General features: G+C 39.3%; 2 protein-coding genes, 1 long non-coding RNA gene and 1 pseudogene across 9 annotated transcripts; all 4 read left to right on the forward strand.

Moving 5' to 3' along the window:
* The window catches only part of LOC124274104, a 12688-nt pseudogene extending 4643 nt beyond the window's left edge, over nt 1-8045 (forward strand).
* A 3806-nt stretch (nt 8046-11851) lies between these two features.
* Nucleotides 11852-18274, forward strand: LOC124274105 (interferon-induced protein 44-like). Its single transcript, XM_046709420.1, is given in 9 exon segments — nt 11852-12020; nt 13472-13998; nt 14689-14731; nt 15251-15508; nt 16196-16310; nt 16313-16341; nt 17227-17398; nt 17931-18067; nt 18069-18274. Coding segments are annotated over 9 exon segments (1509 nt in total). The 5' UTR covers nt 11852-11936; the 3' UTR covers nt 18213-18274.
* Nucleotides 18275-21787: 3513 nt separating this feature from the next.
* Nucleotides 21788-49262, forward strand: LOC124274106 (interferon-induced protein 44-like). 7 transcript variants are annotated; one of them, XM_046709426.1, is made up of 7 exons: nt 21788-21822; nt 27561-27668; nt 45683-45741; nt 46032-46214; nt 46535-46681; nt 47579-47750; nt 48002-49262. In XM_046709426.1, the coding sequence occupies exons 2-7, from the start codon at nt 27593-27595 to the stop codon at nt 48280-48282; spliced, it is 918 nt and encodes a 305-aa protein (XP_046565382.1). In that variant the 5' UTR covers nt 21788-21822; nt 27561-27592; the 3' UTR covers nt 48283-49262. The 7 variants fall into 7 exon arrangements, with proteins under 7 accessions (XP_046565382.1, XP_046565377.1, XP_046565380.1 ...); XM_046709421.1 differs by lacking the exon at nt 21788-21822 and adding an exon at nt 45175-45250 and having other exon boundaries at nt 27462-27592; XM_046709424.1 differs by lacking the exon at nt 21788-21822 and adding an exon at nt 45175-45250 and having other exon boundaries at nt 27462-27592; nt 45692-45741.
* Nucleotides 49263-57824: 8562 nt separating this feature from the next.
* On the forward strand, nt 57825-59441 carry LOC124274102. The gene is made up of 3 exons (XR_006897858.1): nt 57825-57887; nt 58225-58292; nt 59395-59441. It is a non-coding gene; the product is annotated as an uncharacterized LOC124274102 (long non-coding RNA).
* Nucleotides 59442-72089: the final 12648 nt, after the last annotated feature.

Raw genomic sequence — 72089 nt, forward strand, 5'->3', positions numbered from 1 at the left:
TCTGGGCTAGTACAAGCAGCCGCACATACACATACACACGCATGCACGTCGTCATATGAGCGAAATATTCTCAAGCTACACGACGAAAACCCAATTTCACCTCCTGTTGGGAGCAGTTCGGCGCAAAACGTTCCGTATCGACGTCGATAAACTCGTCGTCTCCATCCCGTCTTTGCAGGAGGAAACGCACCATCGCTACGAAACAAACGCGTTCCATGCGTTCCCGGGCCCCATACCTGTACTCTGTTGCACCATTTGACACGTCGTTGTCGATGTAGTCGTGTCAGCTTTTGAGATATGCCTCGAATTCCCACTTCTCTCAGACGATTTCGAGGGTTTTGTCGGAAATTCTTCGAAGACCAGCCACCTGTACTGCTGTCAGTCCGTTGCTGTAGCAAATCGGTGACGAAGGTGAAACACCCCGCCCTGAGCAGGAATGGTCACCTTGGTCTTTCACTCTTGGTCTGGGAGGATCTTGCGTCGAACTCGAAGCGGGTATACCAATGTCATAATCGATATATGGTGCTGTGGTGGGACGCTGAAGTGTCTTGCAAAGGCACACTGGGGACTCCCCTGCTTCCAAACTTCCATTGCTGATATTTCGGTCAGTAGCATTCAATCTCAGCATTGTTTCTCCCTCGTGAATTTCGTAATGAAATGATGAATGTTGGTTTGGCCTTTTTAGTCGGATGTCTCCACACCATGTGTTCATCACATTGCACGCATTACGTTGACAATCGCTCGCGTGCACTTTCATGTATCGTTTTCATTTTATGACTAACACTTAGAAACACATTTTGGGTTGCGGCTTTGCGCCCAATACACAACAACCACGACATGATTAACGGATTCAACATACAAATTGGTTTCAATGACGATTGCTATCAAAATATTTTGAAATGAACTGTTGAAAAACGCCTATACGTTTCTCTTTGAATAGTGTATCTTTTCTAATTCTAAATTGGTATGGACAAAAGCAACGTAAGCATCTTTCACAACGACTCTGAGAAAGTATGCCCAACATCTATAACATACATGATCTATCTGAGGTCAACCAATACATACTGCAATTAGGATGTTTGATTCCTTGATTTTACAAATATTAACATATGGCTCTAAAGTTTAGGGTTTCCAATACAGTGAAATAATCGAGAAGGTACAGACTAAATATTACAAACGGATACTTATCCTGCTAGTCACGTGAAGGTCCGGGTTGGAACGTTCTTCAGCAGCCCAAGTGTCCTCCTAAATTAAGTTTTTTTATTAGCATATCTCGATAGATCCATGTTTGTGTTATGCACATGAACAGAGTGTAATGATACCAAGGGCAGGAAACCTGACATGTATTTTCTCTTAGTATAGGAAGCATAAAGTGAGATCCCCTGAGGGTAAACCACTTTCAAGTTCCGTCTGTGTGACACGAGGGCCTAGAGGAAGCCCAAGGAATGGACGCGGCTGATGTGGTAGCCATATTGATGGACACCTTCCTGACAAATATATGGTAATTTCATGACGCTATTTAGATAATAGATCTCCATCATCGATACAAAAAACCCAAACAGAAGCAATGATGATCAGTGAAATGACTAGTCAAATGCCTCCGCTGGTATATGTATTCCATGTTCGTCCAAATTCCAGTGTAACTTAGGTCCTTTCTTTAGTTCAGTTAATCCACAATTTATATGCTAAATTCTAAATCCTTATTCAACATATTTCCACATAACGTTCGGTATCATCTGACGTCCATGTTGATACGTGAAGGTCTGGAAACATCGTCCGGGGCTTCCAGGTATTTTGGTATTTCACGCAGATCCATTCACGATAGTAAGCTTCGGAAACATATATATAACAGATCCTATTTGTGTATTAATACTGTCATTGATCAATAAATGCTTTACTTCTGTGGTTAAGTCTGATCATTCGTCATCATTCGCCCCTTTCCGTAATAGGTATCTGGTATAGCAACACGATTCGGTGCTTCTGGTGCTCTTGATTCTGTGGTTCGGTCCATAGTTTATACATGTACAGTCTATGATGTCTCTGTAATATTGGGATGGCCTTATGGGTAAAGGTCTGCTCGAAACACTGGAAGACCTTGGTTTGATTTTCGGATTTGGTTTCAATGTTTGAATTTCTGGTGTGATATTACTGGAAGATTACTAAAAGCGGCTTAAAATCATACTCAGACACTCGCCTTGTAATATAAGAGCACGCAGACTATGTTGTTTCAAAACCCACTGTTTTGTGTTCCCAGTTTAACCCAGCTGTTTCTATTTCGCCTGACACTCCTGGATACAAGAAGAAGACCTAAAACATGCAAGACATGATACACTGTGTGGCATTTGTCATTGATGGCTGTTCCGTGTGACGTTCCCGGACAAAATTTGCAGAATATGAAAGCTATACAACAGAAAGCCAACAACCAGAGAGGTACACAAACACAAACATTTTTGACGGCCATGAAGAGACCAGAGTTAGAATTGGTCTTCAGTAACCAACCCATGCTTGTCGTGAGAGGCTACTTACTGATCGGGTGGTCAGGTCGCTGACTTGGTAGACACATATCATCGTATCCCCAACTGCGTAGATCGATGCTCATGCTGTTGATCACTGGAATATATACTGACCGCCGCCACATAGCTGGAAATTTGCTGAGTGTGGCGTCAAACAACAAACAGAATTTAACAACTTCAGCCGGTGGAAATTGGAATTTATTTGAAACTGTCTTGAGAAACCAATATTTATTTATTTACAAAAATAAGACTAAAATACAAATATATACACCTGCTACACACTTCCCCGGGATGAAAATGATGTCCTCATCATTTGCCTAAAACAAGGGAGAGAAATGCATTCTGTACATCAGTACTGTCGTTATGAAAGCATTCCAGTTGATAAGAGAACTGAGATACTCAGCTCTGATCTTCCAGTCGGGATGTGGAACTGCAGACATTACATACTCACCGCTAGACATCCACCGTGGCTGTGTCCGAGTCCTCCCTGATCTTCTGGGCTGCTGTGCCGGGCACATCTTCAACTGACTCAGGATCATCTTCCACATTGGCAGGTTCTTCTGGGCTGCACCAGGATCTGCGCGTCAGTGGTCTCCACATCTGATGTCCTTCTCTGTAGCAGGATCAGCCTCAGCTGAAATATCTTCAGGCTGGTCTGGCTGGCTCCCAACTGCGTCTCCAACTAAATCGTCTTCGTCCAATGCAAAGTCTTCAACTTCTGCTCTAGCCTCAGTTGGCCTATCAGCTATATCCGCAGCTGACACTGACGGCTCAGACGATGGGAAATATATGTCTGACTCTGTCATCCTCTGGTTCCTCGACTGGAACAGCAAGTCTCTTTGATCTTCTTGGTTTCTGGATAGGTCTCGGTGGCTCTGGTGTGCTAGTGAATCCGGTACAGGAGTGCACCAATGGGAAGTAGAAGATTCCGGTGTAAACTCTCTTCCTACCTTCACCATTCTCCTTTCCGACCACATAGACAGGGGATGGAGGGGTTCGGTTGACGAAGAACTGTATAAATGTCACCTTCCCATCTGTCTGCTAGTTTGTGTCTTCCTCTCAAAGGCGACGGTTTTAAATCCAGAACTCGGTCACCAGTCTCTATAATTGCTGCTCTTGCCTTCCTATCAAAGTAGGTCTTCTTGATCCTGCTGTGCCTCCTTGCTGTTCTGTGAAGCTAGATGATATGCCTCTTTTGGAGTCGATCTCTTAATGACTTTGTGTACTGCTGCAGTGACTTGGGCTTGCTTGGCTGGATGTCAAGTCCAAATGCTAGATCCACTGGAAGTCTTGGGTGACGCCCAAACATAAGGAAGAAGGGGGATGTCCGGTAGACTCATGCCGAATGCAATTGTATGCATGGACTAAGGGTCCAACATGAGCCTTCCAGTCCCTCCTCTTGGCGTCTGGTTCCAGAGTCCCCAACATATCACACAGGGTCCGGTTGAAGGTCTCACATCCCATTACCCATGGATGGTAGGGTGTTGTGGACGACCCATTGATCCCAAGCAGCAGGCACAGCCTGAGCATCAGCTTACCAACAAAATTGGCTCCTTTGTCGGAATGAATCCTCTTTGGGCAGACCGTAATGGATGATAAAGTTGTTGAAAAAACAAGTCTGCTGTCGTCTTGGCTGATGTATTCCGACAAGGATAGGCTTGAGCGTACCGGTGAAATGGTCAGTAATGACCAACACATACTGTTGACCACCCTTGATGGCTCCAGAGTCAAGAAGTCCATGGCATTCAGTTCCATAGGGCTGCAACGTCTGGTCTGATGCTCACCAAAGGGGCTCCTGATGGATGTGTTTCCCTTCCTTTCAGACACCTCTCACATATCTTCAGGTAGTCATCTACATCCTTGGTCATACCAGGCCAGTAGTAGAAACGTTCCCCTTGAGTAGGATAAGGTCCGATCTCTGCCTGGATGTCCTACACGATCATGCAAGCTTCTGAGTGCTGAAACTTACATCTGGAAGGTAGCACTAGCTGTTCTTTTGATCACATCCATCCATGCTGAAGTGACTCTATATAACACACCTTCCCTCAAAGTCAAATGTGCAAAATGTCTTCAATAAAGTAGTCATCTCTGGTCTCCCTTGGAACTGAGTCTCTGTCAGGTCTTGTGGCATCTCTCCAGATGCTCCATGATAATATAGCGCGGGATGTGTCCTTCAGCTGAGCACGGCGCCAACTTTGTGCTGGCAGCACACACATGGTCACTTTACATCTGCTTCAATTCCTGAACCACTTCTGTAGACAAGCACATTGGAACTCTCAACAAGATTAGGTGCAACAAATCTTGTTACAAATAGCACTCACCACATCACGAGACAGGTCTTCCATCTGACTGGGTCACCTTTGCTAAGCAAACGAGACAACACATCAGCATCAACGTTGTTCTTCCTGGTCGGTAATTTTTTGATGGTAAAAGTTGTAAACTTGCTAGAGCAGCTAACCACCGATGTCCTGTGGCGTCCAGACGTGCTGTAGTAAGTACATACGTCAGGGGATTATTGTCGGTCATTACTGATGAAATCATTGCCATACAAATAGTCGTGAATTTCTCTGAACGGCCCATTTCAGACACAAAAACTCGAGTTTATGCGCTGAATAGTTCCGTTCAGATCGATTCAAACCCCCTACTTGCATAGGCAATAACTCGTAGGTGACCATCATAATTCTGGTATAAGACTGCCTTAGGCCATGGGTACAGCATCAGTGTGCAGCTCGAAAGGTCTTTGAAAAGCCGGGGCAAACCCAAGCACCGGGAGGTGATGTGAAAGTCTGTTCTTCAACTCCTGGAAAGCTTCTTCGAGCAGGACCCTGGTTCCAAGCAGTTTGGGATGTCTTAGGACTCCTCGACTTCTTGGTAAGTAAGCACTTCGGCATAAGTTCTGAGGAGGGTCTTCATGGATCTTAGAGCAGTCCCTGACGAATTTCCGATAGTATCCAGCAAATCCCAAGAATTTCCGGATGTCTTCTGGAGAGATGGTGTTGGCCAGTGCTGAATCTTTGTCTATCTTCTCTGGATCAGCTTCAATCCCTCAGCAGACACAATATAATCCAACGTACCTCACCTTCTTAAAGAACTTTGCATTTCTCGTGGGGCGAGCTTCAATCCACATTCTTGTAATCTTCTAAAGACGAGCTCCAGCCTTCCACATGCCTCGTATGTCCGGGAAAAATATGATGAGGCCATCTATGTATATATAAGGCAGATCTTCAAGTGGCAGTCCCCAGGCACTTCTCCATAAGGCGCTGATAGGTCGCTGGGGTAAGTTTGATAAGCCGGAAACGGCATCCTGTTGTACCTGAAAATCCGAGTGGACCTTACAGTAAAGCCGCCTTCTCCTTGTGGTCATCATTCATCTCAACTCTGGTAATAGCCGCTCTTCATATCCTCACAGCACTGAGTAGAACTTGTTCCCTTCCGGAGAGACAATCTAAAAGTTCTTCAATCTTCGAGAGCATAACTGTCCCACTGTATCCGGTTGTTCAGCTGGCGAAAATCTATACATAGACGTAAACGGCCATCTTGCGCTTGGCTAACACCAACGTTGGAAGCCCATGGACTATGAGAGTGTGTCTAATCACACCAGAGGACAACAGTTCTTGAAGATGACCTGAACCTGATCATACATTGCTGGTGGTATACGCCGATGTCTCTGCTTGAAGGGCACGTCATCATAGAGTTCTCATCCGATGCTTGACCATGTTGGAATGTCCAAGATCTTTATCATGTTTAGAGAAGATGTCACCATATCTCCTCCTAATAGCCTCCAGTCCCTGTGCAGCCTCATCATGTGTAAGTCCATCCTCCTCCAACTCAATGTCCGTCAATCCCACTTCTCAGAGTCTGAACATCTCATGTCTGGTGGTCTTCTATTGTCACAGGTTGAAGTTCACACAGCAGAGCCTTTAGTTGGAACAATCATGTCCGGGTAGTAACATTAGACAACATGAACTTGTGAATTTCACTGTATGTGCTACTTTTGTATGGGATTAACACATCGTCTTTGTAGCTATTGACACATTCACAAACCAATTCATCTACTGCATCAAGTCATTGTATCCATGCCTTGGATCCATGTCTGATTTTGTTTTATTCTTTTTACTCTTTGAGTCTTGTGCCTTTGAAGATGAATTTCTCTGAAGAAGAATATGCTAGTCTTGTTGATAGTTTTGCTAAGATGGGGTTGCATCATTACATTAGTTCAACAGAAACAAAACTTGAAATATATTTATTTTTGTAAATAAATATATTTCAAGTTTTGTTTCTGTTGAACTTTATTCAACAGAGGTGTGTGTTTGTCATTCTAAGCCCAGGCCTCAGTGATCAATCACAAACCCAAGCTCCACTACATTCTTTTGTCCAGCCCTCTGCTGATCAATCACACCTTCAAGCGATCCTGTGATTGGCCAAATTTAAAACTTTACCTTCTTGCTCTGACTAACTCCATATTGCCATTTCACTATGCACTGCACTGGGAGTATTCACAGATCACCACAAAAGGTTAGTTTATAATTCATCTTTATTTCTAAATAGGATTAAATAGTAATCAAAGATTATGCATTATAAATAAGCATCTAAGAAGTAATTATATTTACATTGAATTATATATTTCTATTAATGTTTTGAATGAATGTGGTTTAGAGGCTGAACTTTAAACCTAAGCAATACTGTATTTTAATATTATCTTGTATACATGCTAAGTTACTAGTATATCTACATTAATGGAATTGCATAAGCTGTGCATTTTTGTTATTCAGTGTATTTAGTCACTCTAAGTATTTATTCCTGCTCTTTCTTCTGCAGGACATATCATGAATGGTGACATTTCAAGGGTATCACGTTTTTCACCCCTTGTGCCACACATGGGGTATGTGTAACCATTTTACTTAATATGTACTGTAAGCATTTTCTATCGTATCATCTAATAATACATAGTTGTAAGTAATGTAACAGAAATGATTGTATTGCTTTGATGATGATATGATATATAATATTATATTATGTTTAATATGCATATACTATATTATCTGTTGTTTCTTATTACAGGGTGACTATCATTATATAATAAACGTAAGCCTCACACCCCGTAGCTGTCTTGGTGTCATCTGTATAATATATTGATTTTAATATGACTCACCAGGGAAGTCAAAATTAGTTCTGTTCTGAATTTTATTCTATGCAGGTATACCACAAGTGGTCATCTTGACCAAGGTGGATAAGGCCTGTCCACATGTTGAAGAGGACCTGGGGACCCTGTTCTACAGCTCTGCAGTCAGTGAACTGGTGGAACAAGTGTCCCAACTCATTGGTCTGCCCGTGCCCACGTTCTGCCCGTGAAGAACTACGAGAAGGAAATGGAGTTGGTGGATGACGTGGATGTTCCTGCTCTGATCAGCCTCCGTCAGATGCTAAGATTCGCTGATGACTATCTCTACAACTTCCTGGATGAGGAGGATAAAGATGAATAAATATATGTTATTCATTACTCCATTTGGTCATAAACAACCAGACCAATGTACCGTTTTCGAATCGCAAAAATGAAATATCCGTTGTCCTTTTCACCCTGGCTTATCTCAATGAAGTAGCACGGTTTTTGGGAACACAGCTAGTACATGAGATTTAGGGTTGATCAGGATGAGAACACATTCGATGTAACCTACATAATCAAAACTTGCCTCACCTTTCTTGAATCCAGCAATATAAAGTGCTACTGCTTTAAGTATTCGGTTCAATATATTTGTATATCTATCGGATATAGATATGACTTTATTTAATCTACAAGAAGTCACGCTATGTCTTCCCACTATTGATTAACTGGACAGCTGGGTAACAAATCGCATCTGAGATTCAGAGAAACGAAACTTGGAACAGTGTCAATGTTTTTCAGGGAAACATTCGGTTCCTGGTCAGTTATGGTGACAAAGACCCATAAACCTGGCATGCCTTTTCTGTACTGAGGAAATGAGACAACTTGTGTATGTGAAAATTCCTTTCATTTTGGATGTGATAGATGTGTGGTTTGTTATCGCTTTGACTATGATGATGGTGCTGAGATCACAACTGATAATTCTGTTTTACATGGCCTAAATGTTATATCATCAAAGGAGCTTACTATCTGAAAATAAACAGAATCATATGAAATTACGTAAAAGCCTTTTGTTTTAAAGTTTGTAATTATTGTTTTTTCTTGCATGACTGTTCAAGTCAAATGTATAGAATCTGCCAGTAGGTTTCGGATTCCTTTGTTATTGAAAGAGCTCGATCATATTGGTTTGAAAAATAAAGGTTTCCAAGAGATTGTAATGCTGTAAAAATAATTAGTCAAGCGACTATGCAACCCGAGCCGCCTGTGTGCCCTGAACATATAGCGGGCCATTGGAGACAAACCCTACCAGTGGGTAACTACGTAAGTCTGTGGAATATATTCGCCAGGAAGCTTGTATGCTTGTCCTTGATCTGAGTGGTCAAGCTCAGACGCCTTGTATCATATCAACGTTGCTCATAATATCATTCACCAGTTTCTCTTGTTCAGGAAGTCTCGGAAGACCCGGGTTCGAATCCCCACATGAAGCCCATTTCTGGTATTCCCCGCCGTGATATTGCTGGAATATTGCTTAAAGCGCGTAAAACTTCACTCACTGACTCACTCACCTCACTTGTTACATGCGGAGTTAAAAGACATAACACATTTTAACATTTTGAAGATATTTCGAAATTTGCGGAATAACCTTCTAATGTTATTGCTAATGAGTCGCTTTGAAAGTGGTATGTGACCGTAAAATTAGCAAGCCGTTCACATCGCAGGAGAACTTTGAACTATCAAATGTAGCAAGTAACACTTTACTTTCAATCAGGGATTGTGTCTTGGCAGGACCTGGTCATGACAGTCATTGGTCTCCTCGGTCTTCCAGGTCTTGGACGATCCTGCACTTCACCGATGGCAATTAACGTCCTTCCTCGGCTAATAAACGCGTGGTTAATGTTCCGGTCAGCATCGATGTTGCCACACGACATCATTCCTGCTTCATGCATGCTAATGACTTACCCATATTCGTATATATTCGGAAAGTCCTGCCACGTCAGGAAAGGTTAAATTGTAGTGCTGTCGCCTTTAAATCAGTCCCAAAACCTGTAGTGCACATACTGAAATTAGGAAATTTATACCCCCAAAGTGCTTGACGCCAGCGCAACCCGTGCTCATACGACCCACAGCTTTAGAGATGAAGTATTGATGCATTTTACCTATTTCTAAGTAGATGTTGAGAAACTCACCCTCGGACAAATAATCTATTTTTACATACCCGATACTAAAGGCTTTCGTCCCTCCAAATTCAATTTTCATTTTTCAAGATTCAGCCTTTTAAATCAATGAATAAATTCATTTTATAAATTTGCGCCTGTGTCTTCTTATCTCGTAGGCCTTCGCATATTTAATAGTTCTTACCTTGACACAGAATCCGCACACTATAAAATGGTAAAGAGAGCTATATGGAAAGCCAAGTGATTAGGCCTTCACTCGTCACTCTTAAGGCTTGGGTTCGATTCCCCACATGGACCAAATGTGCGAAGCCCATTTCTGGTGTCTCCTGACGTGATACTGCTGGAATATTGCTAAAAGCGACGTGAACATACCTCACATACGAGTACAAGTATCGTAGTGTTCCTGACTAAGTATAGCCTTAATAGAATATGCTGGTAAGAATTGGTTTACAGCACCCACGCTTGTCCTAATTTCTAAAAAGGTGACCAACTGGATGGGATGGATCAGGCTTGCAGGCTTGGTTGATGCAACTCATCTTATCCCAATTAAAGAGTGCTCCATGATGTTAACCACTGGCATTTTGCCTGGCCAAGACTCAATTGTTTACAATCTGCTGTCATAAACTGATGCGCAAAGAAAGTACACACAGGTTGTGTTTCTTCCAATAAGATAAAAATAACAAAACCTTTGATGATGAAATGGAAAATGTATGTTGAAGCACACTGCAATACACGTCTTTTATGAACAAAATGACATTGTAACAATAAACAGCGATGTAGTGATGACCACTGCAGGCGGTTCCTACGATGCTGGAAGGTCAAGGCCATTCCACGCAGCGGTCGGTGGGGCCCATATGCATGCCAGCAGGACGAAGTCGTCTTGCCACTGTAAATCGGCTTACGCGATGACCCAATGATGTGGTTTCTGGATGACGTCACCGTCAACATCCAGTTGCGTAGGTGAATAACCCGCAGATAACGATCCTCTTGGGGTGTTGTGACTCTGGAACGTCCACTTCTTGGTCGATCACGTGTCTGGCCCGTCGTACTGAAACGGTTAAACAGCCGAATTATGGTTTGTCTTGTGCAACCCAATGTCGTCCTTGCAATATCGCTGTTGAAAGCACCCATTTGTGTCATTCCTTTGGCCCGTTCTCGTTGCGCCGACGTCAATCTTGGCATTTTCTCGTGAGATTTCTGGCAAGTGATTGTTCAGTCTTCACGACAAACAGGTTTTATACTCTCTGTCAGAAAAGTGCAGGTGCATGGGACAATAATCACAATTTTACAAAAATTCGTGCAAAACACGTACAAATGTTTTTGGTTGCATTTTGGCAAAATGAAATGATGATGGTTGCGTTCTATACAATCAATGTTTTCAATGATTTTATTAGTTAGAACGCATAATTGGGATTGCAACAACAATTACACCTGTGTACTTTCTTTTGCTCGTCAGTATATATTGCTGCGTGAGGCGTTAGACAACAAACAGACAAACAAACAAAGTATATGTTTATGTCGCGGAGATGTTGCTATTGCGGGATGCGATTTATCACTAACTTAATAGTTGCATATTCTTAGCATCACGCCGATGCGTGTTTTCTTAACATTTGAATCAGATCATCTTCAGATCTTCTGTTTTTCAAATATTTATGTTTACAAGCGGAAACAAATATTGATGTAATGGTGTTAATCGAGGGACATAATGTGTAAATATACGCGTTTCGCCCTCTTGTAAGGAGAACGTAGAAGCCTTCATGTTGATTTGGTGATAAGAAAGCTCTCACGCTCACCTGGGGGTTCCCAGATCCCGACATGACGTGAGTGAGTGAGTGAGTTTTCAGCAATATTCCAATAATATCGCAGCGGGGGACACCAGAAAAGGGCTTCACACATTGTACCCATGTGGTGAATCGAACCCGGGTCTTCAGCGTGACGAACCAACGCTTTAACAACTAAGCCACCTCACCGCCCCGGCTCAGTGAAGAATGCGGAAAAAGAAACGATTATAATCTCCTCTCTAACTCATATCTCATTTTCAAATTGCATGCCTTAATTGCTTGGGTAACATCGATCAAATGTATTTCTTTGTTCCCTGTAGCAATCAAAATTAAATTAAACATCTTTCGTGACACAAAACAATCAAATATGCCCTACAGAGCTACTTCCCTTTTCCTCAGGCTTCGCTTTCCTGGAAATCACGTGACAGGAAAGTCTCGACAACTCTGCACAGTGAGGTAAGTACGAGAGGATGAGTCAGACAGGCAGTCAGTGTGATATTTATTGGGCGTGTCAGAGTGAGTGTACGAGGCTGTGGAACTATTGTAACGGTAAAACCGTTTCTGTTATCTTGATATGTACCCAGATTTGCAACTGAGGCGATCAACCACGCATCAGTCTAGCGCGTTCTACTTTCGACCTTGTTATCCATTCGAAACCGGGCAAGTCATGAAGTTATTCATCAATTGATATGGGTCGTCAGCAGTGATCTGCTTATGCTCCATGCAATGATCTGGATAAGAATTTCTGGCATACTGCCTATTTGTCTTATTTATTTATTTTTTGTATTTTCATAGCAGGGTGGGTATGTTCATCGTGTGAAGACGAATCGAAAATATCCGGGATAGGTGGGAGGTGGGAGGTGGGAGGTGAAGGCATTCAAAATCGTCCTTTTGAAAGGATTACGAAACATGCTGACGCAAAAAGAGATGGCATAATTTACAATAGAAGCAGCATGAATATTTCTGCAAAACAAATTGATGCCTGAATTCTGTGCTTGCATTACAATAGTTTAACTGTACCAACCCTATTTCTCCAAAGAGGAACGGAAACTAGACATTTCTATTTTCGACTTCTTACCGAGAAATTCTAGCTGTAAACAGAAATGATACTTCGTGAAACAATAAAACAAAGGCTTTAGCACATGGTGCACACGACAGAGGCGTGTTAATAAAGCGGGTTATGATGATTATAGTGCTAGGTGTTGATTTCCAAGTTAAAACAATACGTAAATTCTGTACGCAAATTGAGTGGGTGGGTAACACCAGAAAACAATCATCAAATGTTCACAATTACCAATTGTATTCTAAAAATAGCTAGGTTTGCGAATTAATGCTGTATGGGAATTCCAATGGCTGTACAAAACAGAGTGACGATACATATTTTGTGACTTCATAATTACGATGGCAGTATAAAATAGTAGCAGTAATGGCACTGAAGGCAATGGTCATAATTTACCCCTAGCAACAGTGCTGAAGCGTCTGTAACAGATTAAGACTGGATATCCAGCATGAAATATCAAAATAACTTTCTTCACATACAGGCTGCTGATTTTGGTGAGTGAGTGGGTTTAGGTTTACACAGCCTTCTATATTGTCTGTTTGTGGTCCAATATGTCTCTGTTTCTGTGGCAATGTAATAACACGTCACAAACTCATTTGGATGAAATCATGTCAGCTATCAGAGATAAAATCATTTCAAGGCCATGTTTTGCTGTTTAATATTGTAAAACTAAATGATGGACGGACCTGACTTTCAGTACAGAACAACAGGGAACATATTTCGATATTTTGGGGTAGTTAGTCTCCTTAAAACAAACAACGTGTACTAATGTCTATGACAATAATATATACAAGACGTGTTTGCAATATTACGCGTGGCTAATTAGTGTTTTACGACATCAGATCATGGAACGAACTTTGACGAAGAAGGATCAGAAACAACTGAACAGATGGTTAAACGCAAGGAAGAACTTTGAACTGCTGTACAAGGCCGACCGTGATGGTTGTTCCAACACCGCCTTCCACCAGAAGTGTGACAACAAAGGGCCTACAGTCACAGTCTTCTATAACACGTCGGACTGCGTGTTTGGTGGCTACACCTCGGTCAGCTGGGACTCTACTAATGCCTACAGGGTCGACCCGACAGCATTCCTGTTCCGTTTGTACTTCAAAGGTTCCAGCAGCCCTAAAAAATACCCAGCAACAAACGGCACCAATGCAATTTACGGACATGCTAACTATGGCCCTACTTTTGGGAGTGGTCATGACATTTACAGTTTCAATGCGACTGTGGCCTTGAGCGGTGCATCCTTCCCACTCAATGGTTCTTTGGCTCCTGGTACAAGCTACGCCCTGGCGGGAGACAATGCCGCATCACTGGCCTGTTCCAATCTCAACTGCTACGATGTGGGAAGTCTACAGTGTGAAAGGTGGGTTGGTCAGATACTTTGGTTCCAGGAGTTATTGTCGATCAGTGCAGATGCGGGTTAGAATACATTTTCAGTGTTGTCGATCGAAGCTGATAACGGGATCGGGTTGTCAGTTTCACTGATGCATGGCGTTGTATCTCTGTTGCGTAGGTCAATGCTCATGACCTATAGTGGCCATCAGTGGATTGTCGGCTTCAGACTCGATTATTTGCAGACCGCCGTCATATAGCTTAAACATGGCTGAGTGCAGCGTTAAACAACAGAGTTATTGTCAGAATACAACTTTATACGAGTGACCACATGGTCAGAATTGTGAATTGGTTGATTGTGTGTCATTAGAACCTGGCGTTGTTGACCATTACCCACAATAGTAACTGGATTTCGCGGTACAGACTTGATTAGGCCCTTCCTGCCATCATATACCTGGAACAACAAACACGTGTATTGTAATTGGCATGATTTTTATTAATATGATGACAGACACATGCACCCTAACTTTTGCAGATGGAGGCATTATCAACTACGACCCATGGAGACAACTGACAGAATCTTAATCAGTAACTGAACTACGCGGTACAGACTTGATTAGGCCCTTCCTGTCATCATATACCTGGAACAACAAACACGTTTATTGTAATTAACATGTTTTTATTATTAAGATGACAGAAACATGCACCCTAACTTTTGCAGATGGAAGCATTATCAACGACGACCCATGGAGACAACTGACAGAATCTAAATCAAAGGTAGACAGCAGTTTTCCACGTCTGAACATATTTATATGTCAACTCAATTTCTGACATTACATGATTAGCTCCCTTTGAGGAAACTATTTCAGAATAGATTTCGATTACACAAATAATGTCACCAAATTGTCCTGGAATATTCACTTACTAAGCGGACACTACAGAACACCGTTAGCGTTAAGATAGCCTCTCTGTCTATGTCCAGAAACTACAGGCGGTAGTGTATGAGCTCTTCGACAAGATTCAAAACAAGGCAGGTTTTTATTAAATGCTTCTATGGTTAGGGCACCAGCCTTCATATTCTGGTGGGTACCTTGAAACAGACTCCTACTTTCACAAATTATCCACCACCCATTCATACATTGGTTAGCGTATCTCCCGAACATAGTACCTTTTGGTGACTTAAAATACTTTACCTCTACCAAGACTCCAGTCCCACTCCAGCTCTGTTTATTTCAGGAAACGAATCCATTTCCTGGAACAGCTAGTGAATCAAGCGAATCTAAAATCTGTCATGTGGATATTTTATTTTAGTAACTTGCATGCAGCTACTGACATCAGTGTTGGTGCTTCAGGTTCTGAAATCCGAGATCGAAACATATTCACCCATCGATGGGGTGAAGGTAGGACGAGTCAACATTCTACTGGTGGGGGCAGTAGGAGCCGGTAAGTCCAGCTACTTCAACACCATGAACTCAATCTTCAGAGGTCACGTGACTAGTCAAGCCTGCAGCGGAAGTGCCGAACACAGTCTTACGACGAATGTGAGTCGATTTATAATATTTGTGTGTGAAAGTTTCTGTTTTGATCATGCATCTTCACGAGGTAAGGGAGGTAGCTAAGAAAGTCAAGTTTCCACCCTTGAGGAACTAGGCAATAATGATAATAGTTTGATGGGACAAGTATATGCACATTCCGAAATCACTCTAACCCCTGAAACAAAATTCTCCGTAAGTGACAAATGCTTAAAATGTGTTCCGTATATTATTCAACTTTTACAACATCGCTAGACATTTTTTGTCCTCACTTATTAATCAGAGCCACTATGATAATAGTGCATTCTATCGACAAACCTGAAATAGTGAAAGCTTACTCGTAGAAATCTGTTAGATGCTATGTAAAATTTAAAGCATGTGTTTTTTTAAAAAAATGTTCATGTAGACATATATAAATTTTTATTTGATGATTCATAGATCTCTGAGAATACGCTGCAAGATTTATGTATATAAATTTTACTCTAAACACATTGACTAGATTTATATACGTTTTTATTTATTCATTTCAGATGTTTCTTCTAGACAGAACTCAGAGTAAAACATTCACAACGTTTTTAATCAAGTTATGTTAGCATATCCATGAATCCATGATTTTGTGTTGCGATCTTTTGCCGCAAAACACGGGAAATATGAACCCTAGTGTAATGATACCATATGTATGTATTTTTCTCTTAGTATCGGAAGTACAAAGTCCGGTCCTCCGAGACGGGTAAACCACTTAAGTTCCGACTGTGTGACACACGAGGCCTAGAGGAAGAGCAAGGCCTGGACGCGACTGACGTGGTAGCCATATTGATGGCCACCTTCCTGACAAATATATGGTACTTCATGATGCTATATAGATCTCATATCATCAATGCAAAACCCAAAATGATCATTAGTGACATGTCGGGTCAAATGCCTTCCGTGTGAATGTATGTTCCATGTTCGTCCAAATATGTGCAACGTAACTCGATTAAGTAGATTGAATCCACCATTTATCTTCTGCCCTAAATCCTTATTCACAATAATTACTCATAACGTTTAGTATGATCTGAGATCCATGTTGATTGGACCTAAAGATAGTTCTGGAACATTGTCCGCTTCAGGTATTGGTATTTCATGAAGGTCCATAAACGACATTAATGTCTTCGAAAACATACAACAGATCCTTTTATGAGCGCATGATATCTAGATGTCACAGAATGTATTTTATATTAGTACTGTCTTGGATCAATAAATGTGTAATTCCCATGGTTATTTCTGAATCATTTGTCACCACTCGCCCCTTTCCGTAACAGGTATTCGGCTTGTCCCGGAATAACACGAGTGGGTCACTAATGATTCTCGGATCCCAGAAGGCTCCCTGTGAGTCGGTGCTTGTCTGGAGGCTTTGTGACATGGCTGTTCACACAACACCGTATCCCGGTGCTCTTTATTGCGTTGTTCGGTCCGTAGTCTATTATTTACAGTCTATGATGTCTCTGTAATACTGGGGTAACCTTATAGGTAAAGTGTCCGCTCATAAAGCCGAAGACATTGATTCGAGTCCCAACATGTTTCAATGTGTGAAGCCCACTTCTGGTGTCACCATCTGCGATATTACTGGAATATTGCTAAAAGTGGCTTAAAACCATACTCACACAGTCTGGAATATTGCATATTGTGGTGTTTAACCGTATGCACGCAGAATATGTTTGTTTCAAACCTACCTTTTTTGTTCCCAGTTTAACCCAGCTGTGTCAATTTCGCCTGACACCCCTGGATACAATAAGGCCCCTGTAACACAAGACAAGATACACTGTGTGGCATTAGTCATGGATGGCTGTTCCGTGGACGTGTTCTCGGACAAAATTCTGCAGAATATGAAAGCAGTACAGCAGAAAGCTAACCAGAGAGGTATACACAAATACAGCAATTTTAGATAGGGTCTTCCATAACCCAATTTAACAACAACTTCAGCCAATGAAATTCGAATTTGTTTTGAAGCTATCTTGAGAAACCTACTACCCTTTGCCAAGAGTAACAAACCCGTGAAGATCCGGGTCTACAGCAACCCAGGAAGGAGTTACACTTCAATTGTGAGGCCCAGTTTTTACAGTTGTATTGTACAGTGTATTAAAGTTGCAGTGTTTTCACGTGAAAATTCAACGACCTGAATCTAACTAGTAGCCTAACATGTAATGCCTAATGTTCTAAACCACTCACCTCTTTCTTGGAATTCTTTCCATAACCCGACAGCCACATTGTGTCACTATGAGGTATCCGGTCGCATTTTATTTTATAGATTTTATTCAGACTGCGCAAAAGTTAGTTGGCGTTTAACTTTTCCTCGCTCAATCAAATCTTGTTTTAATTTCTTTAGACTAGATTTCACTATAACTCAACAGGGAAGTAGAATTCACTTCCGTTCTAATTTTATTCTATACAGGTATACCACAAGTGGCCATCTTAACCAAGGTGGATAAGGCCTGTCCACATGTTGAAGAGGATCCAGGGACCCTGTTCTACAGCTCTGCAGTCAGTGAACTGGTGGAACAAGTGTCCCAACTCATTGGTCTGCCCCTGTGCCCACGTTCTGCCCGTGAAGAACTACGAGAAGGAAATGGAGTTGGTGGATGACGTGGATGTTCCTGCTCTGATCAGCCTCCGTCAGATGCTAAGATTCGCTGATGACTATCTCTACAACTTCCTGGATGAGGAGGAAGATTAGAAAGGGAACCATACTGATGCCAATGATCAACGCAGATGTTCTGTACCCTTTCGTTGTATATGTTTTGGTTTCCTCATTTTGTTCATGGTTTCAAAATAGCCTGTTTGAAAGGTGGTAGGCGTTTTCAGATCAGACTGTTGAGAAAATATGAGATTTTATACCTTTTGCACTTACACATTACTCATTTACTACAACATTCAAATTGTACTCTTTGATAAACTTATGCATAAATTGTTGATTTCAATAATTTTGACATGATTAGAATCATATAAAACACGCTTAAATGGAAGACAATAATCGTCAAACCGAATCATAAATGATAAATCGTTCCTCTCCCCAATATATATATCTATAGTTAAAAAATGTTAAACGGCATCGTACCAGGTCAAGTGAAAACGATAACAGAGAAGTAACTTTATTCAGTATAACAGTTGAGAACACATTTTAATCCATTTCTCTCAGTAATACTAACTATTAGCCCCCGAGAAAGCTAGTATATAGTATATTCCAAAACAAATTACGTATTTAGATTACAGTGTTAAATTAAAACGTACGAATGAATAAATGCAATGTTGCATTTAATCGACTCTTGTGCCCTCTACCGGTCGCACATATTATTTCAAGCAAACCCCATAGAGTGAAAAAAAGAAGCGTTTTATTTGTCAAGTCTGAATCTCTTCCGTTGAGGGACACATTCAGCGATTAGTTTGAAATGCTTGTACATGATCTGTGTGCGTTGTGGACAAGCGTGTATATGCGTCTATAAACACATTTTATATCCATACATGTGTCTCGAACACATATACGTTCCTTTGGCAGAAACACACTGTTTGCAAATAGCTGAAACATTTCCATCTATATACATAGCTAAAACATTTCCATCTATATACATAGCTAAAACATTATTAATATGTATACATAGCTAAAACATTTCCATCTATATACATAGCTGAAACATTTCCATCTATATACATAGCTAAAACATTTCCATCTATATACATAGCTAAAACATTATTAATATGTTGTAAACCGTGGACGCATTCACTGACAGAAAAGTTCGTTATTCATCATATTGAACACTGAACGTAACCGAGAAACATTGTGAAAGAAGACAAGCTGCAACTCCCTTTATTTACCTTCCGTATCTCATAAGGTTACTCCAATATTTGTTATATCCAAGCTAACTATTTTTTCGTTTGAAAACATCCTATGTATGCATCTTTCTCTTTTTATATTTTACAATTTAAATGTGTGTTTTTATTCCTTTTATACAGTCAATTCATTTTTAACAAATACCTTTACAATGTATGTATATTTAATTATCTTATGTACTTATAATGCACCTTGTTATTCGGTATAACAGTTGAGAACATTTTTTAAGGCACTCTATATCACACCACACTTCTCTAACGGTAAAGTTCGTTATTCATGATATTGAACACTGAACGTAAACGAAATACATTGTGAAAGAAGAACTCTGTATTTTTACCTTCCTCATCTCATAAGGTTACCTCAATATTTCTTATATCCTAGCTAACTATCGTTTGGTGACATTCTATGTATGCATCTTTATGGTATATTTCCCTTTTATATTTTACATTTTAAATGTGTCTTATGTCATTTCGTTCTATATTGTCTCTCATAACCCATTTTTGGGTGGTTCGCTGTACTTTTAAGTAAATTCTATGTTTGTATTTTATATTAATTGGTGAGAGGTGAATAAAAAAAATCTGTCTGTCTGTCTCATACGATCAGGGAAGGATGGGGTAAGAGGCTAGGGAGGGGGATGTGGGAGGACCGTACTGAGCACATAGACGTACTTCCAATAGAGATGAGCAGTTTGCTAATAATGACGGGTGGTAAATATGCAATGATCAGATGAAAATGGAGAATTCACGAAATGTATCATAAACTAATGTACAACAGTTGCCAACCCGTTACACCTAGGGTATTCTGGAGAAATTCACCTGTCTTCTCGGGATCGGGTGGTCAGGCTTGCTGACTTGGTTGACACATGTCATCGGTTTCTAATTTCGCAGATCGGTGATCATGCTGTTGATCACTGGATTGTCTGGTCCAGACTCAATTATTTACAAACCACCGCCTTATAGCTGGAATATTGCTGAGTGCGGCGTAAAACTAAACTCACTCATTCACTCACCTCTCCTCTCCTCTACTGGCAGATTTGAAGAATGGTTTGACTTATATTTCGTGGAATTGTTGATCCATCGAACTGAGCAACCGATCAATTGGTTGCAAGACACACATGAGGGGAATGAACGTTTTGGCAGAATGATACCTCATTATCATTCCGTTTCATTTTTATGATTTAATAATGATATTGGTTTGTTTGTGGTTTGCTATGAAATATGGTTGGAATGGGTATTGATGTTTGGCTCCAGAGGGGACTTCAGTATACATACTTGTACTCATAAAGTTCAGACATCTCTACCTGTGGTTCGACTATGACTGTGTCGAATTTTGTGTGCAAAACGGATGTGTATGATATATATTGGAACGTGTTCCGACAAATGAGCTACACATGACATTGTTTTAAATCTAACACAAATATAGAGATGCTGAGCATAACCGATAAGATGTTTTGGATGGGCTCTTTTATTCGAAAGTGGCGTTTTTTTCGTTTGGCTTTTTCCTGCCGTATATCTATAACCCTTAGAGTGAAATGATTTTGAACAGACCATTAAGCTTCGGCATTTTCCATATATGGTCAGTGAGCGAGTAGGTTTAGTTTTACGCCGCAATCACCAATATTCCAGCAGTCTGTAAATACTCGAATCTGTACCAGACAATCCAGTGATCAACAACATGAGCATCGATCTACACATCTGGGATACGATGACATGTGTCAACCAAGTCAGCGAGCCTGACCGCCCGATCCCGTTAGTCGCCTCTAAGGACAAACATGAGATACCGAAGATCAATTCTAACCTGGATGGTCAGGGGTTGGGTGAAGCAATAGGCCTGGTAGAGTAGGGACAGAACTTCAAATTAAAATCAAAATCCTAAAACCCATTCCACAAAACCTATTCCACAACCAAATACTAATAACTAGATTCTAATAGTAATACCAATACTAATCATATTAATACTTAATACTAATCTTAATACTGATACTAATAGCTACATTTGATACTGAATAGTAACTACACTATATATACTATATACTAACAGCTTTGTGCCAATATCAAATTAATTCCATGCTAATAACTAAATATTAATATTAACATTAATAGTAACTTTACTGTATGCTTTTACTGTGGATAATGAAACTGTAGTCATGGAACCTGTGGCTGCCCCTATGTATTACTGATAAGTGTGTATTGTTCATGTCCATCATTACCCTACTTAATAATAGTAATAAAGCGCTCCTGTGCTCTCTAACCCATGGTCCAAACAGACAAATCTGTGATATCAACAACTTAAGCATCCCTCGAATGATAATAACTGGTTGTACCGTTGTAAAATGTTGTGTTATTTCCTGGATTGTTTACATAAAGGGACATAACTCCATGACCTAGTTTACAAGTAGGCGAAACTATCGCTGTACACACGTGGTTCCGGAGGACTCCAACCGTTGTGTGATTCAAAGGTACATACTTGATTTAACTGACGATATACGTTGGTGTTGCAATACATCCTTGACATGTCAACTAGTTTGTGTCAAATATAAGCGGAAGCCGAGTTCATAACGCTGATAATATGTGCTAGGTAAATAGCTGTCAGCCCCTGATCTCGAGTTCCAGTGAGTGAGAAGCCCCAACGCCAAAATTAGTTTTTTGGGTTAAAATGATGATTTTTGTGTGAATTGTATCTAGTTTATAAGAATTTCAATAATGCGTGAGTTTAGAGAGGTAATGCGTGAGTGCGTGACATTGGGGTAAAATGCGTGAGTTTCCCGCAGGATGCGTGAGAGTTGACAGATCAACTAAAGTACCCAATACCCAAATAAGTTGCAGGGCAGTCAAGGCACGACCCTGCATCGCGATGCGGTATAAGACCGACTCTCTGCTACCAATTCGTTAACTAATCTTGCATTGCAAACGTGTTTTTCCATTTCAGCTGACGCATCGAGCGTAATCAGGCGCCGCTATCTGTAAAAGATTTACTTATAGGTGATACTCTGTAGGATCATGTCGGCTCTTAAAGGTCTCGGTACCCTATACCCAGAGGCTACAATGTTTCATATTAACTTACAGTCATAACAATTAGGGTTGAAGTAGCGTAAAATAATTTTCCTCCGAAGAGGGCACTTAATTAGGACCACATCACTCAATGTATGTTGATCAATGCCAGAATTTTAATCGTAGAATGTTTGTAGTTTTAATTTATGGCTAAATTGCTCAAAATTTGCCAACAGCCGAAGGGATGATTTAAATCCAGCTTGGGTCCATGCAGGTAGCAAAAGTAATATAAGTCCCCATGGTCCCTAGCATGGTGATCTACTTTCAGTTGCTGGCGATATCGATCTATACCAGATTTTATATTGTGTTGTTTTGAAATGGTTTAGAGCATTTTACAATAACCTCAAACTACTGTAGTTTTTAATTAATCTACATTTAACAAGGTTTTTAAAAAGTATAAATATATTTATTCTTAGTACATAACTTTTTTTCGTCACGATATGGCTGAAATATTGCCGATGTGACGTAAACTTTAAACTCACTCACTCACTCATAACAATTTAGTTCACTGGTGTGACTGTCCGTTTTCACCTACAGTTTTCCCAGAAATTATTGAGAAAATCTTTGTTTCCTAAAACTGACAATAGAGTATCAAAATAGGTGTTACATTATGATTGTAGTAAGGTAATCAGTATGGGAGGCAACTCTTGTAGGCTGAAGAATGAACCTTACTACATCAATAGTTATCTCCCCTGGTGTAGCAGACAGCTTCCTTTGTTGACATGCATATGGCAGATTTGACAGCAGACGCGACTAGAGGGCTGGATCTAGATGATTTTAAATGAGTGTGATTAATGCAATACAGTTAGCTGGTAGACATGACATTCCTCTGTCATAGAATATTCTATCAGGAGTTGGGATTGAGCACAAGACAGGGGCAGGGATGCCAAGGAAGTTCAGTACTACGGATCGCCGGCGACTTGGTCAGATTGTGAGTAGGGGAAAATTGAAAAGCTTTGAATATCAGAAATGAGATTATTAATAAAGGAAGTCCTCAGGTATGTAATAAAACCCTTAGCCAAGAATTACAAAAACTTAACTTGGTGAAAAATCGCGGATGTCCCTCACCATTGATGACAAAAAGAAAGACGTTTAATCTGGTGTAGGGCGCACGAAAATCAAGATTGGGGTAATGTTTTCTTTTCTGATGAAAGCTCTGTCTGGCTTTCCCGAACTCTGTGAAAATTTGGACTAAACCTATCTACCAATGGCATTATGCCCAAAACATACCTTTACTTCGATATTATCCATTACTATACTCAGCAGCAAAAAACCCCGTCTCTACGAATTCAAAATTAGATAGGCGCTGTAATCAAATCATTACAGAAATGGACATAAGCGGATCCAAAATTATTTTGTTTGTGTACAATACCTTGACACAACAATAAATAACTCAGCACAATTCCAAGACATTACGTGAACGTTTGCAGTCCATTCAGACTCTTGACTTCAGTATCTAGTGTGACCACCACGAGCGGCAATATCTGCAGCACAGCGTCTATGCATGGAGTGCACCAATCGATTGATGGCACCTTGAACCACACACTGAGAGAGGCCTGGCGCAATAAACCGGCTGTGTTCGGCCTTGGTATGACATTATTCAGTCTCCTCTGAATTTCATCCCAATGATGTTCAACTGGGTTTAAATCAGGACTAAGGGCTGGCCACTGCATAATGCTGACACTGTTCCGCTGTGGGAAGTCTGGCAGTATGGGCCCGGGCGTTATCATGCTGGAAAATGTTGTTCCGGTGACATGCGAAATGTGGTATGACGTGAGGTCTGAGAGCTTGGTCGATGTAGCGCACCGCTGTGATGCGCCTCCTCTCCCTGGACCAAGGTTCTGGAACACCACAGGACCCATTCTCTGGTTCAGGTCTATTCCACCCCATAACATGATGCTTGCACATCCCTATTAGTCTCTTTCCATAACACATTGGTCTGAGTAACGCTGGCCAAGTCGTCGCCATATTATTGTTCTGCCATCTGCAATTGATACGCAGTGCCGACTGTCATCTGTGAACAGAACAGTTCTCCATTGCCTGTATCGCCAGTTTTGGTGTTGTAGGGCAAACTGTAGACGTTCACGCCGATGTTGAAGGGTGAGGATAGGTCCACGGTAAGGTCTACGGCAATGGAGGTTCCCGCTGTTAAGACCTCGGCGTACTGCATTACTACTGATTGGTCTTCCGTGTGTTCCCACTGTCTGGCGTGCTGTTTCAAATGCCTGCATGAAGGGATTCTGTACATGCTGTCGCACAACATGGCGGTCTTGTCGTCTTGTGGTCACCCTTGGTCTGCCAGTACGGGGACGATCATTTGTGGTGATGGTGGCCCGGAAACGTTGCTGCAGCCTGTAGATGGTCCGAACATTGACCTGGAAGTGATTGGCAACGGCTTTGTGCAGTGTGGCCAGCTTCAAGTCTTCCTAGCGCCTGGTACCTCTGAGCTGTCGTGAGAAGGGGCATCCTGCTGACGTTGTAATGTGAATGTTTCAACCAGGTTTGGGGGTGCATTTTATAGGGCTGGTCCTTGTGAACAGCACGTGCAGCATGAGTTGCATGAAAAACATGGAGAACACCGTACCATCTCCGAGATCAGGTTGCGATTTTGAGACCATTTCCTGGGTTCCATTCTGAGTTTGGGAAGGAATGTCTTTGCTCAGGTAAAGTTGGAGATGTTGTCAAAATATACAATCAAAACATTAAATGAGTTTACAGTTATCCGTTTCTGCGAAGGAAAATTCCAAACTGACGTTTCTTTTGCTGCTTAGTATATGTGGACTTTCATAACTGAAAAATGTGCCCAGTGGTGGGAGAATAGTGATAGTGATGATAGTGTTTTCTTGTTAATTCATAGACTAATAGCAATAATTCATTTCATGATAACAGTCAAATATTTCACAATATTGATGAAATCAAGCATTTGTTTCTTCTTATGAGTAATTTAATTCGGATCAGCTAATAATTCGATCATGATATCAGTAATTCCAGGTATGATATCATAAATAGCTGCGACAATACCGATTGACCATATGTGGTCATATGATAAGTAAATGTGTAAACTATAAATAGAGAATCTCACCCAAGTGTCTACTGATATCAATTATATCAACACGAGTTGATAAAGTTATAAATATCCGAGCCTTGCCGAAGATTTATTGTTTGACACAGCGGTCAATGTATCTTTTGTTTAATTGTACTTTTCGGACGTTAATGTCTGATTGACTAAAACATCCTAGTTTAGCTCTATATCGCGAGAGCTCCGTGAGATACGTCCTAACGGGTTCACTGACATGCGCACAATCATATGATAAGTAAATGTGTAAACTATGATTATTGTTTTACACAGCGGCCAATGTATCTTTTGTTTAATTGTAATTCTGATGCACATATCAAACTGTTTGTTATCCCCGCCGCGCGTTTAGCGCGAAGCAGGGATATAGTATATCCGTCCGTCCGTACGAATTGCAATATCTTAAGAACCATTGACTGGATTCTTTTCATGGTACCTAGGTACCGCAGAATAGAAAGTTCCCAGTCAGGTTTGGTGACCTTGACCTTCATTTAGGTCAAGGGGACTTTAACAGTCGAGTTTCCAAAGAAACGTGAGTTTCTTCATATTTGACAAAACTGCATATAGGGAAGGCGCAGGGCCCAGTCGAGTTTGGTGACCTTGACGTAATTTTTCAAGGTCACAGCGACACTTTGAACATTTCAGTATGTTAAGATTGTCAGCAAGATATCTCAAGAACGGTTCACTGTATGTTTTCTTCACAGACTTTCAAGACTTCTCTTGAATGTTTTTGATAAGCAATTTCTCTATTATTATTTTTGCATATTTCATACACCATGACATTCATGTCAAGGTCAAAGTGAGTTTGAAGTTCGTATGTTTGAACAGCTACAGAGCAGAGCAAGATATCGAGAGAGGTTGACTGGTCGTGTTTTGTTGACATTTAACTTCATCTTAAACTGCGACCTTCACTTTCATTACTCTTTAAGTTTGCTTTGATAATTTGCGGCGGGGGATTATATATATGTCACCTTAGTGACAACTGCTTGTTTATCTTTTGTCCCCATGTATTTGTGTATTGTAGGAGTGATTGACAATATTTGTGTCATCCGATAATCTTCCGATATCGAACTTGTAAGTTTCTAAAATGGAATATTTGTTAAAGCGGCGTAAAACTAAACTCACTCACTCTAATGCGGGATCTCGGCAGTTATTGCTATATAGGCAACGAAATATAGGCCGTCATTGTATTGTATTGACACGTACGCTTATGTGGAGAGAATTTTTAATTTTAGGGCTTGTATTGGAATGCATTGCCTGATTATAATCTTGTTTGGCCCCCTTTGGATGTTTTGCTCCTTGGTAAAAATATGAACGCAAAGGACGGGAACTATTTAGATATTAAACAAATTCAGTTTGTGTTTATTCTGTTCAGAAAACCATATAACAACAATAATAAGTCTGTGAACTGATGTATATTTCATTTGGAAATGACACTTTCTTCTAGCTGATTGAGATATGGCAGGGCCATTTGAAACGAAAATCTGAATAGCTGAAATGAATACAGTGTCGTATTTTGATTAAGTAGAAAACATGTGATGTTATATGTACCACGTACAAATATGACAACTGTATAATGTAATGCATATGCATGAACACCTTCTAATTATGAATAAATCGGTATATTCTACAGAGTTATTGAGGAGATACTGTGGTCATGAGTAAACTAACCAAGACTTACAAGGATCAGTTATGTACCTGGATAGGAGGGAGGTAGGACTTCAATCTGCTGTACCAGGCAACCAGAGACGGGTGTAGCGGCCCGACCTTCCATCAGAAGTGTGACAACAGTGGAGCAACCGTCTCCGTCTGCTACAACACTGCTGGGTATGTGTTCGGTGGCTATACATCGGTCAGTTGGTCAAGTGATGGAACCTACAGATCAGACCACCAGGCCTTCTTGTTCAGGCTTCAGGCGGGGAATAGTTTTCAACCGCGAAAGTATCCCGTAAAGACGGAAAATGTGCAGCATACAGTTTATTATACACTTGACTGTGGACCTACCTTTGGAGCAGGACATGATCTGTTCCCCTTTCAGTTCAACTATTAATAAACAGAACAATTATTTCCAAGGCAATGGATACACAAGTCCAAAATCTTACAACATGTTAGGAGGCAGTACATCCACCTTAACAGGAGACAATTTACAGTTTACTGATGTGGAAGTATATCAAGTTACAGGTGACAATCTCCTATACACTTTATTGAACAAGTCACTCCTTACATTCCGTTTGCCCTGAACATTGATACCAGTGATATCCTATTGGAGCGTACTGATAGACTTCAATCATTTTGGTTTTATATGTATGTTTGAGTATGTCTATTACCTCTCTCTCACGAACCTTCAGTAACCCATGCTTGTCGTAAGAGGCCACTTACGGGATCGGGTGGTCAGGCTCGCTGGCTTGGTTGTCACATGTCATCGGTTGCCAGTTGCGCAGATCGATGCTCAGGCTGTTGACCACTGGATGCTAGATTGACTGGTCCAGACTCGATTATTTACAGACCGCCGCCATATAGCTGGAATATTGCTGAGTGCTGCGTGAAGCTAAACTCGCTCACTCACTCTCTCTCTCTCACAATATGTGACTCAAGGTTGAACGTAAGTGAAATAATCCAGTAGGTGTAATTAATAAAAGTTAAAACATTGTCAAGCCTGAGTGGTATTAATTTACTCCAGGAACGTTCGAAATTAACGTCGGTCGGAAAATATCATTCAGTAATTTATAGTGTTTATCTCGATCAGCAGCTGTTGACTGTAAGTGAAAACGACTATCATGTTCGAGGAAGACTTGGATCTCGACATGGATGTTAATTTTGTTGTAAATGAAAACAAGTCAGTCACTAGAGTTGAATTAAACTCTTTAACTCAGTTTGAGAGTTGTCACATTTTTTTGGTTTGCTTGGAATTAGCTAAAATATAGGGCCTATACATTCTGATCTGACGAGGACACACAACTTGTTATGGTTCTGGTTCTGAAGGTGGACCAGCAGCTTTTCAGGGTTAAGGGCAAACAATGCCTGACAGTATCAACATAATATTCTGTCTATACCAATTGTTACCATAACTTAAACATGAGGGTCAGTTAGTCAATGTTATGTTCTGTAAAATATCATACAGTATGCATAAATGAGGATATTTGGAAGAATAATTTCAGAACACGCTGCACGCCAAGATGAGACACCGTGGCGGAAGCTACCTGAGATGAAACAAAAGGTTTGCATTTCGAAGATTGTTCTGTCCACCGAGCTCATACATCGGTGAAGACATTTGTAAAACTTTGCTTTTGGTCTGGTGGTGTAGTCACGTGAAACGTAAGAGTTATTTGTGTATCCGTCAAATAACCATTAACTAATGCCGGAAGGTATGTCTATCATGTCACACTACAGAGATTTTAATGTTCAGTAACAACCTGTTGCGTGTATCTATCATTTCATTTGACGCTGTTGCTACCCATTGAGTCTTACCGTGTGTCCACAGGTACTGAAGTCTGAACTGGAGACATACTCAACCCTGGGGAAGCTGGATCATGTGAACATCATGGACCAAACCATGACTTTATGCAAATTAGTGTGCGATGATACTGTATTTCAAAGGACACTTTTTTAATTCCCATATCAAAAATAAACTTATCTTCGTGAAAAACGATAGCTAACGTAAACAATATAACTTTAATACTGAAACTAAAGTACTGTCGGAAATGCTAGAAAAATACTTTTTGACTTATATTTAAACTTCAGAGGTATTACAGTTACAAATATCACTTTAAGAAACATCTACATAATGGAGACCGAGAGAATAAATTTTGAGACATGCCCTAAAATGCGTTTTTACTGATTAAAATACCAAAAACGTAGAAAAATACGGGGTAGTGGGACGTTATTTGATACAAACATTAATTAACTGCCTGTGTTACGTCATCAGCATGCACGGTATCGACAGGTGAAATTGACACCTGAGCACACGCTCGGGCGAGGGGTCATCTCAATGGATGTTTTCTTCAAAATGTTGAATATGTGTACGTATAGTATACGTATTGGTTATGTAAGGAATCGTTTGTGTATGTGTGTTTGTTGGGAAATAAACATACTTATTACTGTACATTGGAAAGAATCCTATCATTTGTGTTATCTTATCGATTGATTGTAGAAATGTGCAACGTTTTAATAAATGCATGTCAACAGTATATTTCATTGCAAAAATATGGATGCAATTCGGTCAGTTTAATCTAGTTGTGAACATTGGTCAAAGATTTAACGAAGTCACTGGTGTAGCTTCTTTAGAATATATATTCTTCTTCTCCTAAAGTTTGTAGACCGCCCGTCTAAGTACTCCCTTTTAAAAGTTGTCAAGGATGGTTTTACGTCCCGGTTTTGCTTTTGAGACGTCCCTGTCTTGTCTGATGTGTTTACAATATTGTAAACTTGTTGGTAAGACATACCAACAGCTCTACAAGTTCTGTAATAAACCATTTCTATACTAATGAAAGGTTTACCTCTGTCTTTTTCAAGCACAAAAAACTTGAAACCTTTGCAACAATCGTCTGCAAATAGTTGGCCATAGTGGACGCTGTGATAAGATGTGCATGCATGACGGGAAACATATTTATCAAGACTTAACATTTATATTAATATTTCTTCAATAAAGAAACGATAATTAAGTAAGGTAACACGAACATTCAACATTTATTTGCTTAAGAAAAACGTTAATTTATACTTTTACACCACCTGTATTATTAACATAATTGTAAAGACTATTTCAGATTTCTGTTGTTGAACTCTGAAAAAATCTTAAATTGCTGTTTTGGTACCGAATTCTCTCATGTAAACTGCCCTTTAAATGCCTGGGAATGTTAAATCAATTGAAATAAAAATTAGGTACACTATAGGTGAGTTGATATATTGACAACATAATACATTTATCACCTTTATAAAGATATTAAGGGTAAAAAGCATTTTTCTAGCATTTCCGACAGTACTTTAGTAAGGATGTAGCTACCATGGAGTCTCACCATCACTATAAAAAGAAACAGGTAGAAGGGGTCGTCTCTAACGGTGTGTCAGGACGGGTGTCACAGACGGTGGTTTGGGTCGGCCTGGGTGATAGAGATATCAGCTGAGATAAGATAATCTTTTGGGGGAAATAGACTGGGGAAGCAAAGGGCATGTCATAACTATTTACAAATACTATCCCCAGCAGGCACATCAGTTGTTGTTTCAACGTTGAGAATAGGTTGGTCCTCAACGTTGAAATTAGATTGAAATTAGGTTGTATATGAAGTGTGTTTTAGACGTAGATATCCGACGTGGAATCAACGTTGAAGTTTGACCTATTATCAACGTTGAAAAAAGGTTGTATATGAAAGTTTTTTAGACGTAGATATCCGACGTGGAATCAACGTTGAAGTTTGACCTATTATCAACGTTGAAAAATGGTTGTATATGAAAGTTTTTTAGACGTAGATATCCGACGTGGAATCAACGTTGAAGTTTGACATATTATTAACGTTGAAAATGGGTTGTTCCGTGGTTGTATATGAAAGTTTTTTAGACGTAGATATCCGACGTGGAATCAACGTTGAAGTTTGACATATTATTAACGTTGAAAATGGGTTGTTCCGTGGTTGTGTCTGGGAGGTATTACGCTTTCCTGTAAATAGACTCGCACTTCATCTTTAAACTACACTAAAGTAGCACCAAACTCATGCATCCAGCTAAAAATACCCCAAAAGCTACCTGCAATAAACAGTGTCCAAACAGAAATTGCAGTAAAATATTTTACCTGATAAAATACTTGGTTAAAATTCCACATTCAATATAATATTCATTAAGTTTTATGTCAGTTGGACGTATAATTCCAGTAAGAAGAAAAGAGTATTCCAAATTAAGAAAAACTATTTACTGTTGTATTGTTATCTTGAAAATGTGGAAATTGTCCTGAGAAGACATTTTGTCTGAATTTCAGCTCTTAGACAGACCCCTTTAATAAACATTAAATGCAATTACTTTCACCATGAAAGGGATCCAAGATGACCAGGAACTATACCTGAAGACAACACATAAAACCAGTCACTTTTCATGAAACCTTTATGAACACACACGCACACACAGAGAAACGTGGTTTAAAGCATAATGTAAAACATCACACATGACATAGTCTGTAGGTGATCTCTGTTGTGCTAGTAACACAATATCATCTGCATATAGCATTAAACTGACATTTACGCCACCAATTTCAATACCACAGTTCAGATTTTTCAACACAATTCCAACTCCAAAACACAATTATCAGCTCCTCTTTTCTGCCAATTCCCTGCCTGGCGGTCAGGTGGATACTTCAGAAATGTTCCTAACTCTTTCTTGAAATTTGCTTCGGATGCATTCCCATCTCATTCCCTTTAGATAGGACACATTCTGAAATTTATATTTAAATACATGAATAAGTTATATGGAAGATATATTGTCTTAAATGATTCAAGTATTTGTTTAATCAATCACTTGAAAGGTTCATTTCACTGCTGTAACTTGGCATGTGAACATATGAACAGCATGAATACAAAATATGACGAAAAGTGTAAACAATTTATATTTTCAACCGAAGGAATGCAAGTTGATTATTTAATTAGACTATGAATTACCGGTAGGATGAATTAGACGATGCTTTACTGTCATATATTATTTGCTATGGTCATGATGAAAATGCTGCACTTGGTAATTAACTTACCAGAGATGATTGAATACAACCTTGTATTCTTAAAAGAAAACTTGCCGTTTTGCCCATCAACATTCATTCTTGACATCAAATTGTTTGACATTGTCCTGCAAAACAATGGAAGATTGTTGTTATTCTGTCAGATTTAGTTTTCTTTAGAGATTCTCGGAAATGATTATTTCAAATTAATAGGAGTTGAACTGATGTAGCAATTTTGCTACAAGGAGTCATAAATTGTAACAAAAGCCATTTTACATTAAATGATAAGAAAACAAAATGGGTGGTGGTTCACAGGTCAAAGAACAAGTCTATTGTGGGAGGTCTCCCAACACCATTTGTTCCCAAACACAAGGAAGTATGGATCATGGAGTTCTGAAAACAATAATGAGCTCTCATAAGTATACAATATATTCTCTATTATCTACTCTCTCTCTCTCTCTTTGTCATTTGTACACTCATAAAACTCATAAAAAAATGTTTACACTTAATCTCTTATAGGAACGCTTAGAAAATCTCTCATATAATGAATTATGTGTGCGTATTATCTGCGACGTCATAACTATGCTTCTCTGAATCATGAACAATAAAATAATGAGATTAAACTCTACATTGCCAGAAATAATCTATCATACCATGAATAATAAGACATTGAATAACATCTCTTACAACTCCAATCTACACTCAAAAAGACTTAAATGTACTCGTAAACAAACATCGCTGGCACACGCAAATTCTTGGAAACAGTGCATCTCTGACTCTCAATTCTACAGCTGACCAAATACCTGAAGAGTGTGTTTCCCAGCAATAAACATCTCTATATATCTATAAATGTATGACTTCTGTCCTCTCGCGTGCTATCTTGCATCCAGCTGTTTACGGCGAAAAACAATATGGCGCCAAGCAAGGGAGTGCTCATTAAACTAAACATCTCCGGGAGAAATCATTGTCAATTTTGTTCTCTATTAAATGATCAACCTTAATATATAAAATGAAAATAAAGACCAACTATTATCGGCCTTTCAAAAAAAGACCAAACATTATCACGAATATTCAAACAGGTGGTAATGAAAGAGCATTATCATCTTTCTCTTAAACTTTGTGGTGGATATACTGGAAACAAGTGAAATGTTAAAACGTGTTACCTTAGCCTTGCTCCTTTTATGTGATCCACAAAATTGCTGCCACCCAGTCTTCGAAGATGAGATTTCTGCAAATTCCATTAAAATAATCTTATTTCATAATTAAATGTTCCTTACATTAAAATTACATCTTTTGGATGTAAGATTTTTACCTTTAAGAGACATGAATTATCATATCCCTTCCAAACAAGTGTAAGAATGAAAGTCTGTGGGTGCAAATATGTTAATTGTCCCATCAAAGAATCATTAGTGAAGTTACACTTTTTGTAAATAAATAAAAGTTCAAATAAATTATTTACAATTTCATCCTTTGCATTTCCTTACGCTATTCTCCACCACCCCCCCCCAATAATATACATATGTTGACAGGGTTCAGGGCGTGCTCAATGCATCATTTACTGATAGATCTATTCAAACGAACAAATGTTCATAATAATGGGATGCAATATAAAATGTTGATTAATCCTATCCGCTTTTTGTATAGCTGCCCTTAGGGATCTGTTCATAATGTATGGCTTTGGAGTGATGTTGATTTTTATGTACAATGTGAATTACACACACACACACACACACACACACACACACACACACACACACACACACACACACACACACACACACACACACACACACACACACAATACACACACACACACACACACACACACACACACACACACACACACACACACACACACACACACACACACACACACACACACTATCATCACACACACACACACACACACACGCCAAGTGTATGAGTATGTACAGAATAAAAAGAGACGGCCCACCCTGCATGCCATGTACATTATCTATGACGCCCTCTCCCCTTCCATAATTTCTAAACATAGTGCGTGTGTGTACAAAAATGCTGACCCTTTAGCTCCTGAACAAAATGGGTGACACCCCATCCCAACCCACCTCCAACCCTACAATCAACACCCCACCCGCAGCCATATATTTAATTATGAACGGTTCCTTATATTGATGTAATTTCATTGATTATTTGAAAATGTATATTTGCAAAAATTCAAATCAGGTGATGGGTACGAAAAGGAAATCTTATTCGATTATATAATAAAATGCCAAATATATGCATGCAAATATATTGAAAATAACAAAACAAGTTCATGGAAAAACACGGGCTTCAACTAAATTTTGAGAAACATGTACTGTGACATACCGGTAACCTTGTGAGATAAAACATGAGCCCTAATTCGGAGTTTCTTGCTACATTGACCTGCTAGATTTAAACAACATTCCTACGTTTTCATTATACATGAAGGACATACTTACCAAATAAACACTAAGCATGCCGTGAAGATGTTGAAAATAGAACGTAATGCGTTGAACTTCGCCAAAGTGAACTGACAACGATCAACTGCCTTTGCGCATGTGTTTGAAAGCAAATTGTTGGGAATTATACAATTTTGACAGTTTTGTGGGAAAATATCAAATGTAATGCAATTCGGATAACTGATGACTTTATACCTAAAATCATTGATGTTTTCATTTTCAATTGCGATTTACGTAATATTTCCGTCCGTTGATCGATGCACAATCAAACAATATATAAGATTATATCTGTCACTAGCTCGATCTTGATCTTTTATGAAAATAATGTTCCGAAATGATAGTTGCTGAGTTTGATACCTATTACCAATATGAATTATGTATCAAATTCTGCTAAGGAAACAATTAGTTGACATTTTGTTGGTTCCTTACGTTGAAACAACGTTGACAACTAAACGAATCTCGATTAACTTTCTTTGGTCGCATGATAAACGTTGAATCAACGTTTATGAAAGGTTGATCAACCAAACATCCAAAATTCAACGTTCATTCAACGTTCATTCAACGTTCATTCAACGTTGTGTGCCCGCTGGGTCCCTGTCCTGTTGATCATCGGGTGGTCATGTCACTGAGACATTGAATTATTTAATGCGAAGGCTGATTTAAGCTTTTCTATGGGTATCATACTCTTTTACATATCTCAACATAAACTTTGTGAAAAAGAGACACATAAGATGTTAATCAATAGATGAGACATATTCAAAACACATGAGAAAGCATAAAATACTTTTGAGATGACCCCATGCGCCCGTACGTCATGCATGCATTTCATGCCAGGTGAGTCGACGTTCTGTCATCATTACATGGCAGAGCGACCTAATTGCCATCTATAGTTTGTTTTCAGCAGCTATTGGTATTTCTTTCTAAGTGTTCTCCAAATTTACGAGTAAATATGCTTTTCTGGATATCCTATGACGCATTCCACTGAATGCCCAGTTAGGCCGATGTGGGTTATTTCGACAAATGCCATTTACAATTGTGTGAAATTTTGGGATACAGAGTAACAGCCTAAAAATATTTCCGGCAGTACTTTTAGTATCAGTCCTAAATGAACAATGGTTTTGATCCAGGAGGAAGCACACATGTACAGTACAAAATTTGGACATTCTTGTCAAATAACTTTTAGTTCAGACCCTGAACCGACAAAGTTGATATTTTCACAAATGAGTATATCAATGTATCTTTTAAAAACCTTCATATTTTCAGTATCGTTTGTACAAGATAAAATCGACCGACAGTCGACAACCCTTTAAAGTTCGACTTTGTGACTCATGGGGACTTGAAGACGGCCTCAATCTTGATCTGTCTGACCTCACAGCGATCATCGACGGTCATTTGCCGGACAGGTTCACGGTAATATTTTATGTGATGTCAAGGCATGTCGTGTACTTCCAATGAAGGCAGTCGCCAGGACCACAGACTGCAGATGTGGACCCCGGTTCCATGAAACGTTCATTAATTATCAAACCCTACTGTATTAATCCCTAACACTGTATTGACTTCTTAATGCATCATTAGTCAGTGGCGTCACACAAGATCATCAATACAAGAGAATAGAAGTAAAACTTGATGTTAAAACATTGGAAGAATTTTCTTATGCATGCACCTATGAAATATACTTGTAAAAAATAGTTAGGGGTATATGCAAATTTGAAATTATTTATATAATGATCTATTTATTCATTGTCACACTGATAAAATATAAATCATAAAAATACCAATATCCCTAAATTATTTTGTCCAGTATATTATTAATATGCGTTATAGCATGGAAACAGCGTGATTGTTTAGAAGAGTTCAACTTTTACGAGTTTAAGGTTATACGTTTGGCTTCTTTCGATCCTAAAAATACGAAGGTCTGTGCTAATCAATAAATTTTAACGACCAAAACTTTATAACTTAGGCGTGTCAGTGATACCATTAATATCACACAATTGTCAATAATTGACCCCTATATAACTCGAAAAACGCTACTAGTTTATAGTTTCAATAATGATTGGTTATTTCTAAACAGCGCATGGAATGCCATGCTTATTTCGCAGTTGATTGATGATTTGATGATTTATGAATATATATATATATATGTATTTAATTTATTAGAATCAACGGACTTGTGACATGGCATGATTGATCACACAAAGTAAGTTATGTTCAACTTAGCTATTCATAGTCATAATCATTTTTTTTAAAATAAAGTGATATCAGTCATTGGGTTTTCCGGTCCAGACTCGATTTTACGCAGATCGCCGTCATATGGGTGGAATATTGCTGGAATGTGACGCTGAACAACAAACAAACAAACAAACAAACAAATAGAACAACAGTTGGTGCAGTGAACCATTCTGTGATTGCAACACAATTCAGCTTTAATTGCTTTCTATAGTGACCTCCCTGTTTCAATTCAACCCATCTGTTCCTATTCGTCCTGACGCCCCTGGGTACAAGGACAACCCAACCCTGAATGACCGAATCCACTGTATTGCCTTCGTGGTCGACAGTACTGCCATAAATATCTTCCCAGACAAAATACTACAGACGTCCAAAGCAGTTCAACACAGGGTGAATGCCCAAGGTGAAATACTAATGCCAAAATATTCATGTTCATATTCATATTTAAGATACTTATGTTCTTATTACTTCACAACATATTTTTGACTCCGTGAAAGACGTAACAGGAACCATTATTATGATGACATTGTGACTACAACACTGGTCCATTAAAGTTACTAGATGTGGACCCAGCTTTTACTGCATGCAAAATGCATTGTGCAAGAGAGTGAAGTTTCTAAGTGAACATTCCTCTGCGTTCCCAGACGCATGTTTGTATGATCAAATGTTGTGCGTTATCTTTGTCCTCTAATCGCTTGGCTTTAAAACCACTGTTGTTTATTTTTGTCCCCGTTAGGCCTGCCCCAGGTGGTGTTACTGACCAAGGTGGACAAGGCGTGTGAGGTGGTCAGCAAAGACGTGTCACAGTTGTTTATAAGCTCTGCCATCAGAGACGTTGTAGAGAAGACGGGAGAGTTGCTGGGCCTGCCCCGCTCTCACGTGTACCTGGTTAAGAATTATGAGGATGAGCTAATCCTTGATGACAACGTGACCATCCCTGCTCTGACCAGTATTGTCCAGATGACGAGGTTCGCTGACGACTTCCTCAACGACTGTCCAGACCTTGATGAAGACTGATCAATGACGTCCCTGCTCTGACCAGTGTCGTCTAGATGACCAGATTTGTTGTCAAGACCATGTTAATGACTAATTGTCCATGTAGTATAACACACGTTCCCGAAATCAGGGCACATGTTATCTTTGTTGATGAGTTTCAAACTCTTCATTATGATGTTTGATGATAAATATCCATGTGGGATAATTCACATTTCATCATTTGGTATGAAAAGTAATTGTATGAAATTAAAATAGCTTAACAGAATCCCGCTACTGATTTGGGTTCCGAAGGGAGATAACTGGTCTTTCCAGTACCGGTGAGGTGAGGTGAAATTGGGTTTTACGTCGTGCTTGAGAATATTTCGCTCATATGACGACGTGCATGCGTGTGTATGTGTATGTGCGGCTGCTTGTACTAGCCCAGTCTGAAGCTGGTTTTATAGTGCTAGCCCACTGAGATACCATGCCGCAGTGAAGCATGAATACCCCACTCAGACACATTATACTGACTCTGAGCCGACCAGTCCTTGTTGTACCCATTAATGCCGAGCGCCAGGCGGGGACCAACAAATACCATATTTTAACGTCTTTTGGTATGACGCGGTCGGGGATCGAACCCGCGACCTTCCGCTCTCCGGGCGGACGCTCTAACCACTACACCACGGAGGCGGTCCCAGTACCGGAGCCGCCGATTGAGTTTGACCTCCGTTGTGAGAATACAATATATTTTTCGCTACTTAAATACATTCGTACATATTCTCAAGATGTCTAAATGTGCGTGCGTGCGTGCGTGCGAACTTGAGTGTTATATTTGCGAGTTATGTACTGATGGATAAAATTTTGGGACTTTACATTAATCTGTAAGTTAGTCGCATGTTGTGTTGTTTACATAAATCTTGTGTCTTGCATGCAAAACAATTGTGATTATTTTCGCGAACACATTTAACAATTGAAGTATATGTGTGTAATTTTATACATACACATAGGGCAGTCTCTATCTTGCTGAGTGAGGTCAAGGCCGCATCTGTAATCAGCAATGCATCAGCAACATCCCTGCCACCATACGAGCCCTGATAACACAAACTAGCTTAGAAAACACAAACTAAAGTAACAAGCTTTTCACGCAGTCAGTTCTGTCACGTATGGTGTCCTCGGATTGTCCTATTCGTCTCGGGGCGATCAAAATTAGTGGTTAAAGCATTCGCTGGTTATGCCGATGGCTCGGGTTCGATTTCCCACTTGGGTACAATGTGTGAAGCCCATTTCTGGGTTCCCCCAACCCGTGATATTGCTGGAATATTGCTAAAAGCGGCGTCAAGGTAAATTCACTCACTCAGTTATTCGTCTCGTCTAGAGGAACACACTGAGCACTCAGACATACTTCAATAAAGGTCGAACAATTGCAAATGATGACGGGTTGTAAATGTGCAACGGTCAGATGAAATGGGGTGTCACGATACACCAATCTCACGATACGATACGTATCACGATTTTAAGGTCACGATACGATACGTATCGCGATACATAATTATCGCGCCTTTTCATAGCATTACCTTACCGGCAACGTACGCGCTCGCTGACTGGTCCATCAAAATAGTCTAGCCAATCACAAAAGCTGTTAGTTTCCAACCTATTTTTTAAGTAAAGCTAGCTACATCTATTTATCGGAGCGGTCTGGTATAATTTTACTATCAAGACTTTGACGGAGATGGATATAGCATAAAAATTTGAATCGATAAAGTTTTAAAATAGGAATCGATACACGCAAGCATGTATCGCGTATCGTATCGTCAGTAAAAATGTATCGATGTATCGATACATTCGCGTATCGCGACACCCTAAAAATCAAGTATGTACAGAATTGCTGACCCACCTAGTAAATGTGTACAAAATTGCTGCCCCTTTACCTCCCTTAAACCCCTACCTGACCCCCCTTAAAATCATGATCATCCCCTCTCTCCCCTTTACTCTTCTCCCCACCACCCCCACCCCCACCCCCAATTGTGAACGGTGCCTAAGTGTGCATTGTTCATGTCCATATGCTGCTCTACAGCATTACCCCACATAATAATAGTAATAAAGGGTCCCTGTTCGCTCTTAACCCGTGGAAACAAAGACGAATCTGTGATATCAGTAACTTATAAAAATATAGGCATCCTTCCAGTGATAATAACTGGTTGAAGTGTTGTGAAATGTTGTCCTATTTCCTGGATCGTTTACATAAGGGACACAACCCAAGACCTAGTTTACAAACAGAAAGTATGATTCGGAGAAACTATCGAGATACACGTAAACTGTTCCGGATGATTTCAACCGCTTTGTGATTCAAAGGTACATATTTGATATCTCTGACGATGTACCCTGACTCTTTTTATTAATTCTGCTATAATATGTCATATTCAATGAATAATTATAACCGTGGGAACGACTTGTCTCCACTACCGTGATGCGAGAGCCGACAATTGGGGACATCGGGTCACACAGTGAATTGGGTACCTAGCACATATTATCAACAATATGAACTCGGCTTCCGCTTATATATCAGCCTGGTTCCCTGGGTCTATTGCGCCTGTGCTAACGCTCCGACACTGACCCAGGTAACCACTCGCCGAATGGCGGCCTTCACTGCAGGGAGACCCGCCATACATTTACTATAGAAAATCCGAGAACGGGTGGTTAAATTTTTTCATAGCATTTTCATCGATACTATGGCAAAATATACGTCACCAGAACAACGGCCATCGTTACTTTCAGCTTACGAACACGTTATTTAAGCAGTTTCGAGACACGAAAATCGTCGTCACACTGGCGATATGTAAACAATGACACACCCTATTTTCATCACCGACATGTGCTTTGATATTTCGTGTCAGCTCGCTATTGCCACGAAATCGTACACATAAACCATGGATCTGAACGACCACATTGATTGACTGTAGTTAGTATCTTTATTTTAGCAAATTTGATGACGAAAATATCGCCGATTATGTCCCGTGTCTGCCAGCGTTTCAGGGTAGGTTTAGCGGATACATATTGCGTTTAGATCATATGGATGATGTTAACGACAAGGTTTATCATTCTGATATTTAGCCTCTACAAAACAACATGAAACAGTTAACATACCAATATCATTCAGAAATGTTTATGATTATAATAAAACATGGTTAATCAAATGATCTGTATACAAAAATGCACATACACAGCTCAAAACTATAAATTTGATACGTTATATTACTAAACTGAATATATAAAAATACATGGTATGATCAGTCTGTTAATACATTGGTATAACATATATGTGAAGAACATTTTAGACAGATGAACATTCTACTATTTGTGAACTGTTGAATTACGTGTGATTTTTGTCAATGAAACCTGTCATGAGAACTGTAGTTTTTATGGCTTGAAGCCAGTATCAGAGAATACATTTGCTGTACATTGGTTATTTTGAGCATGATAACCCTGGTGTTATTAGAATAGATTTAATACAAATCATCTGATATCAGCAGTTTTTCAGTCAGATATCAGTTAACTAGTTTGGTTAAATGCTGCTATGGACTGTTTGCATTACTTTATTTTACTTGACACCAGTGCATGCATACATACTTCAACACACCATCAGTGATTTGGTTTTGAAGTTTGGATAATTTGCTCTGTACTTGTTGACCAGTTCACTATTGTGATTTTATTTTTTTTAAATCAAAAGTGTATGGTGTGTATCTTGACATTGTGTCTTTATATAGATATTGGGTATTGTGTTAACACCTAAACTTATTTGGACTAAAGCAATAACTACTCTTGGTGCACAGAGTAAAAAGGCTGTTATGGCATTGTACAGATGTCAAAAGAAAGGTGAAAATAAACCATGTCAAGATTAATTATGATATTTCATGCTATGATTGTTCCTATAGTGTGTAATGGTGCAGAAGTATAGGGGACCTCATATTGTAAAATTATTGAAGATGTACAGCATAAAATGTGTAAATGGTTTCTCAATACAGCAAACAATGCTATGGTTTGGGGCCTAGAATGTGGCAGAACCCCTCTCCAACTTGTGCACACCACAAGCCCTATAAGGTATTGGTGCAGGCTACTGTATTTGGATGAACGCAAACTGCCTCTCCAATGCCGTACCACATGGCTCCTCATATTAAAAACATTCTGTTTAGACTCATTCATATTTAGAATATTCTGATTTGAATATGTGTGGTTAGCACAAGATGTGAAGATATTTATTCGCCTTTTGAGACAAAAGATCATTTGACAACCTACGACAAGCAGGGTGTGGTTCTATCAACAGTTTATCTGTTTCCTTCTATTAACAGCATTTTTAAAACAAAGAATCTTACACTTCCTATCCATGTACACCTAAGACTATCCATATATACAAATATTTCATAATGTGTCCGTTTTCCTGTTATATACAAGTAGCTCTATATGGGGTGGGGAATGGTTTACATTCAATGTTAGATATAATGGCCCGATGTGTAATCAACTTCCCAGTAGAGTCACGCAGATGTTGCCATACTAAATGACTAATGTTAAACTAAAATGAAAATAGGGTGTGTGTCATTGTTTACATATCGCCAATGTTACGACGATTTTCGTGACTCGAAACTGCTTAAATAACGTGTTCGTACACTGAAAGTAACGACGGCCGTTGTTCTGGTGACGTATATTTTGCCGTAGTATCGATGAAAATGCTATGAAAAAAATTGTAACCACCCGTTCTCGGATTTTCTATAGTAAATGTATGGCGCGTCTCCCTGCAGTGAAGGCCGTCATTCGGCAGTGGTTGCCTGGGTCAGTGTCGGAGCGTTAGCACAGGCGCAATAGACCCAGGGAACCAGGAGCGTTAGCACAGGCGCAATAGACCCAGGGAACCAGGAGCGTTAACACAGGCGCAATAGACTCCAGGGAACCAGGAGCGTTAGCACAGGCGCAATAGACCCAGGGAACCAGGAGCGTTAGCACAGGCGCAATAGACCCAGGGAACCAGGCTGATATATAAAGGGAAGCCGAGTTCATATTGTTGATAATATGTGCTAGGTACCCAATTCACATACTAATCTTGCATTGCAAGCTTGTGTTGTTCCATTTGAGCTGACGCCACGAGTGTTATGTTATGTTATCGACGTGGCCTTTGAGAGTACCTGGCGTGTGCATACATGTATTTCAGCTGTAGAAGTGTTGTGGTGATGATAGTGCTCTTCAGTCTTGTGGTAAATATTATGCACATTAATTGTATGGCGGTGGGGTAGCCTTGTGGTCAAAGCGATCGTTCGCCACGCCGAAGACGAGGGTTCGATTCCCGACAGGGGTACAATGCGTGGTGCTCATTTGTGGAAAGCCCCGCCGTGATATGGCTAGAAAATTGCTAACAGAGGCGTAACATATAACTCACTCACAACAAAATGTAACTTAGGACTCAACATTTGCTACAAGTCAAAACATTGATTACACAACAGTCTCGTTGACTGGGTTCCATCCTATTGCGCAACTTATTACAATAACCAGTCAAGAATTTTGAGACCGCTCATTCAACTGAATATATAGATATAAATCAGTATAATTTGCTACATCTAATCATTTGTATATTGCAACACTATTCTCTTTCTAATCCCTTCGAACACGTCGTTCAGCGAGCTCTGTCGCACAGCGTGCTCTGACAAACGGAAATCTGGAAATAGTGGAAATCTCAAAACGAGGCTCGGCCACTAGAAATGTTTGGCGGTCTGGTATATCAATCACATGGTACGTTACCAAAATACACTTAATAAGCGCAAAGAACACATAACAGGTGTAACCAGTGAGCCAGATGAATTGAGAATTATTGTACGACCTCTTCCAACAGGGCAGTCTGTGACGTCTTATAGTTACCGACATGCTGCCTAAACCTCGACATAAAATATAGAAATACGATATTTTTAAACTTTGAAAATAAAATCAATTTGTGAAATACATTTTCTTATGAAACTAGGGATTGGAAATTCAGTGTAACCATAGTTGTTTGTGGTGTCTCTTTCACTTTCACACGAGAAAATTTGGATAGGCCGAAAAGTAGGTCATTATCTGAATTAGTTAATGGTCCCATGAAGATCCGGGGTAGAATAGGTCTTCAGCAACCCATGCTTGCTGTAAAAGGCGACTGTGCTTGTCGTAAGAGGCGACTAACGGGATCGGGTGGTCAGGCTCGCTGACTTGGTTGACACTTGTCATCGGTTCCCAATTGCGCAGATTGATGCTCATGCTGTTGATCCCTGTATTTTCTGGTCCAGACTCGATTATTTACAGACCGCCGCCATATAGCTGGAATATTGCTGAGTGCGGCGTAAAACTTAACTCACTCACTCACTCACTGAATTGGTTAATGAGACTGATGTTTCGGTTGTGTACTGAAAGGGGCGCAGGGATGGTTGAGGTGGGATATGTTTTACACTACATCAGCACAACAAGCTATAAGTCTTAAATTAGATTTAATATAATCATAGGGGCATACAGATTTTTGAGGGGACCATGGAATTTTCAGCAAATTCAGCCATTTGAAACGTAAATCTATAATAACTGAAAGTAATTAATACAATTTCTGATCAAGTGGAAAACATCATGGTGTGATATTATATATACCGCACACAAACATAAATACTTGTGGAATGTACATGCATGAACACCTACTGATGATGAATAAATCTGTATATTCTCTGATCAGTGTCATATTTTGATCAAGTACAAAACATACTGTGATGTTATATATACCGCATACAAATATGACAACTGTATTATGTAATGTATATGTATGAACACCTACTAATTATGAATAAATCTGTATGTTCTCTAGAGTTATTGAGGAGAAAACTGTGGTCATGAGTAAACTAACAAAGACTTACAAGGATCAGTTATGTACCTGGATGGGAGGGAGGAAGGACTTCTATCTGCTGTACCAGGCAACCAGAGACGGATGTAGCGGCCGACCTTCCACCAGAAGTGTGACAACAAGGGAGCAACCGTCTCCGTCTGCTACAACACTGCTGGATATGTGTTCGGTGGCTATACATCGGTCAGCTGGTCAAGTGATGGAACCTACAAATCAGACAACCTGGCCTTCCTGTTCAGGCTTCAGGCTGCGAATAGTTTTCAACCACAACAGTATCCCGTAGTTACAGATCCCGCCAAGTTGCAGTATACCGTCCATCATAATGCTCAGTATGGACCTACCTTTGGAGGAGGACATGATCTGTGGACCTTCAGTTCAACAATTACCAAACAGAGCAATTATTTCCAAGGCAATGGCAGCACACATCCACACACTTACAACATGCAAGGACATAATGTCACCAACTTTACAGGAAACAATTTACAGTTTACTGAAGTGGAAGTATATCAAGTTACAGGTGACAGTATCTTAAACCTTTCATTGAACAATTATATCTTTATTTTCCATTTGCTAAAGAGAACGCTGTGTACAGATATCAGTGATTGCCTATTGAAGCGTAGAGTTTTAACTTGAGGAGAGATAGAGCCAAGCAAACGATGCCGTCTTGGTAACTGGTCATTTAAGGCTGTCTATGCCGTGATGGTCAAGATTGCCTGAACGATATGTAGCTCCAGGTTATACAAAAGTGAAATAGTCCAGAAGCTATAATGTTGTCAAAACAAGGTGACACTTATCTCTGACAATACCAACCAGTTTATGTTGTACTGCAATTTCCTCTTCATACCAAGTGTTACCACAAGTTCAACACGAGGATCAGTTAGTAAATGTTATGTTCTGTAAAATATCATATACTATGCATAAATGAGGATATTTGGAGAAATGATTTCAGAACACGTTGAACGCCAAGATGAGACCCCGTGGCGAAAGCTACCTGAGGTGAAACAAAAGGTTTGCATTTCGACTTGTTACAAAGATTGACCTTTCCTACGAACTGACCCATTCCTGAAGACATTTGGGAAACTTTGCTTTGCTCTAATACAGGATGGTGTAGTTCTAGTCAAGAAGAACAAGAGTAATCATACATCGGTCAAATAGCCATTAGCTAATACAGGAAGGTGTATCTGTTATGTCACTCCACAGATATTTTAATGTCCAATTACAACCTGTTACTTGTAACTATCAGTTTATTTGCAGCTGTTGTTTCCTGCTACACATTGAGATTTAACGTGTGTCCACAGGTACTGAAGTCTGAACTGGAAACGTACTCACCCCCGGGGAAGCTGGATCATGTGAACATCTTGTTGCTGGGGGCGGTTGGATCGGGCAAATCCAGCTACTTCAACACCATCAACTCTATATTCCAAGGGCGGATAACCTCCGTCGCCCGCAGTGGGAGTGCAGAACACAGTCTAACAACTACTGTAGGTTGACACGTATCCCATCTAACTACTAATTCAATGAGTTATTTGTTATGTTTATTTGGTAAATAGAATGACTAAATGCTGAAAAGGTAAAAGTATACTGATATTTTTCACTGGAACGAAATAATGCAGCTTCATGTATGAACTAGTATCAGTCCTCAATGAGCAATGGTTTTGATCCAGGAGAAAGCACACACGTAAAGCAATTACAAAATTTGGACTTTCTTGTCAAACAACATTTACTTCAGTTCCTGACCCAAATAAGTTGATAGTTTCACAAATGATTACGTCAATATATCTTTTACTGATCTTATTTTCAGTATCGTTTGTACAAGATAAAATCGACCGACAGTCGACAGCCCTTGAAGGTTCGACTTTGTGACACAAGAGGACTTGAAGACGGTCTCAATCTTGATCTGTCGGACCTGATGGCGATCATCGACGGTCATTTGCCGGACAGATTCACGGTAATATCTTATCTCATTTGGACTTACAATGAAGGCACTCGTGAGGATCCGCAGTATGCAGATATGGATCTGGTTCCATGAAACGTTCATTAATTAGAAGACCATGTATTATACACTAATACTGCATTAAATCGTTTTACATCATTAGTCAGTGACATCATTGATGTACCTGTAATATTGCCGTTCTTTCCTGTGACTTAAGTTATCGACATCAACTCTATATATGTAAAGATATGAATATTTTTAATTTAGTTTACATATCAGTATTGAACAGAACTGAAAATATCTCTATTTATATTTACTATAGTTCTTCTACTTTGGATTTTGAGGATTATCTTTTCAATTATTTACCGATATCTTGAAACTATTAATGATATCTTTAAGTATAATACAGATATCTTTAAAACGATTGAAGATATCAGTTATTTCTTAATGATTAATACATCGGCATATCATATTTTAGCATATCATTACCAAATGTAAATGTTTTCATTGTCCTGTCATTAGATTCGGGGAATCACCTAAATATTTCTTACAAACCCAACTGGCTCGTTTATTAGAATACTGTAACGTTTGAGGACTTACTGTTAATATTGATAAAACCAATGTGGTCATGTTATGAAAATCAAATATTCCACTAAGATATGTTTTTACTTCCTGTTTGCATGCATGCCAATTGCATACATCAATGTTCATAATGTGAGTCATCGGGTTGTCCGGTCCAGTGACCGCCCAGGTTACAGACCGCCTTTATAATGCTGGGATATTGCGGAGTGCGGTGATGAACAACAAACAAACAAACAAACAAACAATTGCAACAAAAGTTGCAGAGACCATGCAGCAAACCGTACTACGGCTGCAACACGATTCAACTTTATTTGCATCCGATGGTTTCAGTTCAACCCATCTGTTCCAATTCGTCCTGACATCCCAGGGTACAAGAAGAACCCAACCCTGAATGACCGAATCCACTGTATTGCCTTCGTGGTCGACAGCACTGCCATAGATGTCTTCCCAGACAAAATACTACAGACGTTCAAAGCAGTTCAACACAGGGTGAATGTCCAAGGTGAACTACTGATACCAGGATATTTATACATAATTTCCAAATCTATATGATTTGTACCAGTGAAAGTGAGTACACTGGCAAATCCATTATGCAACATTGAAACATTATGTAGAGGTTTCAAAGAGAACATTCCTCTGCGTTCCCTGACGCATGTGTGTATGATAAAAGTCCGTGATAAAAATGCTGTGTATCATCTTTGTCCTCTAATCGCTTGGCTTTAAAACCACTGTTCATTATTTTTCCCCCGTTAGGCCTGCCCCAGGTGGTGTTGCTGACCAAGGTGGACAAGGCGTGTGAGGTGGTCAGCAAAGACGTGTCCCAGTTGTTTATCAGCTCTGCCATCAGAGACGTTGTAGAGAAGACGGGAGAGTTGCTGGGCCTGCCTCGCTCTCACGTGTACCCGGTTAAGAATTATGAGGATGAGTTGGTCCTTGATGACAACGTGACCATCCCTGCTCTGACCAGCTTTGTCCAGATGACGAGGTTCGCTGACGACTTCCTCAACGACTGTCCAGACCTTGATGAAGACTGATCAATGACGTCCCTGTTCTGACCAGTGTCGTCCAGATGACCACATTTGCTGATCGCTTCGTTAATGACTGTCAAGACAATTGTTTTGACTCGTGTTATCTTTGTTGCTGAGTGTCAAACTCTTCATTATAATGTTTGAAGATGAGTATCCCTGTGGGATTATTATCATTCTTCTAGAATGTAGTTGAAAACTCATTTCATCATGTGAAATTAACAGTGCTTCCAGTTTCTTATTACATATTTGTCCCTAGATCTAGTGGATACACACCTAACCTGTACTTCAGCTTTATGTATACCTGATATTTTCTAGGTTCTCATGAATTGCATGTTGAAATCAAGTGATTCTGAATTTTATTTCATTCTACCATGACACAGATTTTTTTTTCTTCATATGGATGTAGCATTAACCAGTTATATGACATAATTACATCAAATTATACTTAATTCGGTAAAAGAAGATCCAAGTTAGCAGTTTTGTTGTGTAAATTTATCATATTTTACTCAAAACAACGTGAATGTAAACAATGTATGGTCACCATGAGTACGCCACCAATCTCATTGTCACTCTTCAAATAGGATTGTTGTGATTGCATGTATCACCACTGCCGACCAAAATAGATCACTGTAAAAATATCCTTATTTTTGTGTAATATGTGTGTTGATTCGTACAGTGGATTTATATTTGTCTTTCAAAACTGATCTGCGTTTACGTCATAGGCTACACTTCACCTAATGGGATTTGTTTCCACAAAATCAGTGGAACATCATGCGGACAATATCACTTCTTGAATTATTAAAGTAGAACGTGCACAATGGTGGGTTTTAAACAGAGGGTGCACATGCACACGCACACGGACACAGTCACGAACAGAAACACGTGCTGGGACTAAAACTGACTTCCCTAGTAATGATACAAAATTATAAAGACTGTATAATTATTGTAAACTGTAATCACAATTTTAATAAAGTGTTGTTGCCATATTTTGTTTCAAGTGTGTTTTACGGCGATGTGATATGGCACAAGAGTTTGTAAATCAAAGTTTTAGACGTTACTGTCCTATGCAGAAAACTACGGGTTTCCCGTAGCAAGCAGAATGAAAGCCGTTAATATGTTGCTGCTGGGAGCCGGTGGGGAGGGAGGGAAATCCAGCTGCTGGGTTGTGTTCCAAAGGGTGATATTCTTCACTACGTAAATACATTCGTACATATTGTACATTCGTAAGCGTACGTGTGTATTTGAGTGCAATATCTGCGAGTTATGTACTCACAGCTAAAATCTTGGGGCATTACAATATGTAATCTGTAGAATAGGTGCATGTTGCCTTGTTGTTTAAAAGTGACAGACATATCAATTACAGTAATTCTGCAAGATTATGAATTTTCATCGTCGTTATCGATGTATCAAAGTATCACATGGCATCAAAGTGTATTCTTAAACAACAGCATTTACATTCTCGAACGTAACCCGTGAGATCCGGGTTAGAAGTGGTCTTCAGCACGCCATGCTTGTTGAAGGCGACTAACGGGATCGGGTATACAGTCAGGCTCACAGACTTGGTCGTTACATGTTACTTGTCATCGTATTGCGTAGATTGAGCTCTCGCTGTTGATCACTGGATTGTCTGACGAAGACTCGATTATTTACAGGCCGCCACCATATAGCAGGAATATTGCTGAGTGTGGCATTAAACTATAAGTCAATCAAGCCTCAGCTTCATGGAGCAGACGATTTGCTTTTCGCTCGCTATTTGAAACCGACGAAACCTTTCCAGGGAAATACGTCACATCCTTAAGTCACTTCAAGAATCAGTGAGTGAGTGAGTGAAGTTTTACGGCGCACTCAGCAATATTCCAGCTATATGGCGGCGGTCAATAAATAATCGAGTCTGGACCAGACAGTCCAGTAATCAACAGCTTGAGCATCGATCTGCGCAAATGGGAACCGACGGCATGTGTCAACTAAGTCAGCGAGCCTGACCACCCGATCCTCATACGACAATCATAGTCGCTTTTATGGCAAGCATGGGTTGCTGAAGAACCCGGATCTTCACGGGTCACTTCAAGAATCAACAACAGGGGCATGGCATATATAATAGATGACAAAATGGTGACTGTCAAATTGACATCTTCCCGGGTCCTTGTTCCAGTTAGGGCAGTGTGTTAGTTCTGTCATTGGTTATTAACTAAACTTGATCACGTGATGCAGGTCTACGGCTTTGTTGAACCATTCCAGCATTGAATAATGAACAGACTTAAGATCACGAACGTCCCCGTCCCAGATATCTGGCTACATTTTACGTCAATGAGTATTGAATCACATCAACAAATATAGTTATCCGTGGCAACACTGTTTGCTAAGAAGACTGACAAAATGATAATAGGTGACTTATATAGCGCTTAACTCCATTCCGCACGGGTATGCTCTAAGCACACATCAAGATGGACATCATTACCCTGGATAACCCGAGCTGCCTGTGTGGCGCTAGAAGGTTAATAATCATATGGCTTATTCCACCGGGTACCCATTCTCCGCCTGTGTGAACTGAGGCAATTTTATACAAACTCGCTTGCCTAAGGTCACCGTGCTTCGTTTAGGGCAGTACAGAAATCCTAAAAGCTCTCAAGAGTCAAGCTGACAAACACGGCCACTCTTCCAGGGACTCACCGTGGCCAAAATGCCCAACTTCTTCTGATTTGTACCTTGGGCTCTACACACAAGACCACCCACCTCCACATAAACTAGAAACTCAACAATCGGGTATTTTTATAATTTGGCTGCACGCACACATATGATTGGTAACACGAGCTCCACACAAGTGTGCATTCAAATGTATTCAGATGCAATGCTTCCTTAAAATCAACACGTAATTACATCAGTAAGATGAATAACATGCAATCAGAAATATAAGAATAAGGGGCAATAAGTTTCAAGAAAGGATTGATAATGTTCAGGAATATGCACTTCAGCATATTCCTGGAAAATTCAAATGTTACAATACATGTAATTGTTAATTCAGTTTAGAATTAACCACTGTGGGGAGAACACCGATGTTCGGGATTCTGATAAGCTGGAACGCACTGGAAGCATTTCCTTATGACTGTTGTTCAATCAAGCTGTTAATGTGTCATTAAGGAGAAATGAGAAAATATATCAATTATTATATAACGTTAACATTTAAACTTGATTCCCGTTGCAACTGGGCTGGTGGATGCGTGGATCGGTCAGATTGTAAGCGCTACTGGCTTATGTGAGACGTTCGTTCTTCTACGTAATTATACATGTTCACATGAGCCTCACAATACTCTCGTGTGAAGCTCATTTCTGGTGTCCCCCACCGTGATATTGCTGGAATATTGCTAAAAGCGGCGTAAAACCATACTCATTCACTCACAATTATCCTCTTTGATAACCATTAAGTCTCAATTGATAGAAACAAAACAAAAGCTAGTTTAATATGCCCCTGTGAGGTTGGAGATTCATTTTGGGCTTCTGCATTACAGAGAAAGCTTGATGGAAGGCAGGCGCGTAGCAAGCCAAGTTTTTCGTGTACGCCCGATAGGTTGCAAGGCTTTGTATTTAGATAGTATAGAGGTCTTGCCAAACTTTCATTGTGATCTTTAACCAAAATAATGTGTAAGCCCGGGCTTTTTTCATAATGGTAGCTACGCCCCTAGACTGGAAGGAGAACGACATGGTTCAGGAGGTTCATTCTCAGGACGTGGACATCCTGAAATTTTGCATTCGCAGGACGTGGACAGGCGGGGTACTTTTGATGTCGTCTGTTGTTTCTGTAAGGGACTAACTGGTCGTGGAGTGTTAAAATGTGAACTGTTATCCGGAACTGTTAAGGCTTCATGACAACTACTCATCCATACTTCCTGTGATCAAGCTGTCAAAATCATATCTGACCGTACTCACTACTTAAATTCGGAATACAACCTCCTCCCTTCAGGCCGCCGCTACAAAGTTCCAATTGTGAAAACTAAGAGAGCCAGTACATCCTTTATTCCAAGTACCATATCTCTCTTAAACAAATGTGAAGATACCTAAATCAAAGAATTTATGTAAATATGTTTGGTATCTCTCTAATGTGTCAGTAGCTCTGCTGATGTAACACAAATTCCTGAAAAGGCATTAAAGTATTATTCTATTCTATTCTATTCTATATATGCTTGTCTTAAGAGGCGACTAACGGGATCGGGTGGTCAGGCTCGCTGATTGGGTTGACACATGTCATCGGTTCCTAATTGAGCAGATCGATGCTCATGCTGTTGATCACTGGATTGTTTGGTCCAGACTCGATTATTTATAGACAGCCGCCATATAGTTGGAATATTGCTGAGTGCGGCGTAAGACCAAACTCACTCACTCACTCCTGTGATCATAACTACTTGAAGCGTTGTAAAATGTATCTTATTTCCCGGGTGTTTGGAAAGGCAGACAACTCCGTGAACCATTTGACGAACAGAAAATAGGATTCAGCGAAATTCGTCCACGTGTTCATGGTACCGGTGAGACGACGATTGTGTGATTCAAAGGTACATATTTGATTTTACTGACGATATATCTTGACACTCATTGTTTACATATGATCAACATGTCCTTTTATGATAATTGTAACCTGGGACGACTTGGTCCCATGTCTGAAGTCGTGAGCCGCGATGTGACCCGACACTGGTGACAGTCATGACCATCGCAGACGAAACAATTTCATCCTTTAGAGTATCTGCTAATCACAACGCGAATATGATAATTATGTAGAATGCCAAATCTCTTGGAGTTATTTCCTGTGTTTGGGACTGAAAAAGTTTGATATATACTTCCTGTTCATGTCTTTATACACATATTTGTTACCGTAAATTTGTCGAATTCTGATTGGTCAGTAGCCGAAGCATACGAAACCATGTAGGCAGATTCGCCAGGGTATATGGACCGTATACCCCGGCCCGTCATACCTCGAATTCGATCATTTTAAAATATCATAAACTAAGGCAAAATATCATAAACTAAGGCATCACGAGTTATCTCCCTTTATGTGACTGTTTACTGTTTCATTAAACATACAAAATAAAGTTTATTGCCGTTTTGTTATTCTCTATTGAATGCTGTTTTTAAAGATAAGCTAAATAAGGAGATCTTAAGGGTAATACATTCGCTTACAGGCGTCTTACAGTACCGTACACCTGTTTTTAAATCACCGTGTAACTAATAGTATTTCTGCCCCCTTGCCTTAAGGTACTCGTGTGTCAGCGTATTTATGTGCGTTATGATCTGTTGCGTGGACTATTTCTGTCTTTTTACATGCATATTGTAACATATATGCAAACTTTAGAAGTAATGTATAAATAATCGATTCGAATGTTAAACCTACGCGAGTGCATGCGTAGATTTAATGATTTAATAAGATTCTGTAATGCTTATATTTAAACCAAAGAACACATCTGGAGCTTGGAATTGATAGAAAAGCCAGCAAGCCTACGCATTGTTACGTGTTCACTTCAAGTTGCAACACAGAAGACTTTAAAGGCCAAACCTCAGTGGTTGTACTATTACAATGGCAGTATAAAATGTAATAGCAGAGGAAAAAGCAGTAGTCAGTACTGACTGACTGACTGAGTTTGGTTTTACGCCGCTTTTAGCAATATTCCAGCAATATCACGGCGGGGACACCAGAAATGGGCTTCACTCATTGTACCCATGTGGGGATTCGAACCCGGGTCTTCGGCGTGACGAGCCAACGCTTTAACCACTAGACTACCCCACCGCCCCAGTAGTCAGTAGGCATATGTATTGGCAAATAAATGGTATTGCAAAATATTGCGATTCAGGTACCCGTATTGCGATATATTGGGAGCTTAAGTGTTTGACAGTGAGTGACTATGTTTGTGCATTTCAATCCTGTTTTCTACATTATAAGTCCCTTAACATATAACATCTGATAACAGCAATCTCAAAATTAGGTTGCATAGTCAGGGATTCGATTTTCTTTTTATGCAATTATAGCATTACAGTATGACGTTTTGTCACTGAATAACGAAGGAAAACATTAGTTGTGAATGAAAGTATGTGTAGATTTTAATTTAAATCATAAAGGTAATCACAAAAACTTCATATATGTTCTTTACCCAATATACCGGTTCTCCGAAAAAAATATTGCAATACGTATCGTTTGAAAGCGTATTGCGATACCGGTAATATCGTGCAGTCCTAAAAGTCAAAGAATAATGCTATTTACCTACAGTAAAATATGCCCTGGCGAGATATAAATTCTGAATGTGTAATCTCCACGTATCATCTTCACTAGTCTTGATGTAATGTGAGATGATAGGGCCATGCGCTTGCCCTCTTAAGTAGCCTTTAAAAGTCATTCGGAAACTCGAGTTCTATGCTGGATTAATCTGCTGATTCCATATGATTCTAACAAGCGTTTAGATATGGCAACCTGCACATCAATATCCTCAGCTGAATCCTAACACAAACAGTAATGCAGCTTCAACGTTAGTTTAAAATTAATCCTGGCATGTCGAAGTGTGAGGGTTGTAAAATACTGTACAGATTCCCTAAGAGGAACATACGGAGACCACCGACATTACTGTCCAACAAGCATTAGAATGAGGTGCGCGAATGACGCGTTTGTGAAAGGAGAGGGGAAAACTGATCCACTACCTACTCGAAGGGGGAACAGGTGTGAAAACAGGAAAGGTGATTTTTGTGATCCTTGCAGTAATCACTTTCTACGCCATGATTCGGAAGCGTCGGGTTTCTGCTCAAGCATTTGTATACTAGTATCGTGTAAAGTGGACTGTTAAAAGAGTATTAAACTCTGCAGGTATTTGAAACTTATCATGTCGAACTCTAAATTGGGTAAACGGGGTCAAGTCGTTCATTCCCAAACACGTGAGGTTGCCCACAATGTCATTTAGTACATGTGTACTATTTCCGACAGCACACAGTGCATTCAAAAAAGCCAGCGATGCTACTGGTATATCTGCCAGGACCTTGAGCAAAATAAATGACGATGGTAAATGCGTACCCGCGATGGGTACCAGTAAGTTCACAAGCCCAGGGAAAGTGCGTACTCGTACCGAAGGGAAAACTGAATTTGATGATTTTGATAAATGCGCAATTCGCCAGTACATTCAACACTGCTACACAGTAGCCAAGACAATGCCAACACTGACAAGCATTATGAAGATGGCTACTGATGATTTGGGATATACAGGAAGTAAAGAAACAATGCGTAAATGTTCAAGTGGTTTCAAATGGCGGAAAACTCGTTCAGACAGACAGGTCCTAATGGAGCGAAAAGACATTGTTGCATGGCGTTTGAGATATCTCAGAATGATTCGCCAGTACCGTAAAGAACACCGTCCAATCGTGTACATCGACGAAACATGGGTACACGCCCATCACACCGTATCAAAATGTTGGCAAACTGATGAGGAGGGAGCAGTTGGCGGTATACGGGTACCATCGGGGACAGGTCCAAGATTAATTATAGTCCATGCTGGTACATGTGAGGGGTTCATTCCTAATGCTTCTTTGATATTTAAAGCCAAACAAAAGAGCGGCGATTACCATGACGAAATGAATTTCAACAATTTCTCTAAGTGGTTGCAAGAAAAACTTATTCCTAATCTGCCCCAAAACTCAGTAGTTATAATGGACAATGCCCCTTACCATAGCAAACAAACAGACAAAGCTCCAACAACTGCCAATCGGAAAGATGAAATCAAATCGTGGCTACAAAGGCATGATATACCTTTTACACATTCAATGTTGAAGGCTGAATTGCTTGCACTTGTGAAATCATGTCCGCGCGGTCCCGTATATCATGTCGATGAAATTCTGAAAACCTATGGGCATATTGTTCTCCGATTAACTCCTTACCACGCCGATTTTTCAATGCCATAGAATTAATTTGGGAGAATTTGAAAAATTGGATTGTGTCCAAGAATTTTCGATTTCAAAATGGCTTCTGTACAGAGGACTTGCTAAGAACGATTGTTATCTATTGGCCAGAAGGAATGGTCAGACTGTTGCAGACATGTGATGGAAATTGAGGATCGTTACTGGCATCGAGAAATTGCCCTAGAGGATGAATCGAAAAACTTGTCATCGAACTTTGCGTCGATACTGATGACAGTGATATCAGTGATAGTGATGATGAGTAGCAGATTCCAGAGACTTACATGTAGCAAATAGCAGATAAACTACCACTGAGCCATCAAATTACTAAGTTTTGTTTGATTAATTTATTAGTACCCCGTTTTGAATTTACATAATACATAATTCCCGTCGAGGACAGCACAAACGTATTATCCATAAAATATTCACACACACAGAACCTAGGCTAGGATAGAAATTAACTTTTGGTATTTTTTTATTGATAAACACAAAAATATTCGAGTGTTGTATTGGGTTGTGTATGGAAATCGTCAACCGCAAAATAGCAAATAGAACCCATTCCAGAAGAGCGAGAGTAGACTGACACGCTTCACAGAAGTTTATCGCTTTACATACCCTCGGCCCCTTAATGGTAAAGTGGACTGCACCGCTATTCAGATTGACAGGTTCAAATGACAGGTCGGCATTATTCTTAAGTTCGTCTCACAGTAGTAGTTGTTCTCCCACTGAGGCTACATGTTAAATTTTGTATGACTTCAGTTAACCTATCTTTTAAACAAAGCATGCTGACCCTTAGTGGCCTTGGGTCTGTGGGTAGCCTAGTTAAAGGTTAAAGCGTTCCCATTGGTATTGTGTGTCGAATATTGCTGGAATATTGCAAAAGCGGCGTAAAACCATACTCACTCACTTAGTGGCTCACCGTCATTTCCACTGACATGATTCTTTTGACTTATTATTATTGATAACTCTTAGTCATCATTGAAAATAATAACTGCAAAACATTCGTTCAAAGGTCTTTAAGCCCTGTTCATTTCATCATAATATTTTTTTTTTATTATTTCACAGGCAATTGACGATGGCCAAGATACAGTCTCGCTACAAATCTATCCTCAGTAAATGGTTGGGAGGGAGGAAGGAATACACTCTGTTGTACCAGGCTACCAGAGATGGATGTAGTGCGGAGGCCTTTCATAGAATGTGCAATGACAAAGGCCCGACTGTTACCCTGCTGTATAACACAGCGGACTATGTGTTTAGTGGTTACACCGCCGTGCCGTGGAAGGATACGCCCCTCACTTGTTCTGGATGTAATAATCCTGCCAATCCACCAGGTCAGACGGCATGGAACTGCCAATATTGCGGCACAGTGTGCAACATAAACAACGTCGGTACAACCAGTCAGTATAGCAATGACGCCACCGCCTTCATCTTCAGACTTACAGCCAGAAGTCCTTCAAAGCCAAAACTCTACCGTGTGAAAAACCTGGAAAAGCAGTTATGCAGAACTCCCATTACGGCCCATGTTTCGGGTCTGACCTACAACCATTTACGAAGAGTGTTACCAAGACTGACAACTACTTCAAGGGAAATGGGACAATAAACGTAGGAACCCACTACGACATGAATGGCGATGACAATAATGTGTTTTCTGGGAGGCAACCTTCAGTACACCGATATTGAGGTCTACCATATCACGGGTAAAGAGCTTGAAATAACTTCACAGGCTCAACATATCATATTTCATTTCATTCAAACAATTACCTTTAGCAAGCAAACAAGTGTTTTGTTCCTTGCTCGTCTGTCTGTCTGTGTTTGTCTGTCTGTCCATGTCTGTGCGTGTGCGTTTGCCTGCGTGCGTGTGTGTTTGTGAGTGGAGTGGGTTTAGTTTTACGCTGCACTTAGCAATATTCAGGGATATATAATAAACTCTTATATATACTCATATAGGTATATACACATACTCCTTTGTGATATGTATATTGGACATACCTGAATTTAAATAACACTGACCATGTTCTGTATACCTTCCTATAGAGCCAACAGGCATGCCCTCTGCTTCTATCGATGGTGCCTGGCGCAAATTTGGACAAGTAAATCGCGAGGTTCGTAAATGAGTGATATAGCAACTGTTGTTACATGTTTGTTTATTTTCACAGAGATTACGTATAGATTTAAGATATGAGTGTGCAGATGCTCCTCGGTGAGCTTGTTGACTTATCATACTTCGGAAACTGTGGCTGAATTCAGGTTACACGACTTATATAGTCCCCTGTAGGAGTTTAACTTGATTAAATCATAACCGCCTGAGAACGGAAATTGGTACATCTAAAGTAGGTCTTGTAGCGATCTCACAAACTAATGGTGTTATATCTTCAGAAACTTATATGTATTATTGATTCTAATATATGTGTACTTTCTCCAAGAAAGTAGTTTCTAAGTGATGGGCTAGTTGTCCTTGAAGGAAGGTTCTGAGTGTCTTTATCATCCACTGAATGTTTTTGAAGGAAACAAACCCTAACGTAAGATGTACTTTCGATTTCTAAACGGTGAGTGAGTGAGTATGGTTTTAAGCCGCTTTTAGCAATATGTCAGCAATATCACGGCGGGGACACCAGAATGTAGGGGAATTGAACCCGGGTCTTCGGCGTGACGAGCGAACGCTTTAACCACTAGGCTAACCCACCGCCCGATTTCTAAACAAATTGATACGAGTAATTGTCATGAAAAAGACTGTTTGGTGGCACAGGTTTATCACACCACTGTACGTAACAAATGTGGCACCACATGCCGGGTAGCAAACTGTGTTGATGCGTCGTCGTGTAAAATTATCACAGCTAATATTTCAAGATGGTGAATGAATAGAATTAGACAATTTACAATATGTTAATTTACTCTGCAGGATTTACTATAAATATATATTAGTTATGGGAGTTTTTGTGATAAATAATGCTCACATTGTTGTCCTTCATATTAACTGAAAACGATATGAAGAATCTGCAACACATTTGGACTTCTTGAACTGCCTTCTTAGATTCTGTCTCTCGAAATTGTAATGGCCTTATTTTACAGTGGTTTCCTATATTTTGACATTGTGAGTAATAATGATATGGTCACATGTAAAGATCGTTAGCACTTCATGACGAGGTGTATATTCAATTCCTGGAATGTTTTCTGATGTCAGTATAGCTTCAGCATTTCTTTCAGATGTGCTTTGTCTTACATTGAACGATTTACACCACCGGAAGACAGCAAAGGTCAAGGCTGTTAATGTGCTATTATTAGGTGCGGTTTGGAGCTGGAAATCCAGCTTTTTAACTCCATCAACTCAGTCTTCCAAGGGGGAGATAACTGGCCTAGCAAGGGAGCGGAAGTGCTGACAGGGCTTAACAACTACGGTAAGAGACATCGATGTGCTAGCCGAACAGGTTCGACTAAACTTAATAGGCACTAGTAGGATTCAACTGTCCGACTCGTCAGCCTACAATAGCCACTACTCCAACCTTGGCAATTTCTCCTGGTGATCTTTCTAAGCTTGCCGTCTGGTCACGGCACATCACCCTCTTTGGAGACTATCAAGTTCAACAGTCCATCGTTGGCAAACCATAGGTCTTCATGACAGGCTTCAGTAACACCATATCCTGGCTGCTTCAATACAAACCACTTGTATTTACTAATAACTGGTTTTACGTATTAATGCCACTTCAACTAGGACCTGTTCAGTTGCCCATTATACCACCAATACCACTATTATTTTACCTCCTAATACAATTTAATACCCGTACAACTATCCCACAATAATCAAATGTATGCTAACACAACCCGTCAAAACATTACCCAATAATAATACATTTCTTATTCAAATGGTAAACTCACATTTCCACAAAATGTCATTCGAAATGCAATACAAAGGCACTCAATATTCAGATTTATTCTACACACTTCCAAAGAAATAATATTCAAAATGCAATACAAACATACTATCACGCATTTCTGCCACTAAACAATTAATTGAAATACACGTCTGGAAGTTTGCACCACGATATTCTTCGCTGAGTATCTCCCTCTCACCCCAAACAGCCACGCTTTTTATCACGCACTCCTTCGCACAGCCGGTTGCGTTCCCGCGCGCCCGTTCTCCCGCCGAAACACACACAAAGACCAGGAGGTGCCGTTCCACTAACCGATCACCAGCCCTATGCCAATCATTAAGCCCTAAAGTCCAATACTTAGCGTGACGTTACGATCAGCCCACCGTTCCACCTAACCAAATGCATAAGTCAATCGTAAAGTTGGATTAAGATCCAAATTCTAAGTTGCTCCGCGGCAACTTAGGATCGCTAAAATCAATCGATAGAGAAGCCAAAATGGCGGCTTTCACGGTATTGTGGCGTGAAGAAGAAGAAGCGTAGCTTCGCCACCGTGAGCAGGATTTTCGAGACCGCTCATTAGATTCTAGGTTACATCATCGGATGATGTGCTTGTAGCGAGGTATAGAATGCCTCGATAAGCGCGGTGAACTGATTAACAAAGGTTCAGCCGGTACATTATTAATGCCAGATATCAGGGCCTGAACACGCACCTTTCCCTGAAAACCAAGGTGTTGACTACCCTGGAATTTCTGGAAGGTGGACTGCTTGTTAGACACCGGGAGATCTTAATGGGTATGTCCAAGTCAAGCGTAGCCTAGGCTGCTCAATCCGGCCATTCAGGCTATATGTGATGCGTTGGATAATATGGCCTTTTATTACCCACGTGGTCAACGTATGGGTAGTTGCATACTAATCTCGTACGTCACACGTGTGTCGTATCGCGTTGACCTGTGTCGTAACGACTTGACCTGAGATTCTAACGATTTGATTGGATAACCGATGACCTCTCAAGTTAGGTCACATTCACGGAGGCGTAACTATTTTTTCATTCACCAACAAACACGTGAATCCATTCATTCTATAACCGTGCATTGTGGGAATGTAAACATCGCGAACGTTGCCGTGTCGCTGTTTAATTGTGAGTCGAACTGAGATATTATACCCGTCGAAAAACGTGAACGCAATGTTTCCACCAGTGATGTTAGCCGAATGAAGCAACTGCAAACCAAGAAACGGGGTGCTACGGAGTAGTTTACTGTAGGAGGCTGTACGAGGCGATGACAACAGACATGCATCGTGACGTCGGTTACCAAGGCAGTGACGTCATTACAGTGACGTCATGCAAATATTGTACTACAGTACAAAACTCTTCCGCAACCTCTTTATGAAACCGGTTTCGGTTTGAAACCAAAAATATTAACAAAAATACGCTATTTTGTCAATTTTAATGCATGTAAGACGTGGGTAATAAATAAAATACCACACTCGGTCTCATTACATACGAATTATACGAATCTCGTGACCTTTCTATGTTATCTGACCTCGCTTTTGCTGATCGGTCAGATACACAGGAAGGACACTCGTTTCATATAATTCGTATGTAATGAGATCCTCGTGTAGTATTCTCTATCGACCAGACACGGGGAGTATCATCAGGACAAAGAGTGATTTTTTCAAACTCGCTTGGAGTTTCCTAAGGTGATTGGTGCCATTGATGGGACTTTGATCCCGATTGCTAAGCCCCCTGCTGACGAAGAGGCTGCTTTTGCCATGCAGAAAAGGGCTCCATGCCATTAATGTGCAGGCAGTATGCGATGCATCCCTCAGGTAAGATGGTTGATGTTTTGATGTAATGCAATAATAAGTAGAATTCATAAGTTTCGGTATACTGACTCGAGCGAAACACTTCCTGTTTACATTAGAAAACGATCTTGACCAATGGCTATTGGTTTCTGTCACTAACAGATGGGGCCTCTGATGGTTAGACTACTGGTTACCAACTCGTCATCATTTAATTATACTTTAAAATCGTTAGTGAAATGAAGATTAAACACAGCAATGCATATTTCTATTGATAACACGTTAGGAATTATATCAAAAAATAAAATGTCATGGTGAGGCTAAAGGTCCTCCTGCAAGCAACAAATTATTTTCTCGTGTTTTGTACTCAGTTGGTAGAGCTAAGACTGTCGTTCCAAAAATCCTCGCTTCCAAATCCCATCGGGCACTGTTCGATTGGCGGATCCAGAGGTGTGTGTGTGTGTGTGTGTGTGTGTGTGTGTGTGTGTGTGTGTGTGTGTGTGTGTGTGTGTGTGTGTGTGTGTGTGTGTGTGTGTGTGTGTGAAGGGGTCTGGACCCCTTTTTTTTGTTTTGAAAAAATGACTTAAGACCACATTGAAGATTTGTTTTATAAGTTGAGGAGCAGGGGTGGGGTGGTCCGAAACCACCAGCCACCCTCTCAAAATTTGTGGATCTGCATGCTGATCATATATTAATGCTTTTAAGTTTATTATTTGTAGTTTTCCCATTCCTAATATTCCCTATTTCTTATTCTTATTACGTTTTGCAGTTTGATTGAAGAACTAAGCCAAATAGAAAAAAAATGTGCAGTCTCTTTATATTAAAAAATGTACATTACTTTAACATTTCAGATTTACTAATGTTGTGGCAAGATGGCCAGGATCTGCGCATGATTCCTCCATTCTAAACAACAGTATCATTGGACAAACTATGGGGTGTAAGAATACACAGACTTTCAATTACTATATATGGATATGAAAATGTAAAACATCCTTGGTGTTCACAATTTCTCATTATTTATACACTGTTTTGATAAATATGTACCTGCAGCACTTTCCTGAGGGAGACATGCTTCAACTGTTGGAGGTTGATCTTCTATAAACAATGTACATACAGGAGCATGATTATTTGATTAATTAATCAAAAATAGGTACAGATAATAAATCCCTTGATAAACAGTTACTTAAAATTACAGTTATACTCAAAATCTAATTCATATATCTTCATTGTTATGACCACTGGTTTTGGTGAAAAGGTGTCAAATTAAATTATAATTACCAGTACAAAGTGGAGTTTCAATTTCACCATCAATTCCCCTCAACCTGACAAATAGGAATGGTTGAGAGCACCTGAAAACATGAATTTGAACATTTGAAGAAAACTATAATTTCACATAAGAAATAAAATTTGTGGTACATGTAATAAATGGCACTTTTGATATTCAAATGAATCATCTATTTAACCTCACCAGGTAATATACAACTTGTAATTATAATATTTTATGCAACTAATTTTCTCTTGTCACAACTAAAATACTACTCAACAAAATAGATTTATGATAAGGAAAAATTAAATTTCATCTTCCATTTATTATATCTGTGAAGTAAACATTTCATACCTTTTCATCCAGCTCATTGAGCATAACAGCAGAGGGACCACCGCCAGTCTTGCAGGCCTCCTTTTTCATGAGCTGAGCTCTTTTTTTTACCTGGCATTTGAAATCAAATATTTCATATAGTCTTTTGGCCACATACTCATTACAGGTTCTGAATTTTAGGGAACCTAGTTCATCACTTTGGTATAGAGACAATGTGATATACAATTTTAAATCAGATGAAAGAATTTCCTTCTGGAAAATGATCATGTACATAAAATTTTCATCATACAATTTTCATGTACGTCTTCAATCCTCTAGTCTCTTTCATTTACAGAATAACACTTTTTGATCTGTAAATAGTGAATACATGTACACTGATATCATTTGTGACAGTCAGATGAGTTGGTTGGGTAAGTGTAAAATCATAATGAATCTTGAGGTGATAGATAATTTCAATTGTTGGTTGAATGTATTATTTTCAAGGTTAATCTATTCAAAGAAAAAACAAAAGGAATTTTTTACCTTATGTCATTCCACTTCTTGCGGACTTCACACGCCGATCTCACACCAGCTGTGTTGGCACTTATTCTGAAATATTAGTATAGTATAGCATCAATATACTTATCATAAAATAATTATCTGTTTGCCATAATATCAAATTCTTTGAAGAATATGTCAATGATATATATTTCAATCATCATTTCATTATAGTCCATGTCATTGTTCTTGCTTCCACATGACTTCAGAAAATGGGTTATGAAACTTAAATAAAAACCTTAATTATATTCACTTGTCCATTTTGATTTGTTGTACATGGCTCCAAGTTGGCTGTTTTCATTAATAATTTATGAAATTTATGAATTAAAATCTAAAATATATATTGTGTTGATACTTAGTTCAATGGCTATAAACCTGTTTAAGAAATGAGTCTGAAAGACAAATTATAAGTAGAAGTGCTTTTAAATTCACTGCAGACTCAAATCCCAATTCATAGTTTTAGTTTTAGCCCTGTACATATCTTACTTTCTTCCATATTTATTATCAGTTACATGTAATTTCTTTTAGCAAACTTATGTGATCACTTACCATCTGATATTTCAAGTTGAAGAAAAGTGTCCATCTTACCGTTACCCAGAGACGTTATACGTCTTTGCGTTACCGAATGTGGAATGCGGAAGTAAAGTAGGAAATGATTGGGATGTTTACAAGCGAGAGTTACCTGCCCAATTTACCGGTGCAAATAGAATATGTTCCTGATGAAAAAACGCTAAACATTAGGGATGCATATTAACGAAATACCACCGTAACAATGGTACTGTAATATGTAAAAGGAATATATAAACATGTTGAAAACACGGACAAGCACTTACTTTGAAGCTATCTTCTCCCACATCGAATCTTTAGATTTCTTCGTCACTCCGGGTCGAAAGAAGCCGATAAAGGGAGTGATGGTGGACCCTTCGTCAATAAGAATGGCTACTTCCTCAGGAGAAAAATTGCTTTTTCTCCCTCGAGGTTTCTTCTCCGCGATCACAGTTGGTTCTAAAGCAACTTCCATCGTCTGCTAGGCTAACGAAAGGGAGATAACTCGTGCCTCGCATTTTTCTATCTCTCGCACGAAAGAGTCTCGATCTTAGCTAAGATCGGATCGTAAGATCGGGACCGGCTACGATCGGCCTAAAATCGGTTAGTGGAACGGGTGTAACTTTTAGCTAAGACGATTGTAAAATTGGCGTAACTTGCTAAGATTGATCTTAGTTAAGATCGGTTAGTGGAACGGCACCCTGGTGTATAATGGAAGTATAACGTCTACCGAAGCAACTAACAAGGCTGGTCCCTCCTCTAATGATTTGGTCACAGCCTTACACTGCTGAAGTGAAGCCCGGCGTTCGGGGAAATAGCTTGTTGGTGAAGTTCTATTAATCATTTCTGTAAATTTTAAATACACAAATTCAAGACAAAAATTAAATAGAATATTGATTTAATACATAGTGAGGTGTATGTGATTTTTCACGTCTAAGATAAGCAATTGCTTTTTTGTATTTCCAATGCAAAGATATTTCATTCAAGTTTTTCGATATTAGGCTGTCGATTTTCGGGTCCGTAATAACAATACTTGTGAAATGATCATGAAATTCAGATAAAGGGATACAATCCCCTTTTTTGTTGATTACAATTTCATATAAAAGTGATATATAAATGCATATATAATTATGGATTTTTTTTAGCCTGTTATCCCTGTATGCGTTGAAGTGTCATGCACTTGACCTTCCTCCATCTGTCGAGGACATAAACAGTATAAAAAACTGGCATAAAACATACTTCCTATCACCACCTTTGTTTATTGGGTGAGACATGTTTGCCATGCCTGACATATGGAAGCTCCATCTTGCGTTGTATATAAATGAGTTCAATTTACAACTTTGCACGTTCTCGAGCTTTCATCTCACTTGAACCTCTCGGTGTCGGTAATTATAACGTACCACAGATTAAATACCACATGCAAATGTGTATGTGCAAGTAAGTAACGTGTTTGATCATGTGTTTAAAAGTAAGAACTTATGCTTTAAACTGAGAAAAGAGATATGTCAGATTTCCTAATTTTCATTGACTTCGAAAAAGCATTTGACACAGTTTCCAATGATTTTATCAATTCTGTCCCAGTAAAATTTGGTTTTGGTCCACAGATTATACGTTGGATTAACTTATGGCACATCTTCATGTGTTATTCGGAATGGACATCTATCTCGTCTATGCATGATTGATGGTGGTCTACGCATGACTGATGTTAAGACCTTTGTTAATGCCACGAAATTATCTACACACAAACTATATCTTAAAACCACCAACAAATCACAGTAATCCATGCAACTCTCCTTTTTAGGATATACTAAAATATGGGCAAATTTTCAGAATACAGTTGTAGTTGATACTCCTTTTTGGAAAGATGTTTTAAAGGCATGGGAGCTTTTTTGTACCAAAATATGATAGCAGTAGAGAGCATTAATGAAAGTTTATCCCAACCTTTATGGCTGAATGATACTTTCAAAAACATAAATCACTTTATTAGACACTGAGTTAAAAGTGGAATTTTGACAATCAAGGATCTTTGTGATGAACATGAACATTAAAGATTTGAAGCTTAAATTTGATATAAGAGGTAGACATTTAGATCTTGGATATGTTATATATTTTTTACCTGAACCTTGTAAAAAAGACTATAAAGGAATATAAATAAACATCAATGACCTTGATATAACTTCTGTTCAACAGGATTTCATATTCCCATGAAAAAGATTCAAGATTATTCTACGACAAATTATTATCTGAAAATGTTAAACCTCACATTTGCCAAAAATGGGAAACATCATTTGATTGTATTGATCTTGATTGGCATATGATTTTTGATATTTGCAGAAAGAATTTAAGACATGTGAAACTGTTAGATTTTCACTTTAAGTTTCTGCACGGAATTGTTTATACCAAAAAAGACCTTTCTATAATGAATCTTGTTGACAATACAATATGTTCTTTTGTAATGTTTTTAGTGAGACTTTAAGCCATGTATATTGGGAATGTGATGAAACCAAAACTTTCTGGAAGAATCTTGAACAGTGGATTACGGTAAGTATTCATGAAGAAAGACATATTTACCACTGAAAAAATGATTTCGAGAAGAAATAATAATTTTGAAAGCTTCTCAACCAAATGGTTTCCTCTCTTCCCAGTATTTAAACCTGAATAACTATTTAACCAAAAATTATTGCTGTTGCTATTCATATTTAATGTATAATATCTCTGCTGAGCCCACAAACTGTTATTTATACTAATGTACACATATTCCTTTGTATGCTTGTATTCAGTTTATTGGGAACAATAATAAAAAACAACCAAACACCCCCTCCCCAAAATAAAAATAAATAAATAAATAAATAAAAAAAGGAATACAAAGATAAATTACCAATTGAAATAAAAAGTAAAACAATACCCCCCCTTAAAAAAATAATAAAAAAACCCCAACAAAAACAAACCCCAAACAATTAAATAAAACCCCAAAACCCAAAAGAAAACAAACAACAACACCCCCCAGTCCCCACCAACCAAAAAACAAAACAATAACATAAACAAAAACAAAAACAAATCCCCAATTAAACCCGGCACCTTGTGAACTTTGGACAAAGAGAAATTGTGTCACGGTAATAGAGAAGACATAATTAACAGATTCCTTACATGCTTTATATCTAAAAGTTAAAATGATTTTCTTTTTTTAAAATATTTTTTTAAATGTTTTTATTTCCCCAAATGTAAGGTTGTACAGTATGATTACATCATATGGCATAACAATGTACACAGTTCTTACAGCACCATATTTCTATACACTTTTTATGCAGTCTAATGGAACAGTTATTACATTGAGATTCAAGACTGAACATTTTACCATAAACAGGATTTTCTAGGTAGCATAACCTTTAAGGGACTGGCAGCCTGTTTTGTTGTTTGTTAACACTGGTATGTTATTCTTTGATTTAAGAATGATGTTTTGTTTGTTCTTTTATAAAATTTAGTTTGTATTACTGTATCAACTGACACTTAGAACAAATACTTTTTCACACATAACAATAGATTTAACTTTTCTTAAATATTTTCAGGTGGCTGAGAATGCCGTGACAATAAAATGATGTTACATGTCGATTTCCAAGTTGAATGGTTATTCTTGTTATACATACACTCTTCAAACAAAAAAAGAAAAGAAAAAAAGAAAGAAGAAGAAGAAGCGCAAAGCTGATTTTGAGAATATTGGACTCTGCGACAAAAACAATACAAATATATTATTTCTTTCCAAAACGTCATCTTTATGTGAGTGTTAACAGCTTCAGCCCCCAAACGCGGCAATTTTAACTTTCCACCTTGCATTTAGAAGCGTTTGAAGAAATATTCGCCAAAACGTCACCCAAGAAAGCATGCAAAGCAGTGTCATGGTGTGGGGTGGGATATTACACCACACAAAGATCTGATATAGAGGTGGTTCAGGGGAATTTGACAGCAAATCGGTACATCAACGAAATCCTGGCACGTCACATGCTTCCGATTATAGACCGGCAGAGGGAGTTGTTCCAGCATGACAACGATACTTCACATACAGGACTCGTCACGGTGCGCTACCTTGACAATTCTAACGCCAATGTCTTGCCATGACCTTCCCGATCACCAGATCTAAACCGAAAGAACACCTATGTGATGAACTCGATCGACCCGTACGTTAACGTCAAAACACGCCTCAGACTCTTCCACATCTTCCCATCGCATTGCAGGACGAATGGTTAGGGATTCCGCAAGAGCGACTTCGTCGACATATCCAGTCTGTGCCGATACGGTGCCGAGCAGTAATTACTGACTTTGACGCCATCTTGTGGACTCAAGTAAAGAGGGAGTGAGTTTAGTTTCAGCAATATTCCAGCTATATGGCGGCGGTCTGTCAATGATGATGTTTGGACCAGACAATCCAGTCTTCAACAGCATGAGCATCGATCTGCGCAATTGGGAACCGATCACATGTGTCAACCAAGTCTGCGAGCCTGATCACCCGATCCCGTTAGTCGCCTCTTTCGACAAACATGGGTTACTGAAGATCAATATTCTAACCCGGACCTTCACGGGTCTCAAGTAAAGAGAAACACAACAATAAAGGCTGATATGTTGGTGAACTGTTTGTCTGTAGACGTGTGGATTTTCATTTTTTTCACCATTGAAATCACATGAAATACTTGCTATTAAATTAACGCAATACATTCTTCTAAAATGGCTCATGCACTTCTTTTTTGGAGAGTGTACATTAGTCCAACAGTACACCGTTATCGTCTTTTCCGATTGGCTGTCTCGCTTCTGGCACGCTCCCAAACTATATCTTTAAGAATATAAAGCAAAAGCCTATTTTCCATTGCCGAAGCAAAGACTATTCTGAGAGCCTTTGAAATTCAATGCGTATACGTAGACGATACTTTCTTTAACATAGAAAGTTATGATAATTTACGTATATGATATCATCATCTATTTAGGAGAACGTATTAGCTATAGCCGAATTATAATCTAACTATATTGTCTCTCGCAACAGTTCCGGGTCTGTTTTATGTGACCTTTGGCTTTATCAATACTGACGATGTATTTGAATTTCAAACATGAAACATTAGGGTACTGACTGAACAGTAACTGTTCATTTAAAGGTCCATCATAAGGGATAAATATTTCAATATCAAAACAGTAAAGGACCTTTTTAATAAATTTAATTATCATTTAATCACTGACTTTTTAAAAGAGATAGATTTGTTAAATGAATTTTGATATAATGTTTTGTAAATAGATAATTTTTTATAATTGGTAGTTCAGATTATCAACTTAGATTGTTAGTGGCTGTATCCTCAAAGGGGGTTAAAGTAGCGTAAAATTATTGTCCTCCTGAGAGGGTACGTAAGTCCAAAAGACTTTCACAAAGTCAAATTTTCACGTACCAAGTTTTTAAACGTAGTAATTTTGTTCTTTTAAATATCGGCTAAATTTTCCTACAATCGCCAGCGGCTGAAGGGATGGTGTAAATCCAGCTAGGCTCCATGCAGGTAGCAAAAATAATGTAAGTCCCCATGGTTCCTAGTATGGTGATCTACCTTGGTGGTCTGATGCTGGCGATCTATAGCCAGTGTTTTATATTGCATTGTCTTCTTTAATTACACTGTTTTAGTTTTACATGCTAGTTTTATGTTCACATCTGTGATACTCTAGTATTTTTACTGTCCATCGTCGACAGGTTTAACTCTTCACAATGTTTTCATTTCTGTATTATATAAATTGTTTTCGTCGCGATATGGCTGAGATATTGCCGATGTGACGTTAAATATTAACTCACTTACTCATTTAAAGGTGTTAACATTTCGTTAAGTGCATTTTTTCAATCCTGTTTTTAATTCTAATGCTGATGGTTTAACAAATGAAAATGATTTCAGTTCTAGTTTAACAGGAATATCTCACTTGGATTAGCATTGGTCAGGCGACCATAGATTTTGTAGGTGATGACTCAAAGCGCTTTGCAATCCATCACTTAATGTAACAGGAAAAGTCAAATTCATTTTACGTCGCGTGCATCCGCCTCCATTCCAAAGATAATCCAGTATACAATGAGGCATAGTCCTTATAAAACTTTTTAATGTCAGTTTAGTTCAGTCCATCCCATTCTTTATGCAGGGCAGCGCCAATTTCGTTTATAGTTTTTGGTGATTGTTGAGGGCAACGTACCCACGTCTAAGGATATCCCAGCGTTATCTTCCTGAAGCACAAATCTATATCGACGTGAAATGTGCCTCCACGATGGTGTGACGTTAGTGCCCAGTGGCACGACCGTGAATAACATGTAAAAGTATTCTGCCAGTTACAGTGATCCGAACCTCACACCATTACTGAGCCACTTTTTGTACACTCTGCATTTATGGCAAATTAATTGGAACGCCCAAAATACTACAGGTAATTTAAGACCTTTTGAGAAAAAATCAACTCGTAACGTATAATATGCCGGTCAAAACATGACGAAGACATTTCATTTGCCACAGACGTTGTGCTCTTAACGTTTGACTGAACTATGAGGATGCCCCATTGTGTTCCTACTGATGGCAGAATCACGGTCCAGTTCGAGTTGTCTGTTTGTACTGATATTCTTTCTCACAATGCTTATCTTCCTGGGGAGGTTAAAAGATAAAGGATATCTTTTACCAGCGTTAATTCTCATTTGATTCCACGTTTTGAAAGTAAACAAAACTGATCAGCAAATGACCTAGTTTGACATATACAGGTAATGTGTTTTAGGCAGTGCCAGTCAATTAGGCTGAAGGTGACACACAAGTTATTATCGTCAAGTCAAGTCAAGTATTTTATTCCGTATGTAGGCCACAGGCCCATATACAACATACATACATTTGTTTACAAATATAGATACACTTTAAAGGGCATACATATCAATAATACACGTGTTATTTGTTCAAATAGATTTCTTGTCAGTATAAATATAATATTTAATATAAACATATATACACACCTTTATAAATGTTTAAAATGTACAAATCTGTGGTTTAAAGAAAATTTATTGGAGTTTGATTGCTCTGATTTTATATGCATGAAAGATATATTTACATAAATTTCTTAAAAGTGTTTCATTATTTGTTGATAACAGGGACTTAAATTTATAGTAGTTTGGTTGTTTCTGATATATATATGGCAAGTATTTTAATCTAAGGGAGTTATATTCAGTACATATAAAATAAAATGATATATACTCATCTTCTACACCCAGCTTACACAATGTACAATTACGTTCTGCAACCTCAACATTTAACCATCTTCCCTCATTATACTTTAACCTTAATAACCCACATCTCAATTTGATCAAAATGTTTCGAAACTTTTTGTCCAGGATACATGATAAATATTTTTCTGGAGTTAACAGACTTGTAAACTCTCGGTAAATACGGTATCGTGAACTGTTATTCAATGTACAATTCCATGATTGAAAAAAACATTGATTGCAACAGTCGTACAATGGTTTATGGCAAAAACCACCATCTCCTATAAATCAAAACCAAACAAAAACTGAA

This window comes from Haliotis rubra, unplaced genomic scaffold, assembly GCF_003918875.1.
Source record: "Haliotis rubra isolate DU_JTF1 unplaced genomic scaffold, ASM391887v1 Scf1878, whole genome shotgun sequence".
Lineage (NCBI taxonomy): Eukaryota > Metazoa > Mollusca > Gastropoda > Lepetellida > Haliotidae > Haliotis > Haliotis rubra.

Coding starts and splice junctions, on each gene's coding strand:
- LOC124274106 (XM_046709421.1), top strand. CDS start 27,506: ATGATCTGTTCCCCTTTCAGTTCAACTATTAATAAACAGAACAATTAT. Junction 27,593..45,174: donor CAAGTCCAAAATCTTACAAC/ATGTTAGGAGGC, acceptor CACACTTACAAC/ATGCAAGGACATAATGTCAC. Junction 45,251..45,682: donor GGAAGTATATCAAGTTACAG/GTGACAGTATCT, acceptor AAATGATTTCAG/AACACGTTGAACGCCAAGAT.